At 49.5% G+C, this 71,127-nt stretch overlaps 2 protein-coding genes across 2 annotated transcripts; both read left to right on the top strand.

The window, feature by feature from the left end:
* Nucleotides 1-1,449: 1,449 nt before the first annotated feature.
* On the top strand, nt 1,450-23,838 carry tmem59l (transmembrane protein 59-like). The gene is made up of 8 exons (XM_078556218.1): nt 1,450-1,653; nt 3,420-3,525; nt 8,646-8,740; nt 11,345-11,497; nt 15,895-16,024; nt 17,473-17,590; nt 20,012-20,129; nt 22,106-23,838. Exons 1-8 carry the CDS (start codon nt 1,474-1,476, stop codon nt 22,250-22,252), a joined length of 1,047 nt encoding a protein of 348 aa, XP_078412344.1. The 5' UTR covers nt 1,450-1,473; the 3' UTR covers nt 22,253-23,838.
* Nucleotides 23,839-50,629: 26,791 nt separating this feature from the next.
* LOC144689054 (kelch-like ECH-associated protein 1A) lies at nt 50,630-64,041 on the top strand. Its single transcript, XM_078556194.1, has 5 exons — nt 50,630-51,203; nt 52,240-52,916; nt 54,313-54,518; nt 56,075-56,251; nt 62,714-64,041. Exons 1-5 carry the CDS (start codon nt 50,637-50,639, stop codon nt 62,878-62,880), a joined length of 1,794 nt encoding a protein of 597 aa, XP_078412320.1. The 5' UTR covers nt 50,630-50,636; the 3' UTR covers nt 62,881-64,041.
* Nucleotides 64,042-71,127: the final 7,086 nt, after the last annotated feature.

Below are 71,127 nucleotides of genomic sequence, written 5' to 3' on the forward strand. Positions count from 1 at the left end.
CTGTCAGAGGGTCAGTGCTGAGGGAGTGCTGCACTGTTGGAGGGTCAGTACTGAGGGAGTGCTGCACTGTCGGAGGGTCAGTGCTGAGGGAGTGCTGCACTGTCGGAGGGTCGGTGCTGAGGGAGTGCTGCACTGTCGGAGGGTCAGTACTGAGGGAGTGCTGCACTGTCGGAGGGTCAGTACTGAGGGAGTGCTGCACTGTCGGAGGGTCGGTACTGAGGGAGTGCTGCACTGTCGGAGGGTCGGTGCTGAGGGAATGCTGCACTGTCGGAGGGTCGGTACTGAGGGAGTGCTGCACTGTTGGAGGGTCAGTACTGAGGGAGTGCTGCACTGTCGGAGGGTCAGTACTGAGGGAGTGCTGCACTGTCAGAGGGTCAGTGCTGAGGGAGTGCTGCACTGTCAGAGGGTCGGTGCTGAGGGAATGCTGCACTGTCAGAGGGTCGGTGCTGAGGGAGTGCTGCACTGTCGGAGGGTCGGTGCTGAGGGAGTGCTGCACTGTCGGAGGGTCGGTGCTGAGGGAATGCTGCACTGTCGGAGGGTCGGTGCTGAGGGAGTGCTGCACTGTCAGAGGGTCAGTGCTGAGGGAATGCTGCACTGTCGGAGGGTCGGTGCTGAGGGAGTGCTGCACTGTCGGAGGGTCAGTGCTGAGGGAGTGCTGCACTGTCGGAGGGTCGGTGCTGAGGGAGCGCCGCACTGTCAGAGGGTCAGTACTGAGGGAGCGCCGCACTGTCGGAGGGTCGGTGCTGAGGGAGTGCCGCACTGTCGGAGGGTCGGTGCTGAGGGAGTGCAGCACTGTCGGAGGGTCGGTGCTGAGGGAGTGCCGCACTGTCGGAGGGTCGGTGCTGAGGGAGTGCAGCACTGTCGGAGGGTCAGTACTGAGGGAGTGCCGCACTGTCGGAGGGTCAGTACTGAGGGAGTGCCGCACTGTCGGAGGGTCGGTGCTGAGGGAGTGCCGCGCTGTCGGAGGGTCAATACTGAGGGAGTGCCGCACTGTCGGAGGGTCGGTACTGAGGGAGTGCTGCACTGTCGGAGGGTCGGTACTGAGGGAGTGCTGCACTGTCGGAGGGTCAGTACTGAGGGAGTGCTGCACTGTCGGAGGGTCGGTACTGAGGGAGTGCCGCACTGTCAGAGGGTCGGTACTGAGGGAGTGCTGCACTGTCGGAGGGTCAGTACTGAGGGAGTGCCGCACTGTCGGAGGGTCAGTACTGAGGGAGTGCTGCACTGTCGGATGGGGCCCCTCAGGTGCAGGTGATAAAATCCCACAGGGACTGGAGCAAGTTGAGTTCTCCCCAGTGTTGTGACCAACATTTATCCCTCAACCAACACTTATTGTCCGAGTATTAATGCAAGAGTATTAATGCCCCCAGTATTTATTGCCCCCCCTCCTCTGTCCCTCCGTCTGCCTCCTCCTGACGTCAGGTTCCTGCGGCTCCGGCTGCGTTGCCGAGTCTCCGCTCAGTTTGCGCCTGAACAATGGCAGCAGCGGCTGGGACCTGCGCCGCTTTCCTGCTGCTGCTCTCGGCCGCCGCCCCCTGCAGCCCCGCCGGCCCCGGCACCGGCACCGGCCCCGGCCCCTTCGACAGCCTCCTGGGGGACACAGCTCGGTGTCAGAGCCTGTGCCGCAATACCTACCCCCAGGCCGGCCAGACCAGGGTAAGGCAGCCGCTCGGCAAAGGACAGCAGCCGGATCTCGCCTGGCTCGACTCCCGGGCTCCGCTGCACAATTACACAGGGAAGGAGAGGGATGGAGGGGAAGGGATGGAGGGTGAGGGAAGATGGGGTGGGGGGTGGGCAGTGGGAGAAAAGGGGGGAGCGAGGGAGCTGGAGGAAGAGAGAATGGAGGAAAAGAGGACGGAAGGATGAAGATTGGGAGCAGAGGGATAGGGGAGAGCTTGTGGGTGCTGGAGGGATAGAGTGAGGGGGCTTCACCGGGTTTGGACCCATGTTTCGCAGTTTTGGAGCCGAAGGACCAATCAGCAATTGGACAGGAAGCAAATTTAATGCGAATCTCCTGCAGTCTTCACCCTATTTCCCAGTGAATCTCGCTGAAAATGCCCTACCAGAGGGGAGGGAATGGTCAGTGAGTGGGTAAAATGCTTGATTCTAGCATCACCCTCCGAGCTGTTTTTTGTTCTGTTTTCAATATGATTTCAAATTGTTGCCCAGCAAAAGGAAAGCAGCTTTGGAAGCTTCATTTTTGTACATACTGCGCTGGGCATATTTGTACTAGGCTGCAGCACAGGTCCCATCTTGTGTGTGTGTGACAGATTGAGGTGTGTATAATGGTACCAGCTTTCCATCTGGTCTCCATACCAGGAGAGGAGGGAGGATCTTTAATCTCTCTGCGCTTCATGTAATACACAGATAAACATTAACGTAGAGTTTTAATCCAATCCATGATGCAGCTACAAGCCTAGGGAGATTGAGTTTTCTAAAACCCCGAGTGTAACCATGTTTTTAATCCTTCAATGTGTCTGCTTAATGTGTTTTCTCCCTGAATTTTTAACACTGTACTCCCTCAGTGTGAATGCACTAGCAGTGCAGTGGTACTGGGCTATACACACTGGAGAATTACAGCTACAATGCCAGGCTGTGCTGAGAGCGCTGATATCAGCTGTGGTAACAATCAGGGGCACTAATGTTAGTCTCGGTGAAGTGGGGGGGTGGGGTGTTGCTCTGGGGGAACTGGGTGTCAACCAGTTCCATTGACGATCATCATTCACTGAGCAGCTGCAGAGTGCCTGCTTGGAGATGACGGAACAGCAGAGGATTTGGCTAGGCTGTGCTGCCTCTCATGGTTCAATATCCAGTTATCGTGCAATCTACAGAATGTACACGACGAACAACTGCTTGTGTCATTAATCGAATGCACCATTGGAACCCTTACCCCAGTGAGAGTCAGTGTGTGTGGATCCCGTACCCCAGTGAGAGTCAGTGTGTGTGGGACCCATACCCCAGTGAGAGTCAGTGTGTGGATCCCGTACCCCAGTGAGTGTGTGTGGATCGCGTACCCCAGTGAGTGTGTGTGGGACCTGTACCCTAGTGAGTGTGTGTGGGACCTGTACCCCAGTGAGAGTCAGTGTGTGTGGGACCCGTACCCCAGTGCGAGCACAGATTCTGTAGGACCCCAGCTCCTTTGAGAGAGGGATATAACGAAAAGCCTAAAAGGTATTGTCAAGGAGGAGGGTTTTGCCAAGATATAGTTTATAAATAATAATGGTGTGCATCAAATCTACAAGCGTCAGTGAGTTATTTAACTGTGATTAAATTTTTGTCCTGTGCCACAACGCACTGTGATTGAGGGTTTACAGTGCAGAACAGCCACTTTTATTTAGAGAGAGGGAGGGGGAATTGTGAGTGAGTCACCTGCACACACGTTCCCATTCATTGGCATGTGTCTGTTTTCATCTCTCCTGTAGGAGGCACCGCTGAGTGCCTGTCAACGAGGCTGCCGACTGTTCTCTATTTGTCAGTTTGTGGATGGGATCAGTGGTTTGAACAGCACCAGGGCTGAGTGTGAGGCAGGTAAGGACTTGGTGGTGGTATTGCGTGCTTGGGAGCCCCAGAATATACCAAACCTACAAGAGAGTTCCAGATTTCCACTACCCTCTCCGTGAAGAACTGCTTCCTGACATCGCCATGAATGGCCTGGCTCTCATTTTAAAATTCTGCACCCTTGTTCTGGACTCCCTTCACCAAAGGAAATAGTTTCTCTCTATCAACCCTATCAAATGCTTTAATCATCTTAAACGCATCAATGAGATCACTCCTTGACCTTCCAAACCCAAGAGAAAGAAGTGTTGTCTATGCAACCTGTCAACATAATTTATCCCTTTAAGCCCTGGTATCATTTGGTGAATCCCTCCTGAACACAGTACCCAGGGAGGAACTGACCATGGCTCTAAATACTTTCATGTGAAATTAACTTTGCCTGTTTTTTTTTTTATTCATTCATGGGATGTGGGCTTCACTGGCTAGGCCAGCATTTATTGCCCATCCCTAATTGCCCTTGAGAAGGTGTTGGTGAGCTGCCTCCTTTTCTATTTATTCTTTTCTATCAACATCCTAGGGGTTACCATTGACCAGAAACTGAACTGAACCAGTCATATAAACACTTTAGCTACAAGAGCAGGTCAGAGGCTGGGAATCCTGTGGATGTACTGTAACTCACCTCCTGACTCCCCAAAGCCTGTTCACCATCTACAAGGCACAAGTCAGGAGTGTGATGGAATACTCTCCACTTGCCTGGATGAGTGCAGCTCCAATAACACTCTAGAGGCTTGACACCATCCAGGACAAAGCAGCCCTGCTTGACTGGCACCACATTCACAAACATTCACTCCCTCCACCACCGATGCACAGTGGCAGCAGTGTGTACCATCTGCAAGATGCACTGCAGGAACTCACCAAGGCTCCTTAGACAGCACCTTCCAAACCCACTACCACTATCATCTAGAAGGACAAGGGCAGCAGATAGATGGGAACACCACCACCTGGAAGTTCCCCTCCAAGCCACTCACCATCCTGACTTGGAAATATATCACTGTTCCTTCACCGTCACTGGGCCAAAATCCTGGAACTCCCTCCCTAACAGCACTGTGGGTGTACCTACACCACATGGACTGCAGCGGCTCAAGAAGGCAGCTCATCACCACCTTCTCAAGGGTAATTAGGGATGGGCAATAAATGCTGGCCTAGCCAGTGATGCCCACATCCCATGGAGGAATAAATGAAAAAAGACAGGCAAGAAAAGACCAGTTTGTGCATTAAGCCTGTTCCCATTCTCCATTATAGCCACAGCATCATGATTAAAACTCTTTCCTTCTCTTGACATGTCTGGCAAGGAATGAACAGGCCTGGCTGTGATGCCAGCAATGGTTCACTATACTGCTAGCACTTGCCAGTTAATTTCATGTGATGAATCAGAGAATAATACAGCTCTGAAGGAGGCCATTCAGCCCACTGTATCTGTGCTGGCTTTTTGAAAGAGCTGTCCAGTTAAAACTACAGGCTATACTAGACCTGGTATTGTGCAATGAGATGGGAGTAATTAATGATCTCATAGTGAAGGCGGCCCCAAGTAGCAACGACCATAATATGATTGAATTTTACATTTAGTTTGAGGGAGAGAGGAGTGGGTCTGAGACTAAGATTTTAAACTTAAATAAGGGCAATTATGAGGGCATGAAAGCTGAGTTGGCTAAAGTGAATTGGCAAATTAGGTTAAGGGATAGGTCAATAGAGATACAGTGGCTAATGTTTTAAGGGGACATCTCAGAATGCACAGAATAGATACATTCCAACGAGTAAGAAAAAGTCCAAGGGACGGACACACCATCCGTGATTAACTAGAAAAGTTAAAGATAGTATCAAACTTAAAGAAACAGCATATAATTGTGCAAAGGTCTGTGGCTAGTCAGAAGTTTGGACAGAATATAAGGATCAGCAAAGAGTGACTAAAAGACTAATAAGGAGGGAAAAATCAGAGTATGAGAGAAAGCTAGCCAGAAATATAAAAACAGATAGTAAGAGTTTTTATAATATTTAAAAAGGAATAGTTAACAAAGTGAGCGTTGGTCCTATAGAAAGTGAGTCTGGAGAATTGATAATGGAAAACAAGGAGATAGCAGATGAATTGAACAGGTTGCATCAGTCTTCACTATAGAGGATACAAGTAACATCCCAGAAGCAGCTTTAAACCAAGAAATGGAAGTGGGGAAGGAAGTCAGGAAAATTAGTCACCAGAGAAGTGATGCTGAGTAAATTGTTGGAGCTGTGGGCTGACAAGAGCCTGGGTCCTTTGGACTTCATCCTAGGGTCTTAAAAGAAGTGTCTAGTGCGATAGTTGATGTATTGGTTTTAATTTTCCAAAACTCCCTAGATCTGGGGATGGTCCCATTAGATTGGAAGACAGCAAATGTGACTCCACTATTCAAAAAGGGAGGGAGACAGAAAGCGGGAAACTACTGGCCAGTGAGCTTAATATTTGTTATAGGGAAAATGTTAGAAGCTATTATTAAAGAAATTATAGCAGGGCACTTGGGTAAGCTCAAGGTCGTCAGGCAGAGTCAGTATGGTTTTGTGAAAAGAAAATCATGTTTAACCAATTTTCCGGAGTCCTTTGAGGAAGTATCATGCTGTGGATAAAGGGGAACCAGTGGATGTACTGTACTTAGAGTTCCAGAAGGCATTTGATAAAGTGCCACATCACAGTTATTGTGGAAAATAAAAGCTCATGGTGTAGTGGGTAACATATTAGCATAGATAGAAGATTGGCTGGCTAACAGGAAACAGAGAGTAGGCATAAATGGGTCTTTTTCAGGTTGGCAAGATGTAACGAGTGGTGTTCCACAGGGATCAGTGCTGGGACCTCAACCGTTTACAATTTATATAAATGACGTGGATGGAGGGATTGAAGGGATGGTTGCCAAATTTGCTGATGACACAAAGGTAGGAAAGTAAGTTGTGAAGAGGACATAAAGAGGCTACAAAATGATATAGACAGGTTAAATATGTGGGCAAGATCTGGCAAATGGAGTATAATGTGGGAAAATGTGAAATTGTCCATTTTGGCAGGAAGAATAAAAGAGAAGCATATTATCTGAATGGTGAGAGATTGCAGAGCTCTGAGGTGCAGAGGGACCTGGGTGTCCTAGTGCATGAATCACAATAGGCTAGTATACAGGTACAGCCGGTAATTAGGAAAGCTAATAGAATGTTATCATTTATTGAGGGGGAAATTGAATACAAAAGTTGGGAGGTTATGCTTCAGTTGTACAGGGCACTAGTGAGACCACATTTGGAGTACTGTATACACTATTTGTCACCTTATTTAAGGAAGGAAGCGGTTTAGAGAAGATTTACCAGATTAATACCTGGAATGGGTGGGTTGTTTTATGAGGAAAGGCTGGACAGGCTAGGCTTGTATCATCTGGAGTTTAGAAGAGTAAGAGGCGACTTGATTGAAACATATAAGATCCTGAGGGGTCTTGACAGGGTGGATGTGAAGAGGATGTTTCCTCTTGTGGAAAAATCTAGAACTAAGGGTTACTGTTTAAAAATAAGGGGTAGCCCCTTTCTAACAGAGATGAGGCGAAATTATTTGTCTGAAGGTCATGAGCCTTTGGAACTCTTCCTGAAAACATGTTGGAAGCAGAACCTTTGAATATTTATAAGGCAGAGTGGATAGATTCTTGGTAAGCAAGGGGGTGATAGGTTATCGAGGATAAGTGGGATGCAGAGCTCAGTTTACTATCAGAGCAGCGATTGTTTTATTAAATGGTGGAGCAGGCTCGAGGGGCTGAATGGCCTACTCCTCCTTGTTTGTATAGTTACTCCCCTGCTCCTTCCATGTAGCCCTGCAAATTTTTCCTCTTCAAGTATTTATTCAATTTCATTTGGATCTACTTTCAGGCAGCGCATTCCAAATCACAACAGCTCGCTGTGTAAAAAAAAATAAATTCTCCTCATCATCTCCCCCTGGTTCTCTTGCCGATTATCTTCAACCTCTGTGTCTCTGTTTATTGACCCTCCTGCCACTAGAAACAGTCCCTCTAATTATTCTATCAAAATCCCTCATGATTTTGAACGCTTCTATCAAATCTCCCCTTAACCTTCCTTGCTCTAAGGGGAACAATCCCAGCTTCTCCAGTCTCTCCACATTAGTGAAGTCCCTCGTCCCTAAGCCTCCTCTGCACCCTCTCCAAGACCTTTACATCATGCCTAAAGTGTGGTGCTCAGTATTGAATACAATAATCCAGCCGAGGCCTAAATCAGTATTTTATATTAAAAAAAAACAGAAAAATTCTATAGATGCTGGAAACACTCAGCAGGTCTGGCAGCATCTGTGGAGAGAGGTATTTCAGGTCAATGACCCATCACCTTGAAGTTCTCCTCCTCTTTGACATGATTTCCATTTGTGTCTTTCATCATGTTCACCTTCATTGCTTACAGTTTCCCTTCTCGTATTCGATCAAAACTTATTTTCACAGCCGCGTCTCCAGTCTCTGGATCCGACTTATCCCATGTGGATTCTAACTGAAATTCTACCTTCCATGTTTCAGATCCACCCATGATTACAGACATCTCCAAGATACTCTGTTTCTTGACCCACTGTCCTCGCTGCACCCTAACATCCAAACTCGTTGCCATGCACTAGCACATGCGCACTCTTGACTGTTCTTTTCAGCGGTACCAACTCACTCAATTTCATCTATCCTGGTCCAAAGTTTCATTTCATCCTTTGTCTCATCTGGTACTTTAACAGAAACATTTTCCCTTCTTTTCACCTGTGAAAGAACAAAAGCTTCAACAAGTCATGGAAACCAACCCTCTCCCTTCCCCAACCGTTCTTCCAATCTCACTCCTTGCCATGTTTTCACACTTCACCTTCCCCTCTCTGATACTGAACAATCTGTTCTCAACAAACACCTCAGCTTCATCCCCATCACAATGAATTTCGAGCTTGCCATGACACTGAGCTATTCTTCTGTCACTTTTCACCAATGTGTCCACTTCTTTGGCTTGGAGTCTTCACCCTGGACCCTTTCTCCCAGCCTTCCACTCTGACAGGAAAATAGGGGTGGGGAAGGGGGCTGTGCCTTTTCTAAAGCAAGAGATTGAGACGTGTGTACTTGTGTTCACAGCATGTTTGGAGGCTTACACCCGGATGGAGGAGCAGTACGGCTGCAACACTGGCTGCAGGGATCAGTTCCTAGAGGCAGAGAAGAGACAGAAGCAGGTAACGACTGTCACAGGCAGCAACTGGAATGCAGACAAGGACAAGTCGTGGTTTCTCTAAAGAACGTGTTGGGGCACATTCGACTGTCATGTGCAAAGGCGTGCTCAAAATGGGGGACAGTGGATAGATATATTTGAGGTACTGAGGGAACAGATTTGAGGGACTGCGGGAGATGCTGTTCAGCCTGACTTGAAAGAAGGACTAGCGTTCCTTTCACCACCTCAGGACAACCCAAAGTGCTTTACAGCTTAAAAAAAAATACTCTCTGAATATTAGTCACTGTTTGTAAAGTAAGAAAATGTGGCAGCCAATTTGAACGGAGCTGTTCTTCTATCAGCTTCGTCTCTGTGTCCATTTCTTTGGCCAGGATCCCACAAACAGCAGTGTGATAGTGCCGTGGAATCTTTTATGTCCACCAGATTTAATGCCCCATTCAAATGGCAGCATGACTGACAGTGCGGCACTCCCTCAGGACTGGTCCCTGACAGTGCGGCACTCCCTCAGGACTGGTCCCTGACAGTGCGGCGCTCCCTCAGGACTGGTCCCTGACAGTGCGGCGCTCCCTCAGGACTGGTCCCTGACAGTGCGGCGCTCCCTCAGGACTGGCCCCCCCGATAGTGCGGCGCTCCCTCAGGACTGGCCCCCCGACAGTGCGGCGCTCCCTCAGGACTGGCCCCCCCGACAGTGCGGCGCTCCCTCAGGACTGGCCCCCCGACAGTGCGGCACTCCCTCAGGACTGGCCCCCCGACAGTGCAGCGCTCCCTCAGGACTGCAATGGGAGTGTCAGTTTGGGTTCTGGGCTCAAGTCTCTGGAGTGGGTTTTGAAACCATGACTTTTTTTACTCCTATTCCTGTAAGAGGACTTCCCAGTCTGTTATATCCCTGGCCGTCCTTTCAATCTGCTTGGTTTTCATTGCAGGCAGAAGCTGCAGAGTTTTCAGTGTGGGGAGTCACTGTGACAGCTCTCTGACACCTGGTAGACTCAAGCTGCAAGAAATCACAATCCCTCAGCCGTATGACTGCACCTATAGAGCCATGGGCGATGGTTCAGATCTCTGGGTGTTGCTCAGGAGGCTGTTTGCTTGACAGAAAGATCAGTTGTGTTTTTTTTGTGAAAGATGCTGATCCAGTAATCAGCCTTTTCCCCTGGAGCCCTTGGCAAGCGCTCTGCTGCTCAGGATATCAATCAGGTCCAATCTGACAGAGGAATTCGGCTGAAGCCTGTGCTGCCGGGTAGTCCCATTCAACCCCTCCCCCCTCCCCTCTCCTACACCCTGAAAAACAGTGCTAAGGTCTGATGTTATGTGTCAGCTGTGGCTCAGTGGGTGGCACTCTTACATCTGAGTCAGCAGGTTCTGGGTTCAATTCCCACTCCAGTGGTTAGAGCACATCAATTTTCTGTGGCCTCGTCCTCTCCCTATCTCCAAGACCAACTCCAACCCTATGAAATCTCTGTGTTCCTCTAATTCTGGCCTCTTACACATTCCCAATTTTAATCACTCCACCATTGGCAGTTTTACCTTCAGCTGCCTAGGCCCTAGGCTCTGGAATTCCATCCAATAACCTCTCCACCCCTTTCTCCTACTTAAATATGCTCCTTAAAATCGACTTTGACCCTGCCGATCACTTATCCTAAAATCTATTCACACGACTCGGTGTTGAATTATGTTTGATAATTGCTCGTGTGAAGCCCTTTGAGGCATTTTTAAATGTTAAAGATGCTAAATTTGATGTCATCTGTGCCCTAACTTCCACCAAGGCCCCGTGGTCCATCACCCCCGTGCGCGCTGACCGACTTTGGCTCCTGGTTAAGAATTCCTTGATTTTTAAAATTCTGATCTTTGTGTTCAAATCCCTCCATGATTTTGCCCTGCCCTATCTCTGTATTTTCATCCAACCCCTACAACTCTGAGGTCTCTGTGTTGCTCCAACTCTGGCCTCTTGTGCATCCCCAATTTTCATCATTCCACCATTGGCGGCCATGACTGCAGCTGCCCGGGTCTTAATCTCCGGAGTTCCCTCCCTTAAGAAAGGGGAGTGGAAATCTGGACCCTTTCCCCCTAAAATCTTGGGTGCTAGGGGTCAATTAAAAAGATCAAGACTGAAACTGAAAGGAGTTTATTAGGTAAGAATATTGAGGGTTACAGAACCAAGGCGGGTAGAATGAGTTGAGATAAAGATCAGCCATGATGTAATTAAATGGTGCAACAGACTCAATGGGCTGAATGGCCACCTCCTGTTTCTATAGGTTGCATGGTTGCCTTCCACTGTTCTTCATATCTGAAGTTTTGGACAGCAGACTGTTCAACTTCAGGTGGCATCACTGCTAAGTTTGTTCCTGTTTTAACCTCAAACTCTCTGACAGGGAGAGACAAGATGCATTCCTGATTTGGAACCTAGGGTGCCAAGGGGACTGAGGCCAGTTAAAGCACTTCCTGCTCTGCCAGTCTTGTGATCAGCACAGGCTGGGACAGCTTGTCTGTCTAGCTTAGTACTGGGCAGCTGCATTGACACGCTAAGCCATGAGGCTGTTCTGAAAGGATTCTTATGTTAACTTGAGAATAGATTTTTATGGAAGAAGGTCTCTCCCTGTGTCTCTTGTAGCTCCTGACGACACCCCCTGAAGCTCCGTCACTCTCCATCTTTGACTATGTATCCACCCTGTGCAGTGACATTGTCAGCTCAGCTCAGAGTTTCATCTCCTCTACCTGGACCTTCTACCTGCAAGCTGATGATGGCAAGGTTGTCATCTTTCAGGTAAAGCAAACACTGCACTTATCTCTGTCGCTGGCTCCGCCCCCCTCGGTCGCTGGCTCCGCCCCCCTCGGTCGCTGGCTCCGCCCCCCTCGGTCGCTGGCTCCGCCCCCCTCGGTCGCTGGCTCCGCCCCCCTCGGTCGCTGGCTCCGCCCCCCTCGGTCGCTGGCCCCGCCCCCCTGTTGCAGGCCCCGCCCCCCTGTTGCTGCCCCCCACCCCGTCGCGGGCCCCGCCTCCCCTGTCGCGGGCCCCGCCCCCCTGTCGCTGGCCCCGCCCCCCTGTCGCTGGCCCCGCCCCCCGTCGCTGACCCCGCCACCCCCGTCGCTGACCCCGCCCCCCGTCGCTGACCCCGCCCCCCCGTCGCTGACCCCGCCCCCCCTGTCGCTGACCCCGTCCCCCTTCGCTGGCCCCGCCCCCCCCTGTCGTTGGCCCGGCCCCCTGTCGCTGGCCCGGCCCCCTCGTCGCTGGCCCGCCCCCCTCGTCGCTGGCCCGCCCCCCTCGTCGCTGGCCCGCCCCCCTCGTCGCTGGCCCGCCCCCCTCGTCGCTGGCCCGCCCCCCTCGTCGCTGGCCCGGCCCCCTCGTCGCTGGCCCGGCCCCCTCGTCGCAGGCCCGGCCCCCTCGTCGCTGGCCCGGCCCCCTCGTCGCTGGCCCGGCCCCCTCGTCGCTGGCCCGGCCCCCTCGTCGCTGGCCCGGCCCCCTCGTCGCTGGCCCGGCCCCCTCGTCGCTGGCCCGGCCCCCTCGTCGCTGGCCCGGCCCCCTCGTCGCTGGCCCGGCCCCCTCGTCGCTGGCCCGGCCCCCTCGTCGCTGGCCCGGCCCCCTCGTCGCTGGCCCGGCCCCCTCGTCGCTGGCCCGGCCCCCTCGTCGCTGGCCCGGCCCCCTCGTCGCTGGCCCGGCCCCCTCGTCGCTGGCCCGGCCCCCTCGTCGCTGGCCCGGCCCCCTCGTCGCTGGCCCGGCCCCCTCGTCGCTGGCCCGGCCCCCTCGTCGCTGGCCCGGCCCCCTCGTCGCTGGCCCGGCCCCCTCGTCGCTGGCCCGGCCCCCTCGTCGCTGGCCCGGCCCCCTCGTCGCTGGCCCGGCCCCCTCGTCGCTGGCCCGGCCCCCTCGTCGCTGGCCCGGCCCCCTCGTCGCTGGCCCGGCCCCCTCGTCGCTGGCCCGGCCCCCTCGTCGCTGGCCCGGCCCCCTCGTCGCTGGCCCGGCCCCCTCGTCGCTGGCCCGGCCCCCTCGTCGCTGGCCCGGCCCCCTCGTCGCTGGCCCGGCCCCCTCGTCGCTGGCCCGGCCCCCTCGTCGCTGGCCCGGCCCCCTCGTCGCTGGCCCGGCCCCCTCGTCGCTGGCCCGGCCCCCTCGTCGCTGGCCCGGCCCCCTCGTCGCTGGCCCGGCCCCCTCGTCGCTGGCCCGGCCCCCTCGTCGCTGGCCCGGCCCCCTCGTCGCTGGCCCGGCCCCCTCGTCGCTGGCCCGGCCCCCTCGTCGCTGGCCCGGCCCCCTCGTCGCTGGCCCGGCCCCCTCGTCGCTGGCCCGGCCCCCTCGTCGCTGGCCCGGCCCCCTCGTCGCTGGCCCGGCCCCCTCGTCGCTGGCCCGGCCCCCTCGTCGCTGGCCCGGCCCCCTCGTCGCTGGCCCGGCCCCCTCGTCGCTGGCCCGGCCCCCTCGTCGCTGGCCCCGCCCCCTCGTCGCTGGCCCCGCCCCCTCGTCGCTGGCCCCGCCCCCTCGTCGCTGGCCCCGCCCCCTCGTCGCTGGCCCCGCCCCCTCGTCGCTGGCCCCGCCCCCTCGTCGCTGGCCCCGCCCCCTCGTCGCTGGCCCCGCCCCCTCGTCGCTGGCCCCGCCCCCTCGTCGCTGGCCCCGCCCCCTCGTCGCTGGCCCCGCCCCCTCGTCGCTGGCCCCGCCCCCTCGTCGCTGGCCCCGCCCCCTCGTCGCTGGCCCCGCCCCCTCGTCGCTGGCCCCGCCCCCTCGTCGCTGGCCCCGCCCCCTCGTCGCTGGCCCCGCCCCCTCGTCGCTGGCCCCGCCCCCTCGTCGCTGGCCCCGCCCCCTCGTCGCTGGCCCCGCCCCCTCGTCGCTGGCCCCGCCCCCTCGTCGCCGGCCCCGCCCCCTCGTCGCCGGCCCCGCCCCCTCGTCGCCGGCCCCGCCCCCTCTCCGTCGCCGGCCCCGCCCCCTCTCCGTCGCCCGCCCCGCCCCCTCTCCGTCGCCCGCCCCGCCCCACCTCCGTCGCCCGCCCCGCCCCACCTCCGTCGCCCGCCCCGCCCCCCCCTCCGTCGCCCGCCCCGCCCCCCCCTCCGTCGCCCGCCCGCCCCCCCCTCTGTCGCCCGCCCCGCCCCCCCCTCTGTCGCCCGCCCCGCCCCCCCCTCTGTCGCCCGCCCCGCACCCCCCTCTGTCCCACTGTTATTCAGCCTTTATCATACACTCAAAGAAAAGTACAGCACAGGAACAGGCCCTTCGGCCCTCCAAGCCTGCGCCGATCATATTGCTCGTCAACTAAAACATTTTGCACTTCCGGGGTCCGTATCCCTCTATTCCCATCCTATTCATGTATTTGTCAAGCTGCCTCTTAAACATCACTATCGTACCTGCTTCCACCACCTCCTCTGGCAGCGAATTCCAGACACTCACTACCCTCTGTGTAAAAAACTTGCCCCTCACATCTCCTCTATAGTTTTCTCCTCTCACCTTAAACCTATGTCCCCTAGTAATTAACTCTTCCACCCTGGGAAAAAGCTTCTGACTATCTACTCTGTCCATGCCACTCATAATTTTGTAAACTTCTATCAAGTCGCCCCTCAATCTCTGTCGCTCTAGTGAGAACAATCCGAGTTTCTCCAACCTCTCCTCATAGCTAATAACCTCCAGACCAGGCAGCATCCTGGTAAACCTCCTCTGCATCCTCTCCAACGCCTCCATATCCTTCTGGTAATGTGGTGACCAGAATTGCATGCAATATTCCAAGTGTGGCCTAACCAAGGTTCTATACAACTGCAGCATGACTTCCCAGCTTTTATACTCAATACCCCTGCCGATGAAGGCAAGCATGCCATATGCCTTCCTGACTACCTTATCCACCTGTGTTGCCACTTTCAGTGACCTGTGGACCTGTACACCCAGAGATCCCTCTGCCCATCGATGCACTTAAGGGTTCTGCCATTTACTGTATAATTCCTGCCTGTATTAGACCTTCCAAAATGCATTACCTCGCATTTGTCCGGATTAAACTCCATCTGCCATTTCTCCGCCCAAGTCTCCAACTGATCTATATCCCATTGTATCTCTGTCACTTGAAATTTCTATCTCTCTCTTTGTTGCTGTCTGTCGTTTTGCCTTTCTCTATCTCTCTCTTTGTTTTCTGCCTCTATCTCTTTTTCTATTCATTCACGGGATGTGGGCTTCGCTGGCTGGGCCAGCATTTATTGCCCATCTCTAGTTGCCCTTGAGAAGGTGGTGGTGAGCTGCCTTCTTAAACCGCTGTAGTCCCTGTGGTGTAGGTACAGCCACAGTGCTGTTAGGAAGGGAGTTCCAGGATTTTGACCCACCGACAGTGAAGGAACGGCGATATATTTCCAAGTCGGGATGGTGAGCGACTTGGAAGGGAACTTGCAGGTGGTGGTGTTCCCATCTATCTGCTGCCCTTATCGTCTAGATGGTAGTGGTCATGGGCTTGGAAGGTGCTGTCTAAGCAGCCTTGGTGAATTCCTGCAGTGCATCTTGTAGATGGTACACACTGCTGCCACTGTGCGTCAGTGGTGGAGGGAGTGAATGTTTGTGGATGGGGTGCCAATCAAGTGGGCTTCTTTGTCCTGGGTGGTGTCAAGCTTCTTGAGTGTTGTAGGAGCTGCACTCATCCAGGTAAGTGGGGAGTATTCCATCACACTCCTGACTTGTGCCTTGTAGATGGTGGACAGGCTTTGGAGAGTCAGGAGGTGAGTTACTCATCACAGGATTCCTAGCCTCTGACCTGCTCTTGTAGCCACAGTATTTATATGGCTTGTCCAGTTCAGTTTCTGGTCAATGGTAACCCCCAGGATGTTGATAGTGGGGATTCAGCGATGGTAACGCCATTGAACGTCAAGGGGCGATGGTTAGATTCTCTCTTGTTGGAGATAGTCGTTGCCTGGCACTTGTGTAGCGCAAATGTTACTTGCCACTTGTCAGCCCAAGGCTGGATATGGTTCAGGTCTTGCTGCATTTGGACCCGGACTGTTTCCATATCTGAGGAGTCGCAAATGGTGCTGAATCCTCCACTTTCTGAAACCCCTCCCCACCCCTACTCCTAAACCCACTTCCCCCTTCCCCCCACCTTCTTTCCCCTGTCCCTCTCCCTTCTCTATCCGTCCCTCTCACCCCTCTTCCCCTTCTCCCTGCCCCTCCTTCCCTTTCCTCTTCACTTCTGCCTTTCTTTAATATCTGTTTTCCTGCCCCATTAGGCTCACCCAGAAATGGAGTTCCCTCCTCCGGAGTTACAGGCCATGCAATCCAATGTGGGGAAGATTCCTCGGGAATGGATTCCCAGCAGCCACAAGGAACTGGTGCCTGGAACGCTGAAACCACAAACAGGTGAGCTAGCGAGGCTGTGGGGACAATATTCTGGAACATTCTGTCCCATGAGGTAAAGTGATTTATTTTGGCAGGAAGAACATGGAGAGACAATATAAACTAAAAGGTGCGAATCTAAATGGGGTGCAGGAGCGGAGGGACCTGGGGTACATGTAAACAAATCATTGAAGTTGGCAGGACAGGTCGAGACAACATGTTAATAAATCAGTCAGTACCCTGGGCTTTATTAATAGGGGGTTAGAGTACAAGACCAAGGAGATTATGTTGAACTTGTATAAGACATTAGCACAACCTCAGGTGGAGAATTGTGTACAGTTCTCGGCGCCACACTTTAGGAAGGATGTGAAGCATTAGAGAGCTTGCAGAAAAGGTTCACAAGAATGGTTGCAGGGATGAGAAACTTCATTATGAAGTTAGGTTGGAGTAAGCAGGATAAAGCCGCCAACTTGACTGGCGCCCCATCCACAAACATTCACTCCCTCCACCACTGACGCACAGTAGCAGCAGTGTGTACCATCTACAAGATGCACTGCAGCAACTCACCAAGGCTCTTTAGACAGCACCTTCCAAACCCATGACCGCTATCACCTAGAAGGACAAGGGCAGCAGACACACGGGAACACCACCACCTGGAAGTTCCCCTCCAAGTCACTCACCATCCTGACTTGGAAATATATCGCCGTTCCTTCACTGTCCTTATTTAAGTTTAAATTACTAGTCTTGGACGCACTTATTTCTCCCGCATGTAAAATTTAGCCATATAATGATCGTTGCTACCTAAGGGTGCCTTCACTAGGAGGTTATAACAACTTCAGAACTAGGAGCAGGAGTAGGTAATTCAGCCCCTCGAGCCTGCCCCGCCATTCAATACGATTGTGGCTGATCTCATTTCAGCCTCAACTCCAATTTCCCGCCCTCTCCCCATAACCTTTCAACCCATTACTAATTAAAAATCTGTCTATCTCCTCCTTAAATTTATTTAGCGTCCCGGCATCCACGGCACTCTGAGATAGTGAATTCCACAGATTCACGACCCTTTGAGAAAAGTAATTCCTCCTCATCTCTGATTTAACTCTATCACCCCTTAGCCTAAAACTATGGCCTCTCATTCTAGAATGCCCCACAAAGGGAAACATCTGCTCCACGTCTACTTCGTCTATCCCCTTTAGCATCTTATATACCTCAATTAGATCTCCTCTCATCCTTCTAAACTCTAGCGCGTGTAGGCCTAAATAGCTCAATCTCTCCTCAGAAGGCAAGCCCCACGTCAAGGCAGAGTGAGACACAATTGAGAACTCTGATTATTCTTCCGCTGGTCTGCACTGAGCTGTACCCTACCTGGGCTTGCCCGATGGCTTTGATTCCAATATAGATATTTACCCTCTCTAACCCACAGGCACTAACTGGGAGTGTAGACCCTGCCTTAGAATGTTTCTCATTCCTTGCAGATGAGCATCAAGGTGCAGAGAAGAGAGTGAGTGGGAGACCAGACCCTGTGTTCAAACAGGCACTTGCGCATCGAGAAGGATTGCAGTCTCAGCACGATTTCCTGGGCTGCATGTCAAGGTATGAGAGCTCACTGCAAGACCCAACATTGCCGGGCCTCTGACCCAAGTTTAAGGGTTTCATAACCACACAACTGACAAACCCGCATGGGTAGCATAGCTGTCCAATGTGGAGAACACACTCTCTTTTCCCTCACCCTCCCCCAGCCCCCGGCCCGGTCCGGGTATCGTGACGCTGACCCGTCCGGTCCGGGTACCGTGACGCTGGCCCGTCCGATCCGGGTATCGTGACGCTGACCCGTCCGGTCCGGGTACCGTGACGCTGACCCGTCCGGTCCGGGTATCGTGACGCTGGCCCGTCCGGTCCGGGTACCGTGACGCTGGCCCGTCCGGTCCGGGTACCGTGACGCTGACCCGTCCGGTCCGGGTACCGTGACGCTGACCCGTCCGGTCCGGGTATCGTGACGCTGGCCCGTCCGGTCCGGGTATCGTGACGCTGGCCCGTCCGGTCCGGGTATCGTGACGCTGGCCCGTCCGGTCCGGGTACCGTGACGCTGACCCGTCCGGTCCGGGTATCGTGACGCTGGCCCGTCCGGTCCGGGTATCGTGACGCTGGCCCGTCCGGTCCGGGTATCGTGACGCTGGCCCGTCCGGTCCGGGTATCGTGACGCTGGCCCGTCCGGTCCGGGTATCGTGACGCTGGCCCGTCCGGTCCGGGTATCGTGACGCTGGCCCGTCCGGTCCGGGTATCGTGACGCTGGCCCGTCCGGTCCGGGTATCGTGACGCTGACCCGTCTGGTCCTCGTATCACAACGTCAGCCCATCTCCACCTGGTCCGGGTACCGTGACGCTGACCCTTCTGGATAGTTGCCCCATTTACCTCTTTCCAGAACCAAGTCCGTTGGATGGTCATTAGATTGTGCGATGAAGTTTGGGGGGCAAACGGGCAACTGGACCAAACCCTGCTTGGACAATGGAGTGGAGGGGAGGAGCATTGGCCCAAGCATCTGGAGTGTAACCTGTCTTTGGGTTTGGGACATTTGGTTTCTCTGGACCACTTTGGGAGGCATTCCACACCCCCCCGCCCCAACCCCCACACCGCCAAGGGGGTGCGAGTTGACTGCCGTGAAGCAGTGTCTCTAACAGCCTCTCACAGATCCCACCACCACCTCCTGACACTGGCCAACTGCGATGTCACAGGCTCTGGGGAGTGTATGAGAGAAAAACACACAGTTTCCAGCCTCGAACTCTCAGCAGGGGGCATCACTGGCTGGAGCACGTGCTGGGAATTCCGGCATGGGCATTTAGTGAGCCCCAGGAGATTCCTGCTTCATTCCCTGTAGGAATTCCTGTTGCAATTCCCACTTGCTGCAGCATCTCATTTGTAAAATTTGCTCTTTAGCAGCTTAGGATTCTTTCAGAAACACCTTAAATAAACAATCCCACAAACAGCAATGAGGTGAATGAATAGATAATCTGTTTCAGTGATGTTGGTTGAGGGATAAATATTGGTTTTGACAGACAGAATTCTCCTGTTCTTCCTAGAAATAGTGGCCATGGGATCTTTTATTTTCAGCTGAGAGGACAGATAATACCTTGGTTTAATGTCTTATCCAAAAGATGGCAACAGCGCAGCTTTCCCTCAGCACTGACCCTCCGGTGGTGCAGCGTTCCCTCAGCGCTGGCTCTCCAGCAGCACAACGTTCCCTCGGCACTGGCCCTCTGGCGGTGCAGCGTTCCCTCGGCACTGGCCCTCTGGCGGTGCAGTGTTCCCTCGGCACTGGCCCTCTGGTACACCAGCGTTCCCTCAGCACTTACCCTCCCTCGGTGCAGCTTTCCCTCGGCACTGGCCCTCCAGCAGTGCAGCGTTCCCTCAGCACTGACCCTCCGGCGCACCAGCGTTCCCTCAGCACTGACCCTACCTCAGTGCAGCGTTCCCTCGGCACCGGCCCTCCAGCAGTGCAGCGTTCCCTCGGCACTGGCCTTCTGGCGGTGCAGCGTTCCCTCGGCACTGGCCCTCTGGCGGTGCAGCGTTCCCTCGGCACTGGCCCTCTGGCAGTGCAGCATTCCCTCGGCACCGGCCCTCTGGCAGTGCAGCGTTCCCTCGGCACTGGCCCTGCAGCGGTGCAGCGTTCCCTCGGCACTGGCCCTCTGGCGCACCAGCGTTCCCTCGGCACTGGCCCTCCAGCGCACCAGCGTTCCCCCGGCACTGGCCCTCCGACGGTGCAGTATTCCCTCGGCACTGGCCCTCCAGCACACCAGAGTTCCCTCGGCACTGGCCCTCCGGCGGTGCAGCATTCCCTCGGTGCTTTGCGAGTTGTGTCAGCCTGAATTATGGCTCAAGTCTCTGGAGTGAAGCTTCTGATTCGGAGATTTGTCTGGCCCGTATAGATGATTGTTCCTCTCTTAGCTGTGGATGGGTTGGAGCTTAGTTTGTCCTAGCTACAGCCTATGTGACCTGCCCTGTATCTTCCTATCTCAGGCGCTCCGGCCTCCCACGTTGGATCCTGGCAGCTTGCTTGGTGCTGTCCATCTTGGTGATGTTGTGGCTGAGTTGTGCCAGTTTGGTAACTGCCCCGGAGCAACACGTGAAGTCACAGGTGAGTTGCACACAATTCACAGCACAGAAACAGGCCATTCGGCCCATCTTGTCTATGCTGGCATTTATGCTCCATTTGAGCTTCCTCCCATCATCCATATCTCACACTATCAGCATATCCTTCTGTCCCTTTCTACCTCATGTGTTTATCTAGTTTATTCTTACATACCAATGCTATTCATCTCAGCCACTCCCTGTGATAGAGAGCTCTACATTCTCAACATTCCCTGGGTAAAGAAGTTTCTCCTTAATTCCCTGTTTGATTTATTAGTGACTACCTTATATTGATGCCCCTAGTTCTGGTCTTGCCCCATGAGTGGAAACATTGGGCAGAATCGTCCACAAATCACCATTGTGGCCAATGGGTAAAATGACTTTTTTCACATCCGCTCCTGCACTTAATGCAAATCTGGGACAATTCCACACATTGTCTCTATGTTTACCCTATCAGACCCTTTCATAATCTTAAAGACTTTTATCCAGTCTCCCCATGGTCATCTCTTAGAGAAGGGAGCTCCAGCCTGGCATTTCCTGATAGTTATAATCACTCAGTTCTGGTATCTGCTAGATAAATCTTTGTTGTACCTTCTCTACATCACTATTATAATCTAAAGGCCGGAGCAGTTCACAAAAGGAATATTTCTATATTGAAGTGGGAGTTGTGGATTATACCTAATTACTGACCCAACACAGTCCCTTCTGTTCCAGGAGACACTGGATATATTTTACGAATTACTCAACTATCTTATTTATTGTTTTATAAACCAATGTAACTATGAATTGAAGATCTATCAGACAGACTTCGGAATGTTCCTACTGTAAAACATCAATTCACACAACAAGGAAATAACTCTAAACCTGTCCTGGGAGTGTTTGATGGGGACAGTGTAGAGGGAGCTTTACTCTGTATCTAACCCTGTGCTGTACCTGCCCTGGGAATGTTTGATGGGGACAGTGTAGAGGGAGCTTTACTCTGTCCTGGGAGTGTTTGTTGGGGACAGTGTAGAGGGAGCTATACTCTGTATCTAACCCCGTGCTGTACCTGTCCTGGGAGTGTTTGATGGGGACAGTGTAGAGGAAGCTTTACTCTGTATCTAACCTCTTGCTGTACCTGCCCTGGGAGTGTTTGATGGGGACAGTGTAGAGGGAGCTTTACTCTGTATCTAACCCCGTGCTGTACCTGTCCTGGGAGTGTTTGATGGGGACAGTGTAGAGGGAGCTTTACTCTGTATCTAACCCCTTGCTGTACCTGCCCTGGGAGTGTTTGATGGTGACAGTGTAGAGAGAGCTTTACTCTATCTAACCCCGTGCTGTACCTGTCCTGGGAGTGTTTGATGGGGACAGTGTAGAGGGAGCTTTACTCTGTCCTGGGAGTGTTTGTTGGGGACAGTGTAGAGGGAGCTATACTCTGTATCTAACCCCGTGCTGTACCTGCCCTGGGAATGTTTGATGGGGACAGTGTAGAGGGAGCTTTACTCTGTCCTGGGAGTGTTTGTTGGGGACAGTGTAGAGGGAGCTATACTCTGTATCTAACCCCGTGCTGTACCTGTCCTGGGAGTGTTTGATGGGGACAGTGTAGAGGGAGCTTTACTCTGTATCTAACCCCGTGCTGTACCTGTCCTGGGAGTGTTTGTTGGGGACAGTGTAGAGGGAGCTTTACTCTGTATCTAACCCCATGCTGTACCTGCTCTGGGAGTGTTTGATGGGGACAGTGTAGAGGGAGCTTTACTCTGTGTTTAACCCCGTGCTGTACCTGTCCTGGGAGTGTTTGTTGGGGACAGTGTAGAGGGAGCTTTACTCTGTATCTAACCCTGTGCTGTACCTGCCCTGGGAGTGTTTGATGGGGACAGTGTAGAGGGAGCTTTACTCTGTGTCTAACCCCATGCTATACCTGCCCTGGGAGTAATTGATGGGACATTGTCATTTTTTTCCTCTGAGTGTTCTGTTTGCCTATCACTCTCTCTTATTGACTTGCAGCCTCTGAGCATTAATGGTGATCAGGAGGGTGTGGAGAAGAGCCCTTCATATGGATTGACCCCCCTCATCGCTGTGTCATTGAGGGAGCAGGAGGAGGACGTGGGGCCTCTGCCTGTGAAAGTGGATCTGAGTAAAACCCTCATCTAGAACTTTCTGCTTTCCAGATTAAAGAGACAGTCCTGCCTTAGCTTGTTCAAGTTCAAAACAAAACTGAGAAATATTGACATGATTTCCCCCAAATCCCCCTTTTATATTCAGGACTGTCAACCAGTGAAAGAATCTCCTGGATTACACTTTCTAGAATCTAACAGGACATTGAAAATCTTTAGACACCACATTAAAATCCAACTGCCCAGGATCCCAAATTCCTAATTCTTTATCTTGAGTCCTAAAGGAGGAGTTTACAGGATTCTGGGATGATTTCAGATCCCTCTGGACCTAATTGTGATCTGACCTGACTACTTGTTCTCAGTGACTTGGACTCTGTTACGGTGCTCCTTGTTTGACCTTTGATCATTGTGACTGTGACAGTGTGTGTTTAGGTGAGGGGGATCTGAGTCAAGTCTCCCTCTTGGAGGCAGTGCAGGGATTCCTGGGGTTGGAGCATGTGGAGGGGAGGGAGGATCCATTAGATTCTGGATGATGGAGAGGGGCTGATGGATTTGGACTAATGGACAGGATATTATGAGCTACACAGATGGATTTAGAATTGTGTGTTGGGATGAGTATTGATATAAAACTGTAGAATAAATTGCTTTTTAGGAGGGGCCATGTGTTGGTGGGAAAATGTTGGGTGAGGGACCAAACCCTAGTTCCCTTTGGGATTTGATTGTGGGGAATTCTCTGCTTCATTTCCATTCGATTGGGCAAGGGTCAAATCAATTGGCCTTTCTGCTCACCAGGAAGTGTTTCATTACTCCCTGCCTTCCCCCACACAACACTTACTTTGCAGATTTTAGACAGAAGTACAGGATGGCTGTGGAGTTTCTGTAACTAGGGGAGGAAAGAAACGTAGGAAGAAATTGAACTTTGGGAATGGCCACCCCTAGTGGAAGAGTAGTTCAGCAGCAGCTCCTGAGTGTTGTTAAGGACTCTGAGGGAGCCAATTTTATTTGTCTGAGTCTTTCACTCCATCAGATGAATTGTATGTTGCCTCTGGTTTGTGCCACATACAAGGACATTCACTGATGAACAGAGTGTGCATCACTAATCTCATTTCCTGATGTTTTAGGGACTGTTGCTGCCTTTTGGGTTCCATGAGAAGGAGAACCTGCCAGCACATCAGCAAAGTGATCACTCATCACGTGTGGCCCGTGAGCATTAGCAAGCTATTCGACTGTGAAGGGCTTTGCTCATGAGCCAATTTCTAATGTAGAAGGAGTTAAGAGGCAGCCACAATCTATGTACACGTTCCACTGTGTAATGATCAGCATAAGAGCCCTGATTAATTTTCTTCTCATCTCCGCTGTGCCCTAACTGAAACTGACTAGTTCAGCATTGATCAAAGCTGGAACCTGAGAACTTTGCACTCTGTGTAATTCAGTACCTCACTGGGCATTGCAGTCACTCATTGAGCCACCTTGGCACTCCTGATGTACAATATTTAGAAATGAACTACCAGTTGTCCCATCATTCACTGGGTCCCTTGGGTTTCCTCCCCATTTAACTTTTAACTTAATTTATTGTAAAGTTCTTAAACTGCCTGGAACTTACATAAAGACTCACTTGCTGCTTTTTTTTTGTGGTCTCTCTTTTGCACTCCGCTCTCACTCTCGTTCTCTCCCATTATCAAATAAAATTTGACATTGAGCCACATAACGAGATATTAGGTCAGTTGGCCAAAAGCTTGGTCAAAGACATAGGTTTTAAGGAGTGTCTTAGAGGAGAAGTTTAGAGAGGGAATTCCAGAGTTAGGGCCTTAGCAGCTGAAGGCGAGACCACTGAGAGTGGAGCGATTAAAACCAAGGATGCTCAAGGGGCAAGAATTGGAGCAGTGTAGATGTCTTGGGGGGTTGTGGGACTGGAGGAGATTTCAGAGATACGGAGAGGCCAGGCCATGGAGAGATTTGCAAACAAGGATGAGAATTTTAAAATCGAGGTCCTGCTTAACTGGAAACCAAAGTAGCGCAGCAAGCCCTTTTCACACTTTTTGTCTTAGTTGCTTTGTTTCTATTGCTCTTTATTTCTCACAGCTGCCTGTGTCTCTGTTCCTCTATCTCGCACTCACACCCTCATTTTCTAGTAATACTGTGATTGCCAGTGTAGTAGTACTAGGTGTGACATTATTCATAGGGTATTATTACTACTAGAAAGAAAAAATGAACTGATATTTATTTAATGTCTTTCATGACCTCAGCACATCCCAAAGTGTTTTACAGCCAAACTGCAAAACCACAATTATAAGTTTTGGTTAAGGGATAAATGTTAGCCACCACTGGGAGAGCTCACTTGCTCTTTTTTGTGTGGCTGTGGGATTACTTGTGTGTCCCGGAGAGGACAGACGGGCCTCAGTTTCACGCCTCATCTGAAAGGCAGCACATCCGACAGTGCAGCGCTCCCTCAGCACTGGCCCTCCGGCAGTGCAGCGCTCCCTCAGCACTGGCCCTCCAGCAGTGCAGCGCTCCCTCAGCACTGGCCCTCCAGCAGTGCAGCGCTCCCTCAGCGCTGGCCTTCCGGCGTGCAGCGCTCCCTCAGCGCTGGCCCTCCGACAGTGCAGCGCTCCCTCAGCGCTGGCCCTCCGGCAGTGCAGCGCTCCCTCAGCGCTGGCCCTCCGACAGTGCAGCGCTCCCTCAGCACTGGCCCTCCGACAGTGCAGCGCTCCCTCAACGCTGACCCTCCAACAGTGCAGCGCTCCCTCAGCGCTGGCCCTCCGACAGTGCAGCGCTCCCTCAGCACTGGCCCTCCGACAGTGCAGCGCTCCCTCAGCACTGGCCCTCCGACAGTGCAGCGCTCCCTCAACGCTGACCCTCCCACAGTGCAGTGCTCCCTCAGCGCTGGCCCTCCAACAGTGCAGCGCTCCCTCAGCACTGGCCCTCCGACAGTGCAGCGCTCCCTCAGCGCTGGCCTTCCGGCAGTGCGGCGCTCCCTCAGCGCTGGCCCTCCGACAGTGCGGCGCTCCCTCAGCGCTGGCCCTCCGGCAGTGCAGCGCTCCCTCAGCGCTGGCCCTCCGACAGTGCGGCGCTCCCTCAGCGCTGGCCCTCCGGCAGTGCGGCGCTCCCTCAGCGCTGGCCCTCCGGCAGTGCGGCGCTCCCTCAGCACTGGCCCTCCGACAGTGCGGCGCTCCCTCAGCACTGGCCCTCCGGCAGTGCAGCGCTCCCTCAGCGCTGGCCCTCCATGTACTTAAGTATCTGGAGCGGGGCTTGAAACTACAAGCCTCCAGCTTTTTAAAACATTTTAAAATTTATTTGCTCACAGGATGTGGGCGTCACTGGCTGGGCCAGTATTTATTGCCCATCCCTAATTGCCCTTGAGAAGGTGGTGGTGAGCTGCCTTCTTGAACCGCTGCAGTCCATGTGGTGTAGGTACATCCACAGTGCTGTTAGAGAGGGAGTTCCAGGATTTTGACCCAGCGACAATGAAGGAACGGTGACATATTTCCAAGTCAGGATGGTGAGTGGCTTGGAGAGGAATTTGCAGATAGTGGTGTTCCCATGTGTCTGCTGTCCTTGTCCTTCTAGGTGATTGAAGTCGTGGGTTTGGAAGCTGCTGTTTAGGGAGTCTTGATGAGTTGCTGCAGTGCATCTTGTAGATGGTACACACACTGCTGCCACTGTGCATCGGTGGTGAAGGGAGTGAATGTTTGTGGATGGGGTGCCAATCAAGCGGGCTGCTTTGTCTTGGATGGTGTCAGTCTTCTTGTGCTGTTGGAGTAGCACTTAGCCAGGCAAGTGGGGAATATTCCATCACATTCCTGACATGTGCCTTGTAGATGGTGGCTTTAGGGAGTCAGGAGGTGAGTTATTCTCGGCAGAATTCCCAGCTTCTGACCTGCTGTTGCCCACAGTATTTATATAGTTCAGTCTCTGGTCAATGGTCGCTGCCAGGATGTTGATGATGGGGGATTCAGCGATAGTAATGCCATTGAATGTCATGGGGAGATGGTCATTGCCTGACACTTGTGTGGCATGAATGTTACTTGCTACTTGTCAGCCTAAGCCTGGATGTTGTTCAGGTCTTGCTGCATTTGGACATGGACTGCTTCAGTATCTGAGGAGTCACGAATGGTGCTAAACATTGTGCAATCCCCACTTCTGACCTTATGAAGGAGGGAAGGTCATTGATGAAGCAGCTAAAGATGGTTGGGCCTAGGATGCTAGCCTGAGGGATTTCTGCAGCAATGTCCTCGGAATGAGAAAATTGACCTCAACAACCTGTGCTAGGTATGACTCCAACCAGTGGAGAGTTTTCTCCCCGATTCCCACTGACTCCAGTTTTGCTAGGGCTCCTTGATGCTACACTCGGACAAATGCTGCCTTGATGTCAAGGGCAGTCACTGTCACCTCATCTCTGGAGTTCAGCTCTTTTGTCCATGTTTGGACCAAGGCTGTAATGAGGTCAGGAGCTGAGTGGCCCTGGCGGAACCCAAACTGGGTGTCAGTGAGCGGGTTATTGTTACTCCCCATTTTTGCAATCTGTTTTGTTTTCTTTCTCTTTTTTTCTCCCTTTCTCTTTCGTTCCCCTCAGTAAAGTACTTTCATTTAATGAGAACAGAACTTCCAACTTGACTGTTGGATTAAAGATGTAGATCCATTTTGCTGCCTTGAGAAGAGCAGCATAAATAGTTAGAGAGACAAAGTTGAAGTAATGAAAATGCTTGGGAGGAAGAGATGACTTTGATTCCTAAACCTCTCCAGCACGGGGAGATTTTCTCCGGCCAAGTCTGGAATCTGAGGGACATAATCCATGCCTCAAATATTTGCTGCTGAATTCCATGCTCCCCGTCATCTCTGGGCATTGTGCATATTCGGACATTGGAGGCTTTGGGCTACAGACCAACCCAAGTCAATCCAAGGTTTGAGGACACATCGGGGAGAAACCCTTTTCCTTTTCGAAGCCCTCTCCCTGAAGGCTATGACTTTTACTGGGGTAAAGTTTACCCTCTTGCAAGCAGCATTCTTTCTGTTTAAGGAGGATGCTCGAATGTAGGGGAGGAAGCCTCACACCCGTGTTGGATCCTGTCCTCAACTGACAAGGACAGAGATTCTGGGGTTGTGGTCAGGAGTGGGACCTCTCCTGCACCCCCACCCCCCCTCCTCCCCCCCCCCCCACCCCACAATGGCTCCCCCACTCAACCCCCCTCCCCCAACTCAGCAGAACTTGGAAAACTCAACACAAACCTGGAATGGGACCTTGGAGCTTCCTGGTTTCAGTATCACGCTCGCTGGTACACTGGGAAACCCAATGTAGGAATACTTTAAAACAGGCATATTAACATCAAAAGTTCTCTTTAATGGATCTGAAATTAACTCTTTGTGGAAAATCTTAGGAATGTGGTGGAGATGTATTCAGACCTCTCAGTGGACTTGTTAACTTAAAGTTCCCCTTCTGTTAATCTGTGGGAGGAACTGACTAGATGTCTTAATGGAGAGGATTGTTCAGCAGGCCACAGAGGGGGGTTTAATGGGTAAAAGTCTGCAGAAGGATGCAGGAGCTGTGCAGACCTGAGGTTAGTGATCAGTGTCCACAGCTTCCTGAGGGTTGGTTTCCTGTTAGCACTTTCACAATTTTCAGATCCGAGTGAAACAAAACATTCTTGTGCTGTTGGGGGAGGTGATGGTGTAGTGGTATTGTCACTGGACTGGTATTCCAGAGACCCAGGTTAATACTCTGGAGACCCAGGTTAATACTCTGGAGACCCAGGTTCAAATCCCACCATGGCAGATGGTGGAATTTGAATTCAATAAAAATCTGGAATAATAACCATGAAACAATTGTCACAAGAACCCATCTGGTTCATTAGTGTGGTCTGGCCTATGTGAGACTCCAGACTCCCAGCAATAAATGCTAGCCAGCGACACCCACATCCCATGAGCAAATTTAAAAAATGTGCTGAGGCCCTAACTTTGTGTTTCATTTGTTTTAAACGCTATCTAGTGTCCTTGTGTGGACAGATGTGTTAACCTGTGGGTAGAGAGATGCTGCTGCTGAGGCATCCAGAGAGTCTGCTGAATTCTGGCCCAGGTAACAGGTTACAGTGAATAAAGGAGGCCATTCTGTAAGCTCCCTGGTTCGAGCTGAGGGGATGAAAGCAGGCAGTTTAAATTCGGACAACACTTGAGATCTTACTGGCTGACATGTTTCAGTCACCTCCTGGAAGTGGAAGATTCTTTCACTGAGTATAGCCTTTTTTCTTTCAAATTTCCCCCCTCTCCTGATGCACATGGGGTGGGGAAGATGGGTGACAGCCTCCCTTGTGGCTCCCCACCCTTGCTGCCCATTCTTCATGTGAGTCTACGAGGGAGGGTGTTGCACAGCTATTTGACTGTGGTCAGTATTGCAGTTCAGCTCAATCCTGTTCTTATGCAGCTGAGTGGGGGATAGGCCGTGTGCATGCTGGATTCAGGAATGGGAACCCCAGCTGATGTTTCACCTCCCTAATTGTAAAGATTGCAGAGGTCAATTGCAAAGCCCCCATCCTGGTGCCCTGACTGACATCAGTTAACCCGACATTGACCAGGAATGGAGCTTGATTTAGGAGCTGGTGCATGTTGTCCAATTATATAACCATTCCCTTCAGGGCTCAGCATTTCCTTCCTTCTATGAAATTCCCAACCATTTTTGTTTTTGTATTATGGAAGGGACAAGTTAAATAAAATGTGGTCGAACTTTAACATTCCGCATTGGTTCCTTGTCGACCTCAGACTGGATTCTGAATTGGACTAGAGCGTCCTGGATTCTGTCACTTCACAAGGCAGCTCTCGACAGCAACCAACAACAACGCAAGGCAATCATGGCTCCACCTTGAGGGATAGACTGGAAGAAGTGGACGGGGTTTGAGTGGAAGATATGTAACCAGGACTCTGCCTAATTCACGAACCAAGGAAATCCAGCCCTGGCTTGTTGACCTACCAGATAGCCTTGCTCTCAAACTCATTTTCTATTTGGGTCAACTCTCATTGGACCAATCACAGCTCCAGACTCTTGCTGCTGGTTGTTCAACACGTCAATCCTTGTGCTAATTGATCAATATTGCCAGCTGCATTATCCACAACCCTCTGCACTCTTCATCCTGCAGTGTTACCAGTTAGAGCCATGGCTGCTGTCTCACAACCTGGGCAGGGTGTTGCACTACAATTTGTTGCATCCCTCAATGGAGAAGTTTTCCTCCTGGGATTAAACACATCCTTTCTTCATCTCACCCTGTTAACACATCCTCCTATTCCTTTCTCATTCAAGTATATATCCCATTTCCCCTTACACGTATCTATACGATTCACCTGAATACTCCCTGTGGTAGCGAGCTTCATATTCTCACCACTTTCTGGGTAAAGAAATTTCTCCTGAATTCCTCATTGGATTTATTCATGATTATCTTATATATATATATATATATGGCCACTGATTCTGGTCTCCTCACAAGTGCAAACATCTCTATGTTTACCCTATTGAGCCCTTCTGTAATTTTGAACACCTTTATCAGGTCTCCCCTCAGCCTTCTCTTTTTTAGAGAAAGCGTCTCAGCCTGTTCAGTCTTTCCTGATAGATATAACCCCTTGGTTCTAGTATCAAAGTTCTAAATGTTTTTATTGCACCTTCTGTAATACCTTTTTTGTAATATGGAAACCAAAACCATATAATGCTACAAGTGTGGTCTATCCAAAGTTCAATACACATTTAAATAATTTTGCAATTCTAGCCTTTAAAATTTAACCCCAGTGCTGGCTCTGTTGTTTTTTTATGGCCTTATTAACATGCATCACAACTTTTAATGATTTATGAATCTGTTTCCCCGATCCCTTTGCCTATTTAGACACTTATTTTCCATTCAGGAAGTTGCTTCCTTATCCCCTCTACCAAAACGTGCCACCTCACATTTACCTATATTAACATTCGCTTTCCATTTACACACTTACAGAAATAAAAACAAAAAATGCTGGACACGCTCAGCAGGTAAGGCTGCATCTGCGGAGAGAGAGTTAACGTTTCAGGCCCAGATGGACTTCTGTAAACATTGACTGAGGTGATCTATAATCCAGAACAGAAGGCTGAAAACACACAAATCTGTCACAATTTGAATGTAATAAGCTTTGTTGACCAGAATCAGGCCTCGTTCTGAGGGCCTGTACATCCCGAGAATGGGATTAACCACCCATCACAGCCAGCATGGAGAGCCCCAGGAACCAGATTCACATTTCTAGCTGTGTTCCATCCATCAGATCGCTCTACCCTTAACGATACCTACTCCCTCCCCAAGCTCACCATTCCCTCCCCATGCAAGGTGCTTTGGGAACATGTTTTATGTGGGTTATGTATTCATCAATCCAATTTTGGAGAGAAAGATTCCCTGAATTTCCGAGAATATAAATTGAACCAATTAACCATTTAGACCCAATGCAACCAATTTGACAATTAGACAGGACCCTCAACACTCATTGTTCATTCAACCTCTGCTTCTAGCAACATGGTTCACAGAACGAAACAACGGAAAATAGCCAAAGGCTCTTGAATTTGAAAGATATGGCAGGACAGGATGAACATTCCTGTGGGGCTATGCGGCTCTACCTGTCAAACGAGATGTACAGGGGACCAGGCATTTAAAAAGCAAGCTGTATTGTGGCCACCAAACCCTGAAGCAGCTCTAGATTCTATCAGGGCACAGAACGACATTCAATTATCTAAAACCAAATAATCTTTCTTAGCCCTTAACCTACTGAATAAACAGTGACTCTGTACAGTTACACAGTGAGTGATCCTTACCCTGAATAAACAGTGACTCTGTACAGTTACACAGTGAGTGATCCTTACCCTGAATAAACAGTGACTCTGTACAGTTACACAGTGAGTGATCCTTACCCTGAATAAACAGTGACTCTGTACAGTTACACAGTGAGTGATCCTTACCCTGAATAAACAGTGACTCTGTACAGTTACTCAGTGAGTGATCCTTACCCTGAATAAACAGTGACTCTGTACAGTTACACAGTGAGTGATCCTTACCCTGAATAAACAGTGACTCTGTACAGTTACTCAGTGAGTGATCCTTACCCTGAATAAACAGTGACTCTGTACAGTTACTCAGTGAGTGATCCTTACCCTGAATAAACAGTGACTCTGTACAGTTACACAGTGAGTGATCCTTACCCTGAATAAACAGTGACTCTGTACAGTTACTCAGTGAGTGATCCTTACCCTGAATAAACAGTGACTCTGTACAGTTACACAGTGAGTGATCCTTACCCTGAATAAACAGTGATTCTGTACAGTTACAGTGTGTGACTCGTACCCTGAATAAACAGTGACTCTGTACAGTTATAGTGTGACTGATCCTCACCCTGACTAAACAGTGATGCTGTACAGTTATACAGTGAGTCATCCTCACACTGAATAAACAGTGACTGTACAGTTACACAGTGAGTCATCCTTACCTGAATAAACAGTAACTCTGCACAGTTACACAGTGTGATACCTACCCTGGATAAACAGTCACACTCTACAGTTGCACAGTGAGTGACCCTTGCCCTGAATAAACAATGACCCTGTACAGTTACACAGTGTGATCCCAACCCTGAATAAACAGTGACTCTGTACAGTTACAGTAAGTGACCCATACCCTGAATAAATAGTGACTCTGTACAGTTACAATGAGTGATCCTTACCCTGAATAAACAGTGACTCTGTACAGTTACACAGTGGGTGATCCTTACCCTGAATAAACAGTGATTTTGTACAGTTACACAGTGAGTGATCCTTACACTGAATAAACTGTGACTCTGTACAGTTACGCAGTGAGTGAATGTTAAACAGAATAAAGAGTGACTCTGTACAGTTTCACAGTGAGTGATCCTTACCCTGAATAAATAGTGACTCTGTACAATTACAGTGAGTGACCCTCACCTTGAATAAACAGTGAGTCTGTACAGTTACACAGTGAGTGACCCTTACCCTGAGTAAACAGTGACTCTGTGCAGTAAGTGAGTGATCCTTACCCTGCTTAATAAACAGAGTCTGTACAGTTACACAGTGAGTGACCCTTACCCTGAGTAAACAGTGACTCTGCAGTAAGTGAGTGATCCTTACCCTGCTGAATAAACAGTGAGTCTGTACAGTTACACAGTGTGTCACCCTTACCTTGAATATACAATACTGACCTGCCTACCCGGTTAGTACAGATCAGTTACTGTGGAAGTAGCGCAGGTAAAACCTGCATCCGCTGACTCCATGGCTGGAAATTTCCATCCCCTCTGCGGTGGGGCCAACGGGCCATTGGAATCTCCATTCGTATCAGAGTGACCGGACGATCCCGCTGGCTCGAGGCTTTGGAATATTCCGGCAGTGTTACTAATTAACGTCACTTCAAAACATGTAATAACATAAAGCCACAGGAACTCTCAAGCTTTGTGTATGACCTAAGGGGCATGTATATTTGTTTAAGATATGAAAACCCAATAATTTTGATAAGATGAATCAGACCACACTCCATGCCTCATATTCTTATCAACAAATGGAATAGAAAGTCACATGGATAAAAGGTAGAATAGTATAATTTAAGTTTGCCTAGGCTACATTTATATAGCACCTTTCACCACAACCTCAGATTTTGCCAAAGTGCTTTACAGGCAATGAAATATTTTTGAAGCCTAGTCATTATCATAATGCACAAAATGCGGCAGGGGGAGCATCAGAAGGTGGGGTAGAGAGAGTGTGAGGGGTTGGGTAGAGAGAGTGTGGTGGGGAAGAGAGATTGTGAGAGGGGGAGAGAGATTCGGGCGGGTGTAGAAGAGTGTGACCCAGCAACAATGGAGGAACAGTGATATATTTCCAAGTCAGGGTGGTATGTGGTTTGGAGGGGAACTTCCAGGTGGTGGTGTTCCCATCTATCTGCTGTCCTTGTCTTTCTAGATGGTAGAGGTCATGGGTTTGAAAGGTGCTGTCAAAAGAGCCTTGGTGAGTTGCTGCAGTGCATCTTGTAGATGGTACACACTGCTACTGCTGTGCGTTGGTGGTGGAGGGAGTGAATGTTTGTGGATGTGGTGCCAATCAAGTGGGCTGCTTCGTCCTGGATGGTGTCAAGCTTCTTGAGTGTTGTTGGAGCTGCACTCATCCAGGCAAGTGGAGGGTATTCCATCACACTCCTGACTTGTGCCTTGTAGATGGTGGGCAGGCTTTGGGGAGACAGGAGGTGAGTTACTCTCTGCAGGATTCCCACCCAGCCTCTGATCTGCTCTTTTTCTTTATACTCTTTCATGGGATGTGGGTGTTGCAAGCTAGGTTAACATTTTTAATGTGCATCCCTACTTGTCCCCAGTGCTGTTAGGGAGAGAGTTCCAGGATTTTGACCCAGCGACAGTGAAGGAACGGGGATACACTTCAAAGTCAGGATGGTGGGTGGCTTGGAGGGGAACTTGCAGGTGGTGGTGTTCCCATGTATATGCTGCCCTTGTCCTTCTAGATGGTAGCGGTCATGGGTTTGGAAGGTGCTGTTGAAAGAGCCTTGGTGATTTGTAGCCACAGTATTTATATGGCTGTGCCAGTTCAGTTTCTGGTCAATGGCAACCGCTAGATTATTGATAGTGGGAGATTCAGTGATGTTAATGCCATTGAATTTCAAGGGGCAATGGTTAGATTCTCTCTTGTTAGAGATGGTCATTGCCTGGTACTTGTGTGGCGTGAATGTTATTTCCCACTTTCAGCCCAAGCCCGGATATTGCCCAGGTCTTGCTGCATTTGGACATGGACTGCTTCAGTATCTGAGGAGTTGTGAATGGTGCTGAACATTGTGCAATCATCAGCGAACATCCCCACTTCTGAACTTATGATGGAAGGAAGGTCATTGATGAAGCAGCTGAAAATGGTTGGGCCTAGGACACTACCCTGAGGAACTCCTACAGTGATGTCCTGGAGCTGAGATGACTGACCTGCAACAACCACCTTCCTCTGTGCTAGGTATGACGCCAAACAGTGGAGAGTTTTCCCCCTGATTCCCATTGACTCCAGTTTTGATTGGGCTCCTTGATGCCACACTCGGTCAAATGCTGCCTTGATGTCAAGGGCAGTCAATCTCACCTTACTTTGGGAGTTCAGCTCTTTTGTCCATGTTTGAACCAAGGCTTTAATGAGGTCAGGAGCTGAGTGGCCCTGGTGTAACCCAAATTGGGCATCAGTGAGCAGGTTATTGCTGAGTTAGTGCTTCTTGATGGCACTGTTGATGACACCTTCCATTACTTTACTGATGATGGAGAGTAGACTGATGGGGGCGATAATTGGTTGGGTTGGATTTGTCCTGCTTTTTGTGTGCAGGACATACCTGGGCAATTTTCCACATAGCCGGGTAGATGCCAGTGTTGTAGCTGTTATTAAGAGATTTTTGATCAAAAAGGAGTGAAACTGATCACAAACCCACTTGAAGAGAATTTACTTCCTGCAGGTCCTCCGGCCTCTCGCTGCTCATCTCCAGAGCCCCAGCTCACAGTGAGGGTTCAGGAGATGGAAGTGACGAGCGGAAAAGTCTAGGATTGGGAGTCAAGGAGCAGGTGAGGCACAAGTCAGAAGGCCAGCAGCAAGCGGGTGGGTTGGGGAGCAGGAGCGGCCTCTCCAACATGCCACTGATCAGACCAGCGGAGATGATGTTAAAATGAATCTCAGGATGATAAACAGGAATACAGGCCCCATTAACCGACCAACATTAAAGTGAAACAACATAAAATGGGACAACGTTAAACTGGAAATTCCTGAACGCTGTTTTGTTAAGCTTGTAGTTGACAGTTTTTGCAAAACAGTTGAGAGGTGTGAGTGACAGACAGGGCTGTATCACTCCCAATGAGAGCTGAAATGTGCAATTGTGGCAAGCTGGGAGCAGTGCAGCAACATCCAAATATGTTCAACCTTCATCGTCATTAGATCTTTGAAATGGGTGATTGAGAGGAATAGGGAGTTAATGGTGTAAAAGGAGAGATTACAGGAGGTTGGCCATGAGCTACGAGATCTATTAAATATCCAAACACTGTGCTCAAAAATGGCCGGCGACAGAGTATCAGAGCGCAGAAGATAATACATTAAAAATTGTTGACTCTTTTCCCTCTCTGACTTTCCGAATATATCAATTCTGATAAAATATGGAGAAGTTACTCTTGAAGAAATGTGTCTTTTAAAATAAACTGGAGTACAGTCAGAAACAGAAATTTTTCCCCAAAAGCACACTTTACTCATAACATTTGTAGAAGTACATTCCAAAACATTTCAAATTGAACATTACAGAAAGTGCAATGAAATTTAACTTTTCTCCTTGCACTGTGAGTCATCTCAATGCAATTGCAAAACTCTTGATATTTACAATATACATTCCATGTCAGGCATATAGCCTGAAGGGTTCTACAGTTTCCTGCCCCTTGGTGCATGTTATGATCCCAGCTGAAGTTACCACTGGACAAGCTTGATCCCAGGTTGGGACCCAGTTTTTTTATTATTCATTCATGGGATGTGGGCTTCGCTGGCTGGGCCAGCATTTATTGCCTATCCCTAGTTGCCCTTGAGAAGGTGGTGGTGAGCTGCCTTCTTGAACCGCTGCAGTTAGGAAGGGAGTTCCAGGATTTTGACCCAGCAACAGTGAAGGAACGGTGATATATTTCCAAGTCAGGATGTTGAGTGGTTTGGAGGGGAACTTCCAGGTGGTGGTGTTCCCATCTATCTGCTGTCCTTGTCCTTCTAGATGGTAGTGGTTGTGGGTTTGGCAAGGGCTGTCTAAGGAGCCTTGGTGAATTCCTGCAGTGCATCTTGTAGATGGTACACACTGCTGCTACTGTGTATCGGTGGTGGAGGGAGTGAAAGTTTGTGGATGGGGTGCCAATCAAGTGAGCTGCTTTGTCTTCAACGATGTTGAACTTCGAGTGTTTGATCCTAATTTTTATTTTTGGTTTAGAGGCGTGGAGAGTGGCTACTGAACGGAGTCACAGGAGTCAGCTGATGAACTTTTAACAAAAGAATAATTAAGCAATTTATTAAACAAGAGAAAATGAACTATATATAATACTCTTCACCCACAACTATACCTTCACAGATATATACAGATTTGTAAGGATAACACAAGTTACAAAAGTTATTTTATGCTCTAATGTTCACAGTAAGTACACAGTCTTTGTAAACCAATAGGCAACCTGTGGTTAGGCACCAGTACACTCTGAAACCAAGTGACAGATATCACCCTAAACAGATCTATGAATTTCTGATCAACTATATCCCCACACACCCCCTCTCCGCGCCCCCCCCACCCCCCCCACCACCTCCACCCCCCAGACGCTTATCACATCATGAGCCAACTGGTCTCACTGCACTCCGCCTCTCACACCAGGGTTTCCAATCTCCACTTTCGAAGAACTTGCTTTGGAATCTTCTCCCAAATGACACTCTCTCTCAGACGCTTTCCACAAGGGTCCACCTCCAGCATTTCGAACTCTCCTTCCAATGTTCCTCTCCCCTGGATCGCCACGTGCATTCAAACTTTCTTCCACACATTGTCTCTCTCTCACTGACTCAGCTGTGGCCAACAGAACACCACTGCTTCACATGCCCATAGTAAAGAGTTAGAGACCTCTGGCTGTCTCCTTGGATCTTCCAGCTTCCTGTACGCCTACATTGCTTTAAATCTGCATCCTGCAGCTTTCTTCTCTTTAAGTTTGAAGCCTTTCTCTCTGCTCCTTACTTTCACTTCCACAAAACAGGACCTTTTCCAGACTCCTGTCCTTGTCCTTTGACTAGACTGTCCTCTTGGGACCTTTCCTGTTCCACCCCCCTGGATTTGGGGACTTTCTTTTTTAGTTTCTGGAACCTGCTCCTCTGCAGTTCCCTCTCCCATCCAGCTTCTCTGGAATCCTGGTTTGGGACTTGCTATCTGTCCCTCCCAGGCTGCTTCTGCTGGCAGCTGCTTCCAGCTGAACTCAAGCTGCTTTCAACTGAACTGAAACTATTTTCCTGTCTCTATGGGGCCTCCTGTTGCTGAGCAACAGCACAGTTTTTTTAAACCTTGTGTTTGTTTTAACTTCTCTTCAAGAGTCGTAAAACCTTCATTAAAATGCAGGCATCTTTTAAAGTGAAACTAAAACTCAACTTCTTTTCTTAACACACAAATACAGGAATACAAATCAAACTTAAACATTAAAGCTAAAACTCATTCCTAACACCCGCAAATACAAACATAACTTACTTAAACTATCTCTATTTCCTAACAGTGCACTATGCAGACTCTTCAGTTAACAGATTGTCACCACCCTGAGAAGTATTCAGTTGGATTGCAAAACCCTTTTGAAGTTGTCCTCCTGGCTCTGGTAGTGAGTGTATTGACAGTTTAAAATCTCAAAGCTATTTTCAAATATTACACATTTGTTTTATGAATATTGCATATATTTTGTATCATGCGGCGAATATGGTGACCCGATCACCACAAGCTTGGCGAGCATCAAAATCCTATTGGACAACAATGGGTTGGAGAGATAGCCACTGAGCCAGGCCCTGACACATGAAAGAAAGTGTCTTTTACACTGCAAATTGAGAGAACCTTTCTTAATCTGTCCATCAGAGCCTGGCTATGCCAGTGAGACCGGTTCCTATTCGCTTTTCCCATTCTGTCGGAATGTCAGTCATCCAGACGCCTGCTGCAAACTGCAGAGTCATGCTGATATCTGTGAAAGTGCCGGAACATTCAATTACGTTCCAGGAACCGGCCTCAGGAACTCCCGATTGGACAGAGCGCGAGCAGCCACGCCCCCTACTTGCTGCGTACCGGCAGATCGACTGTGTGTGGCTGCACGCTGAGCACGTCTTAAAGGAGCAGCAGCCTCCGGTGCTCCGGGAGTGTGGGCGGGAGCTGCAGGTTTGAATAAGTGAATAAGTCATTAAACCAGTTCTTCCAACGTCCTTGTTTCCTCATTTCTGCGGCTGAATGTTTCTCAAAAGGATAAAAAGTTGAGGCTCACCGCATTTGGGCAAATTGTTTCGTTTCTTAACGTTTCGACGCTACACAGTTGAATTATTGAGCTGGAGCCCAGTTTAAAGAGCTGCCCTGTGGCCAGCCGACGAGCTGAGGGAAAAGTGAGGTTTGCTTGCTGATTTAGTGCAGCTCTCCTGCTCCTGGGTGACTCCTGTGGGGTGTCTCCCTGTGCTGAGCGAGGACCAGCTTACTGGCTCGGCTGTGATGCTGCCACAGTCGAAGAAGAGCCCATCAGACACATTAGAAGAACAGACACTGGAGGGCGGGACTGGAGCCAGAGAGAGAGTCAGCATCCTAAGTTCCCAGGTAAGAAGGACTTGCATTTCTATCACACCTGTCACCGCCTGAGGACGTCACAAAGTCCTTCCCAGACAATGAAGTACTTCTGAAGTGTCCTCACTGTTGTGATGTAGAAAACGCAATAGGCAAATTGGGCACAGCAAGATCCCAAAAACTGGACCATGATAATGACCTAATCTGTTTTGACTGATGTTGATTAAGATGTGAATATTGGCCCAAGACACCTGGAAGAACTCCCCTGCTCTTACCCCAGTAGGTGGCCATTGAAACTTTTACATCCACCTGAGAGGGCAGATGGGACCTCAGTTTAATGTCTGATCTGAAAGATGGCCCTTCCCAACAGTGCAGCACTCCCTCAGTGCTGATACTGGGATTGCCAACCTGGATTACATGTTTGAGTCTCTGAAGTGGGATTTGAACTCCACAGCTTTCTGACTCAGGGGGTTATACTCACCCATGGCTGACATCTAACAAATTGTCCTAATGCAGGGACAGTGGATGATTCCTCCCTCCCCCACTAGCCAGGGACACTTGTACTGTCCCTACCACCTTCTAACACATCCAGATGTTATTAGGTGGTGTCTGAGAGGTCAGGTGAATCTTGTGCTGATCCTGAGCCCCATAACAGTGTGACACAGGTTTCCCCACAGTGTTGTGTATATATCTAGACACCTCGTCTCCCATACCTCCAACATTTGGATGAGTCTTTAAATTGAGGCTTGTCTGCTCTCAGGTGGTTCTAAAAGATCCCATGGTGACTATTTCAAAGAAGTGCTGGGAGACCCCCCCCCCCCCCCCCCCCCCCCACAGAGTTCTGGATTTATTTATTGATCAGCCAACATTGCTAAAAGCATGCTAATCAGGTAATGATCACATTTCTGTTTGTGGGGTCTTGCTGTGTGCAAATTGGCTCTACATTTCCTACATCACAACAGTGATTACACTTCAAAAAAGTACTTCATTGACTGTAAAGTGTTGAAGCCTCTGGAGGTCATGAAAGAATCTACACATATGCAAATTCTTTCTCTTGCTCCCTTTCTCCTCCTTTTTATCCTTCTCCTCCTCTCTTTTTCTTTTTCTCCAAAAATGGCTGAAAATTAAAATTTAAAATCAAAGCATTTTAAAAATGGGGTGATTGTTCTGGATTATTGTACTTACCTCGATTAAAATCCATTCTCTGCTCAAACTGATCACCAACTGCGGATCAGAGATTTTTTATTTATTTATTCATTTACGGGATGTGGGCATCACTGGCTGGGCCAGCATTTATTCCCCATCTCTAATTGCCCCTTGAGAAGGTGGTGGTGAGCTGTCTTCTTGAGCCGCTGCAGTCCATGTGGTGTAGGTGCACCCACAGTGCTGTTAGGGAGGGAGTTCCAGGATTTTGACCCAGCGACAGTGAAGGAACGGCGATATATTTCCAAGTCAGGATGGTGAGTGCCTTGGAGGCGAACTTCCAGGTGGTGGTGTTCCCATGTGTCTGCTGCCCTTGTCCTTCTAGACGGTAGTGGTTGTGTGTTTCTGTAAATAAAAACTTGCAAAGTGTACAAAGGCTTAGCTCTAATGTTCTATCCTGGCGATCTGAGTTCCAACAACTGCACCCTTGCCCTCTCTGTTCACTGAGCAGGCACTCTCTAATCCAACATCATGTTCCTGACAGTTTCAGGAATGTGAAAGTTAAAATTGACCCTGCTCAGCTGTTATTGAAACAAAATGAACTCTGTCCTTGATCCTGGTTTCATTTCATAGCTATCTTTCACAGAACCCTGGGACTGGGAGAGATTGAGTGAATTCATCACTATAATGGGAACAAGAGAGAGAGAATGGGGATAGGGGAGAGACAAGTCTGGGAATGAGAGCGCAAGCCCAGGGAGCTACAATAAGGATCAGAAACCCAAGGCACTGGAATGAGAAAGACAGAGAGTCCAGAATGAAATGTGAGATTGAAAGAACTGCCAGGAATTAGAATGAAGCAGAATCTGGCGTGTGTAATTCAAAACAGAGAATGCTGGCAACACTCAGCAGCTCTGGAAAGAGAGAAACAGAGTTAATATTTGAGGTTGATGACCTTTTATCATATACTCAACATCCACAGTATATTGCTTTTGTCTATCTTGTGTGTGTTGACTCCCCCAGTGCAGCACTGAGGGAGTCCTGCACTGTTGAAACATCTTTTGATGGAGATGTTAAACATCTCAGGTAGCCACAAAAGATCCTACTGCCGCTATGTTGAAAAAGAGCAATGGAGTTATTCTCAGTATTCTGACCAATAACATCCCTCAATTAACAGCACTAAAACACATTATCTGGTCATTATCACATTGCTGTTTGCTGTTTGAAGCAGTCCATGACCAAATGCAGCAAAACCTGGACAATACCCAGGCTTAAGCTGACAAGGGGCAAGTAACATTCGCGCCACACAAGTGTCAGGCAATGACCATCCCCAACAAGAGAGAATCCAACCATCGCCTCTTTCTGTTCAATTACCATCACTGAATCCCCCACTATTAACATCCTTGGGATTACCATTGACCAGAAACTGAACTGGGCTAGCCATATAAACACTGGTCAGAAGCTAGGAATCGTGCGATGAGTAACTCACCTCCTGACTCCTCAAAGTCTGTCCACCATCTACAAGGCACAAGTCAGGAATGTGATGGAATACTCCCCACTTGCCTGGATGAATGCAGCTCCCACAACACTGAAGAAGCTGGACACCGTCCAGGACAAAGCAGGCTGCTTGATTGGCACCCTATCCACAAACATTCACTCACTCCACCACCAACGCACAGTAGCAGCAGTGTGTACCATCTACAAGATGCACTGCAGAAATTCACCAAGGTTCCTTAGACAGCACCTTCCAAGCCCACAACCACTACCACCTAGAAGGACAAGGACAGCAGACACATGAGAACACCACCACCTGGAAGTTCCCCTCCAAGTCACTCACCATCCTGACTTGGAAATATATCACTGTTCCTTCACTGTTGCTGGGTCAAAATCCTGGAACTCCCTCCCTAACAGCACTGTGGGTGTGCTTACACCACAGGGACTGCAGCAGTTCAAGAAGGCAGCTCACCACCACCTTCTCAAGGGCAACTAGGGATGGGCAATAAATGCTGGCCCAGCCAGCAAAGCTTGCGTCCCATGAATGAATAAAAAAGAAATTGGCTGCTCCATTTCCTACATTACAACAGTGACTACACATCAAAGAAAAGTATTTCATTGGCTGGAAAGTACTTTGGGATGAACTAAGCGTGGGCACTGGGGTGTCATTGTAAATTATGACTCAGATGACCATTCGTATCAAAGAATTCTTATATTGCCCGAGCTGAGTCCAGACTGACTTACCCAGACTGACTCATTTTTCCCCAACTATTTACTAATTGACAGCAAATCCTAAGTGAACAATAGAATTATTTATTCCCACTGGGTTTACAGAAAGGATCATCCAGACGCTCCAACAGATTTGAATGCTTGTTTATCTTGAAAAATTACTAATCAATATCAGGACTGTATTTCAAAATTGTTTTTTTGGGGGGGTTGCTTGTAAGAATCAGACATTTTCGACGAGTCCAGTTGTGGACTAGTTGTCGCAGATATGGTGGGAAATTGCAGCCCAGTCATTCAGGGACACGGAATTGGGCTCTAAGTGCTGAGGGCTGTTCAGAGTCTCCTCAGAAACATTTACCCACCAACCTTTTCTGAAGATGTGAAGTAAAAGCCACTCATATGAAGTTAGAAGTCGAGTTTCTCTCTACAACTCTTTCACCAACTGGTTGCAAACTTTTACCAGCTGCCTGTTATTCTTCCATAAGAAAGAAAGACTTGAATTTATGTAGCACATACGATGTCTTATAATGTTTCACATTCAATGAAATAAGCTTTGAAGAATGGTCACTGCTGTAATGTAGGAAATACAGCAGCCAATTTGCACACAGCAAGATCCCACATACAGCACATGATAATGACTACATGATCTGTTTTACTTATGCTGGCTGTGCAATAAATATTGGCCCCAGGATATTAGGGTGAATTTCGCTGCTCTTCTTCCAATATTGGACACGGGATCTTTTACACCAGCCTGGGAGAGCAGCTGAGATCTCGTCTCATCAGAAAGATGTAGCCTCCAACAGCTCTGCACACCCTCAGTACTTCAGTGCAGTGTCAGTCTAGATTATGTACTGTAGGATCTGGAGTAGAGGAACCCGTACCCCAGCGAGAGTCAGTGTGTGTGGAACCCGTACCCCAGTGAGAGTCTGTGTGTGTGGAACCCGTACCCCAGCGAGAGTCAGTGTGTGTGGGACCCGTACCCCAGCGAGAGTCAGTGTGTGTGGAACCCGTACCCCAGCGAGAGTCAGTGTGTGTGGAACCCGTACCCCAGCGAGAGTCAGTGTGTGTGGGACCCGTACCCCAGTGAGAGTCAGTGTGTGTGGAACCCGTACCCCAGCGAGAGTCAGTGTGTGTGGAACCCGTACCCCAGCGAGAGTCAGTGTGTGTGGAACCCGTACCCCAGCGAGAGTCAGTGTGTGTGGAACCCGTACCCCAGCGAGAGTCAGTGTGTGTGGAACCCGTACCCCAGCGAGAGTCAGTGTGTGTGGAACCCGTACCCCAGCGAGAGTCAGTGTGTGTGGGACCCGTACCCCAGTAACAGTCAGTGTGTGTGGGACCCGTACCCCAGTAACAGTCAGTGTGTGTGGAACCTGTACCCCAGTGAGAGTCAGTGTGTGTGGAACCTGTACCCCAGTGAGATTCAGTGTTTGTGGGACCCATACCCTGTGGAACTGTTGCAGTTTCAATCTTATTCTGTGATTTCCTATTGGTTTGAACAGCCCCAGCAAGAATGGTCCTGCATTGTTCAATGTCAAGTGTCAGCCTCTGCACACCTTCAGGTGCAGAGTTGAAAGGGTTAACCCCTGTGAGATCTTTTGTCGCTGACAGGCAATGACTAATCAAAAAAACAGTCACTCGCTTTATTGCATCAACATGTGACCGTGGTGATGTGAATGGATGAATAGGGAGGGAGAGTTCTGTCGTTAAAATAGGGAAAGAATCCTTTCTAAAATATTCAACGCAGAATGTTCAAAGTTGTTTATGTATACATTCAAATTTTGTTGCTTTTAATGCTTGGGCCCCCTTGCTGTGTAAAAATATAAAGCAGGTTCCCAGTCACTTCATTCCAGTCAGCAGACTTACTGAAGGATATGAACCCCTTCACATGTCTCAAAACAGTTTGTGCCAACAGCTAAAGTCTCTTTGACCACTCGCAGGCTGCCCAGTGGTGCCAGCTTGGTCCAGTGAAGGGCACATGTCGCTTCTGTGTGGGAAGGTTGTGCATTCAGATTCCAGTCCAGAAACCTGAGCACATTATCCCAGGCTGATTGTCCCAGGTCAGCACTGATGAAATGCTCTGATGGTCTCTCCCTCTCACTATCTCTGTAATCGCCTTCAGCTCCCCAAGCCTCCAACATCTCTGCGCTCTTTTAAATCTGGCCTCTTGCACAATCCCAATTTCTATCACCCCACCATTGGTGGCCATACTTTCAGCTGTCCAGCTGAACTCTGAAATTACTTCTCAGCCTCTCGCTTCTCCTTGAAGATGCTCTTTAAAACCTATCTTCATGGCCAAATTCTTGGTTTTCAGCCCTCATATCTCTTTAAGTGGCTCGATGTCAGAATTTTGTGCTCGTGTGTAGCACTTGAGGCATTTTACTAACCTTAAAGATGCTTTATAAATGCAAGGTGTTGATGTTGCTGCACTGTCACTGTCAGAGATGCCTTTTTTAATATTCATTCATGGAATGTGGGTGTCACTGGCTAGGCTAGTATTTATTGCCCATCCCTAATTGCCCTTGAGAAGGTGGTGGTGAGCTGTCTTCTTGAACTGCTGCAGTCCATGTGGTGTAGGTACACCCACAGTGCTGTTAGGGAGGGAGTTCCAGGATTTTGACCCAGCGACAGTGAAGGAACGACCAATATAAGTCAGGATGGTGAGCCACTTGGAGGGGAAATTCCAGGTGGTGGTGTTCCCATGTGTCTGCTGTCCTTGTCCTTCTGGATAGTAGAGGCTGCAGGTTTGGAAGGCGCTGTTAAAGGAGTCTTAGTGAGTTGCTGCAGTGCATCTTGTAGGTGGTACACACTGCTGCCACAGTGTATCTGTGGTGGAGTGAGTGAATGTTGAAGGTGGTGGATGGGGTGTCAATCAAGCAGCTGCCTTGTCCTGGATGGTATCGAGGTTCATGGGTGTTTTGGGAGCTGCACTCATCCAGGCAAGTGGCAAGTATTCCATCACACTCCTGACTTGTGCCTTGTAGATGGTGGACAGGCTTTGGGGAGTCAGGAGGTGAGTTACTCACATCAGGATTCCTAGCTTTTGACCTGCTTTTGTAGCCACAGTATTTATATGGCTAGTCCAGTTCAATTTCTGGTCAATGATAACCCTCAGGATGTTGATAGTAGGGGGTTCAATGATGGTAATGCCATTGAATGTCATGGGGAGATGGTTGGATTCTCTCTTGTTGGGGATGGTCATTGCCTGACACTTGTGTGGCACGAATGTTACCCGCCACTTATCAGCCCAAGCCTGAATGTTGTCCAGGTCTTGCTGCATATGGACACAGACTGCTTCAGTATCTGAGGAGTTGCAAATGGTGCTGAACATTATGCAATCATCAGCGAACATCCCCACTCCTGACCTTATGATGGAAGGAAGGTCATTGATGAAGCAGCTGAAGATGGTTGGGCCTAGGACACTACCCTGAGGAACTCCTGCAGTGATGTCCTAGAACTGAGATGACTGACCTCTAACAACCACAACCATCTTCCTTTGTGCTAGGTATGACTCCAACCAGTGGAGAGTTTTCCTCCTGATTCCCATTGACTCCAGTTTTGCTAGGGCTCCTTGATGCCACACTCGGTCAAATGCTGCCTTGATGTCAAGAGCAGTCACTCTCACCTCACTCTTTAATTCAGCTCTTTTGTCCATGTTTGGATCAAAGCTGTATTGCCGGGTAGACACCAGTGTTGTAGTTGTACTGGAACAGCTTGGCTAGGAGCACGGCTAGTTCTGGAGCCCAAGTCTTCAATACTATTGCCAGAATGTTGTCAGGGCCATTAACCTTTGCCATATCCAGTGCTTTCAGCCATTTCTTGGTATCACATGGAGTGAATCAAATTGGCTGAAGACTGACATCTGTGATGCTGGGGACTGCCAAGGTGGATTATCCATTCAGCACTTCTGGCTGAAGATTGTTGCAAATGCTTCAGCCTTGTCTTTTGCACTGCTATGCTGGGCTCCCCCATCATTTAGGATGGGGATATTTGTGGAACTTCCTCCTCCAGTGAATTGTTTAATTTTCCACCACCATTTACGACTGGATGTGGCAGGACTGCAGAGCTCAGATCTGACCCATTAGTTGTGAGATCACCTAGCTCTGTCTGTTGAATGCTGCTTCTGCTGTTTGGCATGTGATAGACAGAGCTAGTCCTGGGTTTAGCTTCACCAAGTTCACATCTCATTTTTAGGTATGTCTGGTGCTGCTCCTGGCATGCCCTTTGCACTCTTCATTGAACCAGGGTTTATTCCCCAGCTTGATGGTAATGGTAGAGTGGAGAATGTCCTGGTCTAGGAAGTTACACATTGTGATTGAGTACAGTTCTGTTGCTGTTGATGGCCCACAGTACCTCAGGGTTGCCCAGTTTTGAGTTGCTAGGTCTATTTGAAACACACAACATATTGGAGGGTATCCTCAATGTGAAGACGGGACTTTGCCTCCACAAGGACTGTGTGGTGGTCACTCCTACTGATACTGATCATGGACAGATACATCTCCAACAGGCAGCTTGGAGAGGATGAGGTCAAGTGTGTTTTTCCCTCTTGTTGGTTCCCTCACCACCTGCCACAGAAATTCCTTTTGAGTGAGTCCACCTGTCTAGCAGCTATGTCCTTTAAGACTTGACCAGCTTGGTCAGTAGTGGCATTACCAAGCCACCCTTGGTGATGGACATTGAAGTCTCCCACCCAGAGAACATTCTGTGCCTTTGCCACCCTCAGTGTTTCCTCCAAGTGATGGTGAACATGGAGGAGCACTGATTCATCAGCTGAAGGGGATGGTGCGTGGTAATTAGCAGGAGGTTTCCTTGTCCATATTTGATGTGTGTCATGCCCAGAAGCCATGAAGGAATATAAATAAATATGTGTATATCCTCCTGGTATTTGACAAAAATGTTTTTTTTTAATAATGGACAAAGGCTTTACACTGACTCAAGCCTGCCCAGCTATGACTCACTCAAAAGGAATTTCTAGCCTTCAGAAAACAGCAAGGATCTCATTATCTCTAAAGAGACGCTAATGCCTCCTGTGACTGCAGACATCAAATTCCAAGGAAATGCACAAAGATCATTTACGTTTCTAAGGCCAGGCTCTGGCCAACGGAGCCACTATGTCTGAGGACAGAAAGGCCCTGAAACCGTTGAAACGTATTAATGGATGCAATATTAACCCCCTCGAGGATCCAGACCGGGAAGATACATCCGTCCAAACCAAGGGGAAGAAGTGGAGTTATGTCACATGACCCCCCCCCCACCACCCAACCAAGTGGCTAGAACCTGTAATATCGTCTTGTGGAGCTGGATCCAGGTCGTCTGCATTTTCCATCAACAAAGCAGCAGCAGAAACCGAGCTCTGTCCAGATTTAAATTGCCTGGCCCTCATCTGCACCATTTTCTACTGGAGTGTCTGGACTTTGCTACCAGTGTGTACCGCAAAACTGATCCATCTCTATATGCGTCTCCCATCGTGGAAGTCAGTGCTACTGGAAGAGTGTGTCACCCTGCATTAGCTTCAGCCTGCTAACCACCCTGAAGGAATACACCATTGGACTTTTGATTCTGGACTCTGGACACATGTGAAACAATAATTCTTATTTTGCCTGTGGCCTTTGCCCTTTACCTCTCTTTTTCACTTATCCCCCTTTTATTGTGTGAATGTACCAGGGGTTGAGTAGTGACACCCCCTCCCTGCATTTTCATGTGTATCTAAAATAAACTAACCCTCTGATTTTACCCTAGCTCGAGTGGGGTTATTAATAGAGGATTGGATCACTCCAAACACCGAAGGGTTGGGGAAATTACACCACCGCTTATAAAGGGGGAAATCAAAAATACTTTTCCATTTACGGACGGGTAATGAAAGGAGAAATCAGTGCTGTTTAAATTAAACCCCCTCCTGCCCTTAACTTCTGGTGCTATGAGTCTTCATGGGGTTCGGAGTCGATGTTGAGGACTCCAAGGGCAACTCCCTCCCGACTGTATACTACTGTGCCACCACCTCTGCTGGGCCTGTCCTGCTGGTGGGATGGTAATGGTGAAGTCTGGGACATTTTCTGTAAGGTACGATTCCGTGAGTATGTCTATGTCAGGCTATGGCTTGACAAGTCTGTGAGACAGCTCTCCCAATTTTGGCACTAGTCCCCAGATGTTAGTAAGGAGGACTTTGCCGGGTCGACAGGGCTGAGATGGCCATTGTCGCTTCTGGTGCCTGGGTCGATGCTGGGTGATTAGGCCAGTTTCATTCCTTTTAGGCTTCGTAGTGGTTTGAAATTGCTGAGTGGTCCTGTCTGTTCTCACAGGTGCACATAAAAGACCCTGTCACCATTCTTCAAAGAGCAGGGGGGGGTTCTTCTGTGCCCTGGGACAATATTTAGCATTAAATCAATATGCCTAAAAAACAGATTAACTGGTTACTCACCTTGTTTACTGTTTCTGGGATCTTGCTGTGCATACTATCTGAAAGCTTTGCGGGTATGATAAGGTGCAGTAGCTTCTTTAGATCCAGGCATGTTGTGGCGCTGGCCCAGGTGGAGCGGGAGGTGTGTTCTGTCGAGCGACACAGAGCGATAGCATCCTTACACATCACTTCAACATCAGTCAGGCTGGACAATGAATCTTTCCATGGCTAGGTATTCCCTTCTCTAGCTGTCTGTATACAAGCGTCCGGTTTTCTTTTCAGTCCTGGTCAAGATTACTAATGCGTTGCGATTTCTACTGAGGCTGTCCTAAGGCTTTCAGAATTTTTGGCCCCTTTATCTGACCTTTAAAATTCACAGTGTACTTTCCTCTTCCACCACTAGAATGCTCCTTAGAGCCACCTGAATTTATGTTAACAATCTCATCGGGGAAAGCTGGATGTAAACAGTCGTTTCCATTTCTATAGCACCTTTCATGGCCTCAGGATGTCCCAAAGTGTTTCACAAAACAGCCCTGCTCTTCGTCGGAGTAACAGCTGTGGGATCTTTACATCCACCTGAGTTGGTGGACGGGACCTCAATTTAAGCTTTCATCCACTGACAGTGCAGCATTCTCTCAGTACTGCACGGGGAGTGTCAGCCTGGATTATGGGCTCAAGTTTCTGAATGACACTTGAACCTACAACCATGTGATTCAAGAGGCGAGATGTGCCTGCTGAGCTAAAACAAAGTCTGTAAGAATCATTGATAACCATAAAAATAAAAATAGCTGGAAAAACTCAGCAGGTCTGACAGCATCTGCGGAGAGGAATATAGATAACGTTTCGAGTCCATATGACTTTTCGACAGAACTAAGGAAAAATAGAAAAGAGGTGAAATATAAGCTGGTTTAAGGGGGGGTGGGACAGGTAGAGCTCTACCTAACCCAACATATGGTTATCATTCATTACTAAGCCAGGGACTCACGGAATAACCTTCATGCTAATGATTAACTCCCATTACCTGGTCTTTCATGAACTTCTCCTTCGATCTGATGTTTACTTACAAACAGACAGAAAGTAAAGCATAAATAGGGCAGGAATCCTGTGCATCTAAAGATTGAGATGCAGTTATAATCAGATATACATCCAGCAGTGTGTGTGTGTGTGTGTGTGTGTGTGTGTGTGTGTGTGTGACAGTGTGTGACAGGACTGAGCATGTTTGTATAACGTGACTGAGTGTCCCAGCACTGACTGTGTGTGTGTAACAGGACAGTGTGTCCCAGCACTGACTGTGTGTGTGTGTAACAGGACAGTGTGTCCCAGCACTGACTGTGTGTGTGTGTAACAGGACAGTGTGTCCCAGCACTGACTGTGTGTGTGTGTAACAGGACTGTGTGTCCCAGCACTGACTGTGTGTGTAACAGGACTGAGTGTCCCAGCACTGACTGTGTGTGTGTGTGTAACAGGACTGTGTGTCCCAGCACTGACTGTGTGTGTGTAACAGGACTGAGTGTCCCAGCACTGACTGTGTGTGTGTGTGTAACAGGACTGTGTGTCCCAGCACTGACTGTGTGTGTATAACAGGACTGAGTGTCCCAGCACTGACTAATCTGACTAATGTTATGTTGCCACTGATGTTGATTTCCTTGCCTCTATTTGCAGTGTTGGCTATATTTCCCTGCGGAGGATTCTGTGTTGCTGGTGCTCGGTTTGGTGTGGAACACATCTCGGTTAGTGAGTGGTCCTCCTGCCTCCGGACTGTGACCATCACATTTGCAGCCAAGGGAGAACAGGAGCAGGGCGGACTGTTCACCCGGACTATCCTTTCAGTGTCACCTCCAATCCTCACACCAAACACTGCCATCATTGTAACTGCTGGACCATTGTACAGACTGCCCAATATGGTCAGAGGGAATGAGAGTACAAGTCTGTCATGTAATGCTGCCCTTGACTGTGACTGAAGTCTGCAACTAGGGTTTTGGTGCTTCAAAGTATCAATCAAAGGCCCAGGCGCTGAATCCTGAGGGATTGGTCCTATCATCCCGAAAACATTTGTCCATTTTCCGCCCTCTCCTCGATCTCTGGACAGAGAAACTGTTTTGTTCATGAGGGAGATTCTCACTCCAGAAAACAGGAAGAAGAATGTTGGAAAAGCAGTGGAATTTGTGAGTTTCGGCCTGGGAGAGGGATAAGGATGGAGTGGGCAGAAGTGTGTTTAGTAACGGGACAGTGAGGTGAGATAGTGACCGGTCACCTGGCCTCGGAAACCTCCACAACCGAAAGAAAGCCCAAAAACAGCCACTCTGTAAGGAAGGGGAGAGCAGAAACCCCCGCCCCCCCACCCACCCTCCACCCCCGATATAATAATGTTTTACTCCAAGAGGAAAGATGCCAATCTGACAGTTAACTGTGTAGCAGTCGTTGTTCCATCACTGAAAGGTCATGGATATTTGGATTATACTGTTGGGAGCCATCCACCCCGAGCTTTGAGTGTCATGCAGGAGTTGAGGCGAGACAGGCAGCTTTGCGATGTGAATGTGCGGGTGGCCCATGGTGGGAAGGAACAGACATTTGCTGCACATCGGATTGTCCTGTCTGCCTGCAGCCCTGTCTTCAGGGCCATGTTCACCAGCAATCTGCGGGAGCGCCAGGCACCTGAAGTCAAGATCCATGGCATCCACCCCAAGGTGATGGAGCGGCTGATTGACTTTGCCTACACCTCCCGGGTCTCAGTGGGTGAGCAGTGTGTACTGCAGCTCCTCCTAGCCAGCACCATGTACCAGGTGGAGGGTGTGGTCAATGCCTGCTGTGACTTCCTGATCAAGAATCTGGACTCTGCCAATGCCATTGGCATCTGCCAGTTTGCCGAACAGATTGGCTGCACCGAGCTTCGCCAGAGAGGGAAGGAATACATCAACATTCACTTCACTGAGGTAAACTGGGAAATCCACTCCGCATCATACTTCCCGTGGCTCAATAGGAATCGTGTCAGCGCGGCATGGGTGGGGCATGAGCCTCACCCCCTCAGATAGCTGGCGGTGTGGGTTTGAACCCCACTCCAGACACTTCACTTCACGCTTCTCTGTGTTAAACTGCATTGGCCACGTGTCTGCCCATTTCACCAATCTATGTCCTCCAGAAACCTGCTCTCCTCACTGTTTACTATATTTCAAACTTTGTGTCATCTTCAAACTTTGAAATTATGCCCTGAAAACCTAAGTCCAGGTTATTAATGGGAATCAAAAAGAGCAGTGGCCCCAACACTGACCCCCGGGGTCACCATTGTACACCCCACCCTGGTCTGAAAAACAACTGCCGACACCATTCTCTGCTTTCTGTCCTTTAGCCAGTTTTGTATCCCTGCAGCCACCAATGCTTTAATCACCGCCTTCAATTTTGCCAACGAGTCTATTATGTGTTTATTATACAACGCCTTCTGTAAATCCATATACAGTACACCAAATCAATCTCCCTCTTCGTCTCTGGTCTCTTTCACTGACTCTTCATCCCTCTCTCTCCCTCCCTTCTTTCGCTCACTCTCCATTCCTATCTCTCCCTCCCTTCTCTCTTTCTCTCTTTTTCTCTTTCTCTCTTTTTGTCTCTCTCTCTCTCTCTCTCTTTTTCTCTCTCTCTCTCTTTTTCTCTCTCTCTCTCTCTCTTTTTGTCTCTCTCTCTCTCTTTTTGTCTCTCTCTCTCTCTCTTTTTCTCTCTCTCTCCCTCCGCACCCCCACCCCGCACCCCCCCCACCTCCTCTTGCTTCCTCTGATTTTCTCCCTCTCTCTATCTCTGGTTTGTGCACTCTATTTGCAGTTGTCTCCTTCTGACTTTGATCCTGGTCTCTCCTCTCTCTGTCCCCTGTCTGCTTCTACCCTGCTCTCCCCTTCCCAACTTTCCCCAACCCCAGAACCACCCCATCACCCCGAGTTGCTGTTCCAGACTTGGTCCTGAGCTGTAGTTTGTCTCTACTAGGTGACGAAGGAGGAGGAATTCTTTAACCTGACGCACTGCCAACTTCTGGACCTCATCAGTCAGGATGGGCTGAATGTGCTCTGCGAATCGGAGGTTTATAAGGCCTGTGTAGAATGGGTGCGCTGGGACCTGGAGGGTCGAACCCAGTACTTCCACGCACTCCTTAATGCCCTCCACATCTACGCTCTGCCCCTTAGGTTCCTCAAGCACCAGCTGCAGGAATGCCCGATTCTTGACAAGGCCAACCCGTGTCGGGATTTCCTCTCCAAGATCTTCCAGGAAATGTACCTCCGCAAACCGCTGCCCCCCGTCAAACAGCGCGGGAACCAGCTGATCTACGTAGCCGGGGGGTACCTGCACCGCTCCCTCCCAAACATGGAAGCCTTCAGCCCCAGGACAGGACAGTGGCTGCGGCTGGCGGACATGCCAGTGCCTCGCAGTGGGACGGGCTCTTGCGTGGTGTTGGGCCTCCTTTATACAGTGGGCGGCAGGAATAACTCGCAGGATGAGAATGTGGACTCGGGCACCCTGGAGTGTTACAACCCGATGACCAACCAGTGGATTCAACGGGCGCCAATGAACGTGCCCAGGAACCGGGTGGGAGTCGGGGTGATCGACGGAGCCATTTACGCTGTCGGGGGTTCCTGCGGGTCCTCGCACCACCGCAGTGCTGAGAAGTAAGTGGCCACAGAGGGACTGGGAGTGATGGGGTTTAAGTTTCTCAGAACTGGCTGGCGGGAAAGGGTTACATGTGAAGGCAAAGATCACGGAGTGTGTGGCACTGTGACCAACTGCATCATTTAGACTTACGTTAGGTGGCAGAAGAAATAATGTGGATGGGAGCAGAAAGTCGGAAAGGGGCATTGAAAGACAAGATGAGTGTTCAAAACTGTGGCAGGTGGAGGTCAATACTGGGAAGTTGAGAGGTCATCCATTTTGTCCCAAAGGAAGGAAAAACAGAATAGTTTCTAAATGATGAGAGTTAGGAAATGTGGAGGAGCAGAGTGATTTAGGGCTCCAAGTAGAAAAATCACTAAAAATGAGTGGACAGGTACAAAAAATAATTGAAAAGACTAATGGAATGTTGGCTCAAATCTGAAGGCGCCTGCAATACTATTTTACTATTGCTGTACCGAGCTCCAGTCAGAGTCCATCTGGAGGAACTTTGTTCAGTTCTGGGCATTGCTCCTCAGGAAGGTGATATTGGCCTTGGAGGGGGAGCAGCGCAGATTCACCACAATGAAACCAGGGCTAAAAGGGTTAAGTATGAGGACAGGTTGCATAAACTAGACTTGTATTCCCTTGAGTTTAGAAGATTAAGGGGTGATTTAATTGAGCAGGTTTAAGATGATTAAAGGATTTGATAGGATCAATAGAAACTATTTGCTGTGGTGGGGGGAGTACAGATCAAAACCATAAAATTCGAGTCATGGTAATGTCAGGAAGCACCTTCTTACAAGTGTAATGCAAATCTGAAACTCTCTCCTCTGAAGAGCATTTGAGGCTTGGGATCAATTGGAAATTTCAAAATTGAGATCGATAGATTTTGTTGGACTAGGGATTAAGGATTATAGATCCAAGATGGGTAGATGAAGTTAAGATCAGCTGTCACCTAATGGAATGTTGGAACAGACTTGGGGGGGGCGGGTGCTGAATGGCCTCCTCCTGTTTCTATGTTCCTAAACCAGATAGTCCTTGGTACCATCCAGGATTTGAGGGAGCTGATCTCAGCTGGGGAAGCTGGAATAGAGTCAGAGCAGAGAGGGTGAGCTGTTCTCACTACCTTGACTGGAACATATATATGTATGGATCTCAGGTGAAGACAGCGTGATGCCTCCGCAGTTGACTAGCTCTCTCTGGCAAGACAACATCTGGAGAATGAAGACACTGCCAAGTGTCGCTCAGGTCTCTGCTTCCCCTCCAGAAGCCAAACTCCATTGATAAGCAGGACTTTCAGGAGGGGAAGAGCATTGGGCAGAGTGGGGAATTGAGGCTGTGGAGGGCATTGGGAAAGGTTAGAGATGAGAAAATGCTTTCTGGTGTGTTTACGTTCCATCGCTATTTTGTTTGTAGATATGATCCAGAAATGAACCAGTGGACATTCATAGCACCAATGAAGGCTCGTCGTATTGGCGCTGGGGTGACAGTGTGGAATGGACTCTTGTATGTGATTGGTGGTTTTGATGGAGGGAACCGTTTGAACAGTGTGGAGTGTTACCGCCCTGAGAAGGATGAGTGGAACTCCATCACTCCAATGGGTTCCCCTCGCAGTGGAGCAGGTGAGGCTTCCCACTGAATATTTAGAGGAATTAAAGGGCAACTTCTATTGTGATATCTTTCCCTCAACCCCTCTAGTTAACCCCACCCACCTTTCATGAAGGAGTTGACTTTTTTGATGGGTACAAAAGTCAATCAAAAAGGTTCTTGGAATATTGGCCTTTATCAGAAGGGGATTGGAATGCAGACGGGGGAGTTATGCTGTTGAACCCATCTGGAGGAACTGTGTTCAGTTCTCAGAAAGGAGATATTGACCTTGGAGGGGATGCAATGCAGATTCACCCGAATGATACTGGGGCTAAAAGGGTTAAATTATGTGGTGAGGTTACAAAGACTAGTCTTTCCCTAGAGATTAGAAGATTAAGGGGTTATCTGATCGAGGGGGTTTAAATGATACTTGCTGCTCCACAGCCATTTAACATTCCAACAAGCGTCAATTGACTGGAGACGGGACTTCCATCCCTCACTCAGGAGGAAGTCCCGCCTTAGAGAGCTGCTGGCCAATCTGATTGGCTCGCAGCGCTCCAGTCCCACCAGCGCCAGAAGCTGCAGTGGACAGGACTGGGATTGCAGGCAGTCCCCAGAGTCCAAATCCCAGAGTCCAAATCCCAGGGGTCCAGCACCAGGTCAGTTTGGGGAGGGCCAGAGTGAGGCCTAGCGGGATAGGCAGGGTGGGGTGGGGGTGTTCGTGGAGAGGGAGGAAGGGGGGGATTACCCGCAGGATCCAGACCACTTGGCGGGTATGTTGAAATGTTGAAAGGAGGCTGTTAATGGAAATACCACACCTCCCACCCCCCAGGCTGGGTGAGAAATGGCCGGTAACTGTCATTAATTGGCCACTTAGAGGCCTTAACTGAGGCAAGGGCAGATGCTGGGCTGGCCTAGACCTTACCTATCGCACCGTAAAATTTTCAGAGCGGTCGGGGTGTGCAGGAGCCCACGGGAAAGCCATCCAAAGATCTTACGGCCGCCCCTTGCCTACAAACTCGCTGGCGGGGGACCATAAAAATTCTGCCCAAAGATTGTGGAAATCTGGAGCTCTGTCCCCCAAGAAGGCTGCTAAGGCTGAGGGTCAGATGAAAATTTCCTGGCTGTGATCGATAGATTTTTGTTGGGTAAGGAGATTCAGGGAAGTGGAGCAAAGGTGTTTCAATAGAGTTTAAGATAGAGATTAGCCATAATATGATTGCATTGGGAACAGGCTCAAGGGGCTGAATGGCCTCCTCCTGTTCCTATGATTCTAGCTACATTGAATTTTACATCAATAGCTCTTTAATTTAGACACCTTAAACACTAGAAACTGTCTGTTTCTATTTACTCTGTCCTGTGTCTTCATAATTTTAAACCTCTGTTAAATCAACAACAGGTTGCATTTATAAAGCACCTTTAATGTAATAAAACATCCCAAGGTGCTTCACTGGAGTATTATCAAACAAGATTTGAGGTGTGTGTTATATATAAGGCGAAGGGTTTTGGTTATGTTGGTGTAGGGGTTTGCTCATAGACCATCTCCCTCTCTCTTTCACTGATGGTCTGACCTGTGTTGACTTCTCTCCAGGTGTTGTTGCATTGAACAATTACATCTACGTTGCTGGGGGTTACGATGGAAGGGAACAGTTCTCATCAGTTGAGCGATACAGCATAGAGGCCGATAAATGGGAGAACGTTGCCAGTATGAAGCAGAGTCGGAGTGCAATGGGAGTAACTGCCTATCGGGGCAAAATCTATGCACTGGGTAAGGGTCATGTTCATGAGCACTGGAAGATATTCCTGGATCTCCCTATTCCTCTATTAGGAAAGACATTGCTAAAAATATCCCAGGAAGATCACACATGCAATCCTCAGTATGTGCTGAGTTACACTTCCTCGCTACTCCAGTACCATGTGCACCCTTACCCCGATACCACCCATACCATGATATCATCCGCATCCAGCTATCACCCACACCACGATGTCACCCCCCACCACGATGTCACCCCCCACCACGATGTCACCCCCCACCACGATGTCACCCCCCCACCACGATGTCACCCCCCCACCACGATGTCACCCCCCCACCACGATGTCACCCCCCCACCACGATGTCACCCCCCCACCACGATGTCACCCCCCCACCACGATGTCACCCCCCCACCACGATGTCACCCCCCCCACCACGATGTCACCCCCCCCACCACGATGTCACCCCCCCCACCACGATGTCACCCCCCCCACCACGATGTCACCCCCCCCACCACGATGTCACCCCCCCCACCACGATGTCACCCCCCCCACCACGATGTCACCCCCCCCACCACGATGTCACCCCCCCCACCACGATGTCACCCCCCCCACCACGATGTCACCCCCCCCACCACGATGTCACCCCCCCCACCACGATGTCACCCCCCCCACCACGATGTCACCCCCCCCACCACGATGTCACCCCCCCCACCACGATGTCACCCCCCCACCACGATGTCACCCCCCCCACCACGATGTCACCCCCCCCACCACGATGTCACCCCCCCCACCACGATGTCACCCCCCCCACCACGATGTCACCCCCCCCACCACGATGTCACCCCCCCCACCACGATGTCACCCCCCCCACCACGATGTCACCCCCCCCACCACGATGTCACCCCCCACCACGATGTCACCCCTACCCTGATATCACCCACACCCCGATATCACCCACGACCATATAATCGTGAGTTTCAGGTTGACAATTTTTCATCAGAACCGAAGCCATATTAGGTCAGCTGGCCAATAGTTTGGTCAGAAAATTAGGAAGGAGGAGAGGCCGAGGGGTTTAGGGAGGGAATTCCAGAGCTGAATACTGAGGCTGCTGAAGGCACAGCCACCAATGGTGGGGTGAAGGGAATCAGAGATGTGCAAGACGCCAGAATTGGAGGACAGCGGAGATTTTGGAAGATTGTAACAATATAAGTTTAGAGAACATATTGCTTGTTGTAGGTGAAATCAGCAGAGACCAAGGGTAGAAGCTGAGGGGCAGTTTAATGAGAGGTTACAAGAAAAATAGGTCTGTAGACAAGGGTCAATTATACAATTCCTCATGAGAGAGATCACAGGGAGATAAAGCCAGAAATGAAGCAACAGCGCTTGAGAAATTAGTGCAATAAGTGCAAGCATTAAACAGAACTGATAAATTTTCAAAAATGAACCACAGTTGGAGTATTAAGTGCGCTAATTGGTAACACAGATACAAGGAGAGACTTGAGATACTGAGGGTGTTTTCAATGGTCAGAGAAAGATGAAGGGAGATTAATGGAGGATCTTAATATCCTAAAACTTTAAAATTTCTACTAAGTGACAAGGGGACATCAGTTTAAAATGGAAGCTGAAAGAGCAGGGGTCATAGGACAAATGTCTTTACACAGATGTTGAAGCATAGAACACTTTGCATCATAGAGGGGTTGAGGCAGATACCATTATATATAGTGAGTAATAAAACATGAGGCAGAAGAAGATACAGAAGTATAGGGAGAGCATGGGCAGCAGGATTAGTTTGGGATTGATACAGGACTATGGGGAGAGAGTGGGGCAGCGGGATTAGTTTGGGATTGATACAGGGCTACAGGTAGAGAGTGGGACAGTGGGATTAGTTTGGGGTAATAGAGGGCTATGGGGAGAGAGTGGAGAAGTGGTTTAGTTTGGGATTGATATAGGGCTATCGGGAGAGAGTGGGTCAGTGGGATTAGTTTGGGGATTGATACAGGGCTATGGTGAGAGAGTGGGGTACTGGGGCTAGTTTAGGATTGATACAGGCTATGGGGAGAGAGAGAGGGGCAGTGGACTTAGTTTGGGATTGTTACAGGGCCATGGGGAAAAAGCAGGATAGTGGAGTTAGTTTGGGATTGATACGGGCTATGGGGAGAGAGTGGGGTAGTGGGATTGGTCTGGGAGTGTGTTATGACTGATGCAGTTGGTAAAGCGGAGTTATTTTAAAAATCCCAGAGCCAAACTTTAAACAGCTGTCATAACCTATAATTTTAAGTGTTATGTTTGAGATGTGACTCTAAATTCAGGAATCAGACCACCAGTTTTTGAGGTTTTACATTAAACTAAATGAAACATTTTATTAATTTACACAGGTTAAAATATATATACACATGGCTACAAATTCCCAAACTAATCTCCATTAAGGCAACAGCAACCCTTAGACTTAACCAAATGCCAGGCAAAGCATTTTCACCTTACAAACTCAAAATGAGATTCTTTTCACTTTGGTTCCTGTGGAGCCAGTTGGCGGCTTACAGCTGCCTCTGCTCTGCACACCCAAAATGGTTGTCTTGTTATACCTACCACTGCCCACTGAATATTAATTCTCATTGTATCAACAACCTCTGAAGTAAACCTCTCTAACAATAAAACCCAATTCAGAGTACCAATTTTATTAGTAATATAAACATATTACTTGGTATCTGCTAGATAGGTGTCCATTTTCCCCCCCCCATTTCATTCAAAAAATGCAAATGAACTCTATCTCTCTTACATATCAAAACTAGTACACATCAAAGCACCCAGACTAGCTGGTTTCAATCCAATTTTTTTCTTTCCATCATTAGTTGCGCTTGAGAAGGTGGTGGTGAGCTGCCTTCTTGAACCGCTGCAGTCCATGTGGTGTAGGTACATCCACAGTACTGTTAGAGAGGGAGTTCCAGGATTTTAACCCAGCGACAGTGAAGGAACGGCGATACATTTCCAAATTAGGATGGAGAGTGACTTGGACGGGAACTTCCAGGTGATGATGTTCCCATCTATCTGCTGCCCTTGTCCTTCTAGATGGTAGTGGTCGTGAGTTTGGAAGGTGTTGTCTAAGGAGCCTTGGTGAATTCCTGCAGTGCATCTTGTAGACGGCACACACTGCTGCCATTGTGCGTCGGTGGTGGAGGGAGTGAGTGTTTGTGGATGTGGCGCTAATCAAGCGGACTGGTTTGTCCTGGACGATGTCCAGCTTCTTGAGTGTTGTGGGAGCTGCACTCATCCAGGCAAGTGGGAAGTATTTCATCACATTCCTGACATGTGCCTTGTAGATGGTGGACAGGCTTTGGGGAGCCAGGAGGTGAGTTACTTGTCGCACGATTCCTAGCCTCACCTGCTCTTGTAGCCACAGTATTTATAGGGCTCGTACAATTCAATTTCTGGTCAATGGTAACCCCCAGGATGTTGATAGTGGGGGATTCAGTGATGATAATGCCAGTGAACATCAAGGGGCGGTGGTTGGATTCTCTCTTGTTGGAAATGGTCATTGCCTGACACTTGTGTGGCGTGAATGCTACTTGCCACTTGTCAGCCCAAGCCTGGATATTGCCCAGGTCTTGCTGCATTTGGACATGGGCTGCCTCAGTGTCTGAGGAGTCGTGAATGGTGCTGAACATTATGCAATCATCAGCGAACATCCCCACTTCTGACCTTATGGTGGAAGGAAGGTCATTGATGAAGCAGTTGAAGATGGTTGGGCCTAAGGCACCTCCTGAGGAACTCCTGCAGTGATGTCCTGGAGCTGAGATGACTGACCTCCAACAACCACAACCATCTTTCTTTGTGCTAGGTATGACTCCAACCAACGGAGGGTTTTCCCCCGATTCCCATTGACTCCAGTTTTGCTAGGGCTTCTTGATGCCACACTCAGTCAAATGCTGCCTTGATGTCAAGGGCAGTCACTCTCACCTCACCTCGGAAGTTCAGCTCCTTTGTCCATGTTTGAACCAAGGCTATAATGAGATCAGGAGCTGAGTGGTCATGACGGAACCGAAGCTGGGCATCAGTGAGCAGGTTATTGCTAAGCAAGTGCCACTTGATAGCACTGTTGATGACCCCTTCCATTACTTGACTGATGATCGAGAGTAGGCTGATGGGGCGATAATTGGCAGGGTTGGATTTGTCCTGCTTTTTGTGTACAGGACATACCTGGGCAATTTTCCACATAGCCGGGTAGATGCCAGTGTTATAACTGTACTGGAATAGCTTGGCTAGGGGCGCGGCAAGTTCTGGAGCACCACTCTTCAGTACTATTGCCGGAGTATTGTCAGGGCCCATAGCCTTTGCAGTATCCAGTGCCTTCAGCCGTTTCTTGATATCACATGGAGTGAATCGAATTGGCCGAAGACTGGCATCTGTGATGCTTGGGACCTCTGGAGGAGGCCGAGATGGATCATCCACTCGGCACTCCTGGCTGAAGATTGTAGCAAATGCTTCAGCCTTATCTTTTGCACTGCTGTTCTGGCCTCCTCCATCATTGAGGATGAGGATATTTGTGGAGCCTCCTCCTCCTCGTTAGTTGTTTAATTGTCCACCACCATTCACGACTGGATGTGGCAGGACTGCAGAGCTTAGATTTGATCCATTGGTTGTGAGATCGCTTAGCTCTGTCTATCACTTGCTGCTTATACTGTTTGACACGCAAGTAGTCCTGTGTTATAGCTTCATCAGGTTGACACCTCATTTTTAGGTGTGCCTGGTGCTGCTCCTGGCATGCCCTTCTGCACTCTTCACTGAACCAGGGTTGATCCCCTGGCTTGGTGGTAATGGTAGAGTGGGGGATATGCTGGGCCATGAGGTTAGAGATTGTGTTTTGAGTACAATTCAGCTGCTGCTGATGGCCCACAGTGCCTCATGGTTGCACAGTCTTGAGTTGCTAGGTCTGTTTGAAATGTATCCCTTTTAGCACAGTGGTAGTGCCACACAACATGATGGAGGGTATCCTCAATGTGAAGGCAGGACTTCGTCTCCACAATGACTGTGTGGTGGTCACTCCTGCCGATACTGTCATGGACAGATGCATCTGCAGCAGGCAGGTTGGTGAGGATGAGGTCAAGTATGTTTTTCTCTTTTGTTGGTTCCCTCACCACCTGCTGCAAACCCAGTCTGGCAGCTATGTTATTTAAGACTTGGCCAGCTCGGTCAGTAGTGGTGCTACTGAGCCACTCTTGGTGATGGACATTGAAGTCCCCCATCCAGAGTATATTCTGCACCTTTGCCACCCTCAATGCTTCCTCCAAGTGGTGTCCAACATGGAGGAGCACTGATTCATCAGCTAAGGGAGGTAATCAGCAGGAGGATTCCTTGCCCATGTTTGACCTGATGCTATGAGACTTCTTACGGTCTGGAGTCGATGTTGAGGATTACCCAGGGCAACTCCCTCCTGGCTGTATTATATTGTGCTGCCACCTCTGTTGGGCCTGTCCTGCCGTTGGGACATGACAAACCCAGGGATGGTGATGGGGGAGTACGGGACATTGTCTGTAAGGTATGATTCCGTGAGGATGACTATGTCAGGCTGTTGCTTGACTAGTTTGTGAGACAGCTCTCCCAGCCCCCAGATGTTGGACGGCTGCGATTACCTTTGTCGTTTCCAGTGCCTAGGTTGATCCGTCTGGTTTCATTCCTTTTTTTGTGTCTTTGTAGTGGCTTGTTACAACTGAGTGAGTGGCTTGCTAGGTCATTTCAGAGGGCATTAAGAGTCAGCCATAGAGGGTCTGGAGTCACACCAAGTAAGGACAACAGATTTCTTTCCCTAAAGGGCATTAGTGAACCAGATGGGTTTTTATAACAATCAACAATGGTTTCATGGTCATCATCAGACTTTTAATTCCAGATTTTTATTGATTTCAAATTCCACCATCTGCCATGGGGGATTCGAACCCGGGTCCCCAGAGCATTACCCTGGGTCTCTGGGTTGCTAGTCCAGAGACAATACCACTACACCATCGCCTCCCCATAAAGACACATTAAGACACAATCACAGACTTGACCTCTATTTCTTCCAAAATATTATATACAATTAATAACTTCATGACCAATTGATACAGGGCTATGGGGAGGGAGTGGGGCAGTGGGATTAGTTTGGAATTGATACAGGGCTAGGGGGAGAGAGTGGGGCAGTGGGATTAGTTTGGAATTGATACAGGGCTAGGGGGAGAGAGTGGGGCAGTGGGATTAGTTTGGAATTGATACAGGGCTAGGGGGAGAGAGTGGGGCAGTGGGATTAGTTTGGATTACTTAAACAAAGAGCTGCACAGACACAATAGGTTGAATGGTCTTTTGTCTGCTGGTAATATACCCGCCACAGACTGTGTGCCTCAGGACCAAATTCATTGGTGTTCTTGCCAAGCGAGCCTTTGGGTTTGCGTCAACCTGAGCTTCTAAACATTAACAATTGAAATAATTTCTTCTTTCTTCATTTGTTTAGGAGGCTTTAATCAGAAAGGTTTTCTCGACAGTGTGGAATGTTACGACCCAGAGAAAGATGAATGGACGGAGGTGTCTGTCATGCCCTCTGGACGCAGTGGGATGGGAGTTGCAGTCAACATGGAGCCATGTCCACGGAATCTGAGCCCGGCTGACCGAGATAGCTGACCACTCCACTCACTTGCAGTTAATGTTGGAGGGATTGGCGGAGCCGCTTTCTCTCCTCACTGCTTCTACTCATCAGAAATAAATCTGGGAATTCAGACTCTCCAGCACCCATTACATTTAATGCCGGTTGCTACAGCATGGAATGTGCCGTAAGTTCTGCCGAGAATGGAGAGAGAAGTGAAAAAGGGATATTATAGCTGGCACTCTGTAGCATAATTATAAATGGGACATTTAACAAAGGCTCCATGTCAAATGAAGCACTGAGGTTTTGAGCTGTAAAACCAGGAATGGAATTGACTCCAAGTGAAAAAGCGGATTGGTTCATCTTTACTTTTAAAAAGGAGCTGAATGGCAATCTGTCCAGGATTGGAGAGAGGAGGTTATTGGGGAATGTGCAGACTGAAGCAATCTCACATTCTCGGAGCGAAGATAGTTCCTGTGCTGTTGGCTCAGAAGATTCCCAGACTGTGTAAGGAGTGGGACAAGAGCAGCAGGAACAGAAATAAATCCTGGAATTCCCTCCCTAACAGCACAGTGGGAGCATTATCATCACACACACACACACACACACACTGTAATGGTTTAAGAAGGCAGCTCTCCACTGAGTGGAGGGGAGACAAGGTGATGGACAATAAATGCTGGCCTGGCCACTGATGTTCACATCACAAAAACTATGTTTTTTAAAAATGCAGTCATTCCAAGAGCAAAAGTAACAAAACCTGCACCTGCACCTCCCCTGTGGGTATTAACTGTCACTCAGGACAGTTCCTTGGTTAGCCCCCAGTAACTTGTCAGGTGGTTATTCTTCAGGTGTGAGCCTTGGGAGAAAGGCTGTTCAGCTGTGGGTGACAGTGCAGTGAGCTCAGTTCCGCCCTGAACTATGCTCCTAACTACACAAGAAACGAGACAGAGAGCCTCCATTACCTGACAACCACACTGCCTCATAACAAAAACACAGGGAGATGGCTTGAGGGGTCGGGGAAGAGGGTGAGGGTAGGTGACGGAGAAGTTACTGGTCAGCAGACACTCTGACCAGATTGCTGAGCACTTCCTGCTGATGAACCTGGTATGTAATTATTGTGGATATTGTACAAAGTTACAGATATAAATTATGATTTTTTGAAAATTCTTCAACGTAATCTAATGCAAATAAACCACGTCAAAAAAAGTCTTGATTCCTTGCAGTTATCCATGATCAACCTTTACAAAAACACTGACTCTCACTGGGGTACGGGTCCCACACACACTGACTCTCACTGGGGTACGGGTTCCACACGCACCGACTCTCACTGGGGTACGGGTTCCACACGCACCGTCTCTCACTGGGGTACGGGTTCCACACACACCGACTCTCACTGGGGTACGGGTTCCACACACACCGACTCTCACTGGGGTTCGGGTTCCACACACACCGACTCTCACTGGGGTACGGGTTCCACACACACCGACTCTCACTGGGGTACTGGTTCCACACACACCGACTCTCACTGGGGTACGGGTTCCACACACACCGACTCTCACTGGGGTACGGGTTCCACACACACCGACTCTCACTGGGGTACGGGTTCCACACACACCGACTCTCACTGGGGTACGGGTTCCACACACACTGACTCTCCCTGGAGTACTAGACATAGCAGTAATGAAAAATTAAGAAATTTTGAATGCACGATGGTGGCATTGGTGTTCATTCATTATATACTCTTCACTTGTAAATATAGTTCACATTTATCCCTTTCCAAGTCTCAGGTATGCAATGGTTAATCGATGTGATGCAAAGTTCCGCATTCATTCAAGGGTCCAAAACCAAGGGTACCCCACCAATTAGCTCCCACCTAGACCCTCAGTTCCATTAACTCTCACTCAATCTCATTTCCTTTATTTGTACATCAGTGACATGAACAAAGTCACTTCATATGTTAGAATGAGGACTGGACGATACCTGTGACCCTTGGATCTCAGGCAGACATCATTTGGCCTCATGAGAATTGCTTGTCAAGTGTAGAGATTATCATGATGCTGTTGCACTGAAGTGTGGGGTTTATAAATGTAACAAGTGTTCGTCGCGACCAACGTCAGAATCTTTTCTCCCAAGTGTATTTTGCAGTGGAATTTATTTTATGACAAGAGTTTTTGGAAAAAGTGGTATTCACTGTTGAGCACCATAAGTTTCGTGCCTCCCTGCAGTGTTTTTTCATCTCAGAGTTCAAGGCTGAACATTATTCATTTCTTTAAGATAAAAGCAAAAAACTGCAGATGCTGGAAATCCAAAACAAAAACAAAAATACCTGGAAAAACTCAGCAGGTCTGGCAGCATCTACGGAGAGAAGCACAGTTAACGTCAATTTAGTCTACTGCATTCGTTGCTCCCAATGCGGTTTCCTCTACACTGGAGAGACCAGACGCAGACTGGGTGACCGCTTTGCAGAACACCTTCGGTCTGTCCACAAGCATTACCTAGACCTCCCCGTCGCTTGCCATTTCAATACTCCACCCTGCTATCATGCCCACATGTCCGTCCTTGGCCTGCTGCATTGTTCCAGTGAAGCTCAACGCAAACTGGAGGAACAGCACCTCATCTTCCGACTAGGCACTTTACAGCCTTCCGAACTGAATATTGAGTTCAACAATTTTAGATTATGAACTCTCTCCTCCAACCCCACCCCCTTTCCAATTCCACCCCCCCCTGCTTTTTTTTCCCAATAATTTATACAGATTTTTCTTTTCCCACCTACTTCCATTATTTTTAAATATATTTCCATCCATTGTTTTATCTCTACCTTTTAGCCTTTTTCGATTCCTTCACCCCACCCCCACTAGGTCTATCTGTACCTTGCTCGTCCTGCTTTCTACGCTTAATTAGCACATTCCTTAGATAATATCACCACCTTCAACACCTTTGTCCTTTTGTCTGTGACATCTTTTGGTTATCTCCACCTATCACTGGCCCTCTATTCAGCTCTACTTGTCCCACCCCACCTTAAACTAGCTTATATTTCACCTCTCTTCTATTTTTATTTAGTTCTGTTGAAGGGTCATTCGGACTCGAAACGTTAACTGTGTTCCTCTCCGCAGATGCTGCCAGACCTGCTGAGTTTTTCCAGGTATTTTTGTTTTTGTTTATTATTCATTTCTTAATTACCTCAGTCTTCCCATACATGATGCTGAACGATGGAAGTAGTTTCCACTCAGTGACATTTGAAATGTCTGCTGGATGGGAATGAGTGGATGATGTCAGAGGTGTGCGCTCATCCTGATGAAGCTGTCTACTTACCTGTGAGGATTTTACTTTGCTCCTGAACGGCTACCTAGTGGTGATCCACCGAATCCTCCTGTAAAGGCAATATACAACTCAATATGGAGTTTATTGCAATGACAGTTCTCATTGACTCAGGGTAGATCAAAAGAGTTGGCCTTTGTGAGATGGACAATGTTGAGGACTGTAATGATATGAAAGTGATGCTCCAGCACATCTCCTGTGTGCTCAGCAGGATCTATGAAGGGAAGAAGTTGTCACTGGCTGCTTGGTCAGTACTGACTGGGCCACATCTCTCCCAAATGCCAGGGCAATGCAGGACGTAGAGTTGGCAGGCTTCTGACGAATGCATATGAAGTATTTGTAAACAATCAAATGATGGTCCTGCTAAGCCACTCGCTGTGAGGAGAATGCGAACATAACTCGCAGCTTTGGGTGTATGCTGTCGAGTAACAGGTCACTGCGCCCTGATGCCCAAAGGCATATTGGGGCTCAGTAGTAAGATGAGGCCTCTGTGTTATTCACCCATGGGAGCTGGCATTTGGAAAGATGGTGCTGTTTGGATGTTGCTCCCTCTTGAGACAGCCAACATTCACCATTGATGAAAGTTTTTCCTGTTAGAGCCGCCTTGTTAGGCTGCTGTCACGCTGGCATGAGGGCATCCATGTGTGCAATGGCATTTGTCACTTGCGAAGGTGCCTGCAGTACTGTCTTTCACTCATCTCCATGTACGAGCTCCGTCTTCTGTAGATCCTTGGCCACGCCAAGCGCCTTAATGGATTTAGACCCTCCTCATCAGCATCTGGGACTTCCTGGGGCCCGGCTGCCTCCTTATCCTCAGGGTATTGGTCTTCCCAGAGATGTGCCAATCGGTAATGGGCCCTACTTCTCCTCATTCTAATCAAAGCTATCAACAAGACAGCGTTGCCTGAAGCCTGCACTCTCCACTCCTCTTCGTATCTGTGAACGGATACAATTAAGCAATCAATGCTGTGCTCCCTCCATATGATGGCCTCCCTCCATGTACAAGGCAGGAATCCAGTCTCTAACCCTTGACTTGCCCTCAGTCTGCACATGGCATACCAAGGCCACCCCTTGCGGGACACAATTTAAGAATAAGAGGTCTACCGTTTAAGACAGAGATAGGGAGGATTTTTTTCTCTCAAAGAGTCATTACTATGTGGAATTCTCTTCCCCAGAGAGCAGTGGAGGCTGGGCCATTGAATATATTCAAGGCTGAGTTAGACAGGTTTTTGATAGACAAGGGAGTCAAAGGTTATGGGGGGCAGACAGCAAAGTGTAGTTGAGACACAACCGGATCTGTAATGATCTTATTGAATGGTGGAGCAGGCTCGAAGGGCTGAATGGCCTACTCCTGCTCCTAAGTCCTATGTTCCTATGTTCATATTCCCATCCTTCTGTCACTATCTGGCCTCCGCATGTTGCCCTTGATCCCACAATTGTTCATGTGGGTATTCCTGCTCTCTCCCCCGAACCCTTTAATGTTGATCTCCCCATGCGCTTTGCTGACCTGAACCCACCCCTTCTGGTGGCCACATGCGCCTCTACTTTTCGGGACCCCTTACCCCATGAGACCATCCAATACTGCTTCATGACTTTCCAGCTACCGACTTACAGGATCCAGATGCCTCTCCTGAACGTTACTGTGCCTCTGACTCAGTACCACAACTCGAACTGCCAGGACCAAATGCCTTAGTTGACTGACCATGCCCTGCACACCATATTGTGCATGACCGTCACCGCCCAGAGAAGCCTGCCCCTGCCGAAGACCGGGACCAAGACATGCACACCATGCAGAGTCCTTTAACGTGACCCACACAGCGCCAGGACAGTCCCTTCAATATGCCCCCAGCAGCGTAGCCTCAGCTCCAGGACAGTTGGACAGCCTTATAACTCTTGCCCCAGGACAGTCTTTCACTCTGTTCCTTGACCCTCTCTCTTGCCCCTCCCCGCTGGCACTGGCCTTGCCTCCTGTGCCCAGCCTTGGTGCAGATTGTGTTACTGGCACCTGATGTTTCACAGCTACAGTCTTAAAGGAAAGCGAAAGGAGCATCCACTGACCTCCAAGTCGTGGGTGATCTGAAGCCCGACAGGTGTGCCCCACTTAGACACAGCCACGAATCAGACTGTTCTAACTACCCACTGGCGGGGCACTGAATTTGGAGGGGGGAGTGTAATTTTAGTGAGCTGACCTTCTAATGAGCATTCACAAGAAGCAAGTCAATACAAATGTGGTTCCCAACTTAGATCATTGGAAAACATGACAAGCCCTTAACCCATCATCCAAGTCAGGAGCCAAAATTCTAAACTAATTTTCCATCATGGCCGATTTAGTGCCCCCGCCCACCACAATTCCCACAACTGGCGGGAGCAGAGCATTCCAGCCAGTGCATGGCCAGAACTATTCGGTCGGCGTGCGGGTGCGCGCCCGACACACTCAAGCGCACGATAGCGCATGATGACATCAGGCGAGCGTCCCGGTATCATTGTGCGATATTTTGTTCGGTGGGTGCGAGTGAGAGTGGGAGCCGTGTCCACCATCAATTACGAGGCCAGTTAAGGCCATTAAAAAGGTAGTTAAGCTGTATTTTACGTTACCTGCATGATTTCAAGCTCATCGCACGGGCAAAACAGGCAGGCAGGCAGCCGACAATTTCAAAAACCTCATCCAAGGGCGGGATAAAAAGGATTCAGCAGCATTGCCAATGTGAGTAGTGAGGAGCTTAGGAGATAGTTTGCTGCTTATTGGCACTTGGCAGCTTCATCTCCATTCTGAGCTGCATTCTTAGCATTTCCAGGGTTCATTTCAGGACTCACTGGCGTCTCGAAGGCCCCTGGAGGATTCAGACCATGTGGACCTTTCCAGGTATCAGACAGCCTTCCCTTACCCTGGTAATGGGGATTGTGGTCTCCGCTGGTGGCACCTCCTCTTAGGAAGAGAGGGGCAGAAGGGAGAGGGGGGCAGGTGTCCCAATGCAGTGTCCAGGGGAGCGATTTGTGGGAGGAGAGGCGCAGGCACAAGGGGCACAGGGCCAGCAGGTAGTCCAAGGCAGAAGGGGCCACAGAAGACACCACTATCCTGCTGCCAGGGTTTACAGGCGGCGATGCAGTTACCTCAATATGTCCGAGGTGCAATGCCGAAGGAGGCTCCATCTCTCCAGGGAGACAGTAACCTCCATTTGTCAGATGATCGTCCCTGAGATCAGCTCTGGTTGTGTGGGTGGACACCTCATGCCAGTGGCTCGAAAGGTCACAGTGGCCCTCAACTTCTATGCCTCCAGCTCTTTCCGGGGGTCAGTGGGGGATCTGTGTGGAGTCTCCCAATCAGCTGTCCACAGTTGCATCAAGCTGGTGACAGAAGCTCTGTTCAGGTGGGTAATGACCTTTGTTCTTTACCGTATGGACGAGGCCAGCCGGGCGGAGCGAGCCAGAGGCTTTGGAGCGATTGCTGGGTTTCCCCGCCTCCAGGGTGACACCAACTGTACACATGTGGCCATCAAGGCGCCAGCGGGTCAGCCGGGTGCCTTTGTCAACAGGAAGGGATTCCATTCCATGAATGTGCAGATAGTTTGTGATCACAGGATGCAGATTCTGCAAGTCTGTACAAGGTACCCTGGCAGTTCCCATGACGCATACATCCTGAGACACTCCCAGGTGCTGAGGCTCTTCAGTGCTCCAGCCCGACTGGATGGATGGCTGATGGGTGACAAAGGCTATCCCTTGAAAAGGTGGCTCATGACACCTCTACTCCGCCCAAGAACAGAGGCCGAGCAGCATTACAAGAGGAGCCATGGATCCACAAAGGCGGTGGTAGAGAGGACCATTGCTCTTCTCAGGATGCGCTCCCAATACCTGGACCATTCAGGGGAAGCACTACAATACCCCCCAGGGCAGGTGTCACTGATAGTGGTTGAATGCTGCGCTCTCCACAATCTGGCACTGGCAAAGGGGGGCCCACTGGAGGAAGAGGATCTTGATGTAGCTGCACAGGCCACAGAGGATGAATCCAGTGGTGAGTCAGAAGAGGAGCATGGTGAGGAGAATGATGAGGATGTGGAGGCAGAACTTGGTAACCTCCAGGGAGGCAGGGACGCTTTGATCCAACACTCCTTCAGCCAGGCTAACAAGGATCTGCTTCCACCTCATGCCGGGGCTGCTGCCTCCATCCCGAATGTCTGAAATGACCCTTTCATTTCCACCCAAAAAACACTCAATGCCTGTGCAATAAAGTTTAGAGTTACTTGCATCCAGCCTTACATACTGGTGTACCCTGCACCAGAAAGAAAAAATGTGAAACATACTCAGGCCTTCAGAACGAAAGCAAAGTTAGTGTTTTCATCACATTGAAATCATTATGACATTTACCATTACTGGTGTTGATGTCCACACCAGCAGACAAATAAACCTAACATAAATGAACAGAAAATAATCTGTGACCAGTCCCTCTTGTGCTCATGGTGCCTTTAACTTATGTTTGTGAGTGCTATGTCCTGCTGCCCCCCACACTGCGGCCCCCCACCCCCCTCGCTGGCACCGGCATTGGAGACAGCCTGCTCACTCTGCTGTCCTGTTGGCCTTGATGACCTTGGAGCCCGTGCTGGCCCCGCCTGGGAGGGAGCGGCCAGTGCCATGGCTGGCATCTCCCCAGTCATCGCAGCCTCAGATACCACTGTCACTGGCAGAGGGACAGAAGAGTTGCTGGCAGAATTCGGAGTGCCTTAAGAGGAGCCCGCAGAGATGACGAGCAGCTCGTGCGCCAACGTGAGGTCACTCTGGACCTGCCTGCCCTCCACTGATGGACGGGCACCTAGCTGGGATTCTGGGTGCCTCGTCCATCGCCCACACTGGCACTGATCACCTGAGCTCAGTGCCTGTCTGAGGGCTTGCGGGTCCAATCACAACCCCAGGAACCCCTGATTCTGTCCCTGGAGCTGCCTCTCCATGAATGTCACCACTCTCTCAATGGATGA

The sequence above is a fragment of the Cetorhinus maximus genome, chromosome 13 (assembly GCF_964194155.1).
Source record: "Cetorhinus maximus chromosome 13, sCetMax3.hap1.1, whole genome shotgun sequence".
Taxonomy (NCBI): Eukaryota; Metazoa; Chordata; class Chondrichthyes; order Lamniformes; family Cetorhinidae; genus Cetorhinus; species Cetorhinus maximus.

What these genes read in the sequence shown, in the direction of transcription:
- tmem59l (XM_078556218.1), top strand. Translation starts at nt 1,474, where the DNA reads ATGGCAGCAGCGGCTGGGACCTGCGCCGCTTTCCTGCTGCTGCTCTCG. An exon ending in CAGAGAAGAGACAGAAGCAG is followed by an intron (nt 8,741 to 11,344) that starts GTAACGACTGTC and finishes TGTCTCTTGTAG; the next exon opens with CTCCTGACGACACCCCCTGA. An exon ending in GCAAGGTTGTCATCTTTCAG is followed by an intron (nt 11,498 to 15,894) that starts GTAAAGCAAACA and finishes CTGCCCCATTAG; the next exon opens with GCTCACCCAGAAATGGAGTT.
- LOC144689054 (XM_078556194.1), top strand. Translation starts at nt 50,637, where the DNA reads ATGTTTTACTCCAAGAGGAAAGATGCCAATCTGACAGTTAACTGTGTA. An exon ending in CACCACCGCAGTGCTGAGAA is followed by an intron (nt 52,917 to 54,312) that starts GTAAGTGGCCAC and finishes TTTTGTTTGTAG; the next exon opens with ATATGATCCAGAAATGAACC. An exon ending in GGGCAAAATCTATGCACTGG is followed by an intron (nt 56,252 to 62,713) that starts GTAAGGGTCATG and finishes TCATTTGTTTAG; the next exon opens with GAGGCTTTAATCAGAAAGGT.